The 70,205-nt window shown below is 36.8% G+C and overlaps 2 protein-coding genes and 2 pseudogenes across 4 annotated transcripts; all 4 read right to left on the reverse strand.

Annotated features, from left to right (window-relative positions):
* Window positions 1–14,680: 14,680 nt before the first annotated feature.
* Window positions 14,681–28,873, reverse strand: LOC122134610 (annotated as a pseudogene).
* A 617-nt stretch (window positions 28,874–29,490) lies between these two features.
* Window positions 29,491–37,764, reverse strand: mettl2a (methyltransferase 2A, methylcytidine). Of its 3 annotated transcripts, none has more exons than XR_006154240.1 (10): window positions 37,555–37,764; window positions 36,351–36,439; window positions 35,811–36,037; window positions 35,374–35,423; window positions 35,226–35,286; window positions 34,977–35,116; window positions 31,093–31,199; window positions 30,120–30,185; window positions 29,817–29,922; window positions 29,491–29,720 (listed from the first exon to the last, which is right to left on the reverse strand). XR_006154240.1 is itself a non-coding variant. In XM_042720618.1 (10 exons), exons 1-10 carry the CDS (start codon window positions 37,710–37,712, stop codon window positions 29,670–29,672), a joined length of 1,080 nt encoding a protein of 359 aa, XP_042576552.1. In that variant the 5' UTR covers window positions 37,713–37,763; the 3' UTR covers window positions 29,491–29,669. The 3 variants fall into 3 exon arrangements, 2 of the variants coding, with proteins under 2 accessions (XP_042576552.1, XP_042576553.1); XM_042720618.1 differs by having other exon boundaries at window positions 29,817–29,947; window positions 37,555–37,763; XM_042720619.1 differs by having other exon boundaries at window positions 29,491–29,922; window positions 37,555–37,763.
* Window positions 37,765–44,496: 6,732 nt separating this feature from the next.
* On the reverse strand, window positions 44,497–58,715 carry LOC109113681 (annotated as a pseudogene).
* A 1,915-nt stretch (window positions 58,716–60,630) lies between these two features.
* rprml (reprimo-like) lies at window positions 60,631–62,356 on the reverse strand. Its single transcript, XM_019066113.2, has one exon. It carries the CDS (start codon window positions 62,098–62,100, stop codon window positions 61,756–61,758), a length of 345 nt encoding a protein of 114 aa, XP_018921658.1. The 5' UTR covers window positions 62,101–62,356; the 3' UTR covers window positions 60,631–61,755.
* Window positions 62,357–70,205: the final 7,849 nt, after the last annotated feature.

The following is a 70,205-nucleotide window of genomic DNA, read 5'->3' on the forward strand; positions in this document are numbered from 1 at the left end:
AGCATGCTGTCAAAAACTGTTAGAAGTTCTGTAACAATGTAAAATAGATCAGTGTTATATAAAGGGTAAACTTGGCAGCAGTGGCTTCATGTTCTCCGAAAAGCATGTTAAAAAATAAACAGTTTGATATTACCAGGATCTGCAGCACCTGCCAAGGAACCGCGATTGGAAAAGCATCCAAATATCAATTTGTCACTTACCTAGCTGAGGATGTAATACCAGGTACTGAGTGTCGAAAAAGAGAAAAAAAAGAATATGTGCACAAGCCTAAAGGGAATGTAGACTTAGGAAACACATATCGTTGCCTCCAAGGAGGGCGATCCTTGACAGTGTGATATTCCACCCACAACTTATTATGAACCAGTGCAAACAGCCTGACAAACCCGACCGGGATTAAAACAGTCGTTTCCATCTTCCACATAACAGCAGCAGAATTGAGGAGCATGCATGGGATCTGAGTGAAGTCATCATAATTTGTGTCTGAATAAACCCTGGGGAGAAATATTTCAGGATGAAGGGTTGTACAAGCCCATTTGGCTTCTTCACACACAAACTCAACAAATCACAAGATGTTCTCTGCGCTCTCAATCCACGTTCCCTCTAGCCCAGCACTACTTATGAACTTAGATATAAGTTCGCTGGAACACTAGCAGAAACACAGGCTGCAGAGCAATTTCATGAGCATAAACTACCGCTGTACATACTATTAAAACTACTGTGAGTATACACTCAATAGCAGAATAACGTATCATAACATGCACAGTTCTACATTACTCAATATCAATAATTTAACTACTATTACGACTTTATATGATTCTAGCCTCTTACTACTGTACGACAATCAAGAGCTCTTACTTAGAATCGACTAATTGTGTGGCATTAATAAATCACAATACAAAACAAAAATGGACTGAATGACAGCACGTAGGGTCTGTCACAATTAATCACATTTCTATATCATAGCGTAACATCTAAGTTGTCAATCTCATTTATTAATGACGATGCCATAGTTATAAAATTGCATGTACTGAGCTATTCTATGTTAATCTTTCGTTTCAACCAGCCGCTAGCTTGTTCAGTAAGCTGTCAAATCAGTCAGCACTAATGGTAGTCTCATCGGGCTTAAACGTGGTGTTTTTTTTTTCTTTCTCTATTCTCCTCATGTTATCTCAGTGAGGGGTTTTTTCATCTATTTGAATCTTCATATTATCCCTATGTTAGCTATTAATTCTCCGTATTATCAGTATAGAAATTGTAAATAACCATTCATATTTTTACTTTTTATGAATTGAAAGCAGTAAACCATCCCGCAATGTATAGTCAATGAACAGTATGAGGCGATTACTAACTTCTGAAAGGACTATAAAACTATAAAAAGTTTTTATTTCACGTTAGATTACGTGCTTTTCAGCTTGTTTATTTTTTCATATAAAAAAAATAATGTGCTATGTTAAGCAGTTGGATAGAAAACAATGGTATAAACAACACATTCAGTGTAAATTGTGATAAGCTTGAAATTAATAACATCACGCAATTATCAAGGACAGAATAATCGACAGTTGAATTAGTACGATTTTTTATCTCTGATAATCATCATAAAGTCTGCTTTTAAATGAAACTGCAGGCCGCGAAACATGAACAGTGTTTATCAGTCTACATAATTCCTATGATCCAACCTCGGATGATGAGGTCAGTATTTAATTGGATAGGTCTAGGAATTAGAGTGTCACATGTGCTCACTATATTGGATCTAAATATAGATTATATATAAATAGAAAAGATAATAATAATATAGTATCATAATCATACTCTACTAGATATATTAATATTTTATATATTAAAAAACATTATTATTATTACGTTTTTTATAATAATAAGAATATGACACGTTGACAACTACATAGTCATAAAAGAAAAGCTATCAGTCATCATTGTGCCCTGTGAGTCCAACGATAAGTTTACTTACAAACAAGGTTAGCTGCACGAAACTCCTTGCTTTTGAATACAAGCATTTCGCTAATGACGACATAAACTACTGCATAACATACAAATCAGAAACAATCTCTCAGTGACAACTGCCTAAGCGTAGTTACATCCGACTATAGATGCAGGACCATGCTGTGCATCAATAAAACAACAATTAGACAGAATTCTGTAATGTATATAGTGTCTGCAATCAGCAGTGTTTGTGATGATTAAAGAGAGACATGAATGGCTATCGTAACTAGTTGGTCTGAAAGTGCTGGTTAGAGCACTGAGAGAATGATACGCAGCCATCCAGTAGATGCTTTGAACCGGTGCCAGTTTAGTGAGTACGTGAAGAGGCCCCGTCACAGCTAGCAGAAGAAAACCTTTCTTTCAGCGACTCGTGGTTTGGCGCATACGAATGGCCTCAACTGAACCAACACCCATTCAGAATTCGGTCCCCAGATGGGATCTAGAGCTTGCAAGAAACATGGCACGGATGAGGAGCTGCGCAGACTAAACCACAAATTGTTCTTGGGCACCAAAGAATCACTGATTACATAATGGCTGGTATGATGTCACTTGAATAGCAAATAATTTGTGGGACGGCGAATTGGATTCTGGCATCGATCGCAGATCTTTGGAATGTCTCCGGTTAATTGTTGTGCTAAAAGGTTTTAAAAGTGGGCCTTGGTTCCCAATGAGAATAACCTTCACAACATCCACAGAACCTTTCCTCCAGAGCACAAAAGAAGTTCTTATGACTATAGGTGGACAAAAAGGGAAGGTTCTTTAGTATTCTTCATTAGGCTCTTCCAAGAGCTAGGTTCACTGAAAGCTTTTTAAAGCCCAAAGGTTCTTCATCATAAATTACGAGATACCACTGCAACAAAAAAACAAAAAACTACTTTTTAAAAAAAAGTTAGAGTTAGGAGTGCACTTCTATTACTTTCAACACTCTTACTAACTATCCACCAACATATAACAACCGGTTCGATGCTAGAGAATAAAAGCATTTGGCTAAATGTACGACTACTGCATAACATAAAACAGAAACAAATCCCCATGACAAATGCCTAGGATGTCCGTAAAAATGCAGACCCATGCGGTGATAAATAAAACAATAGACAGATGGACAATGTATAGTGTCTTGCAGATCAGCAGTGGTTGTTTGGATTAAAGAGAAAAATGAATGGCTATGGGTGATTTGTCTGAAGTGCTGTTAGAGCACTGAGAGAATGAATACCATCCATTAGAAGCTTGCCGGACAGTTATTGAGTAGGCAGACAGCTTACAGGAAGGGAACCTTTTCAGCCTGTGGTTTTGGCATGAATGCTCCTGAACCACCTTCTTCCAGATGGTAGAGATGAGAACATGGCACGGATGAGGCTGCGCAGCTAAACAAACGGAGACTCTGCACTGCATCGTGGAAGATCTCCGATTTATTGTTTTCTTACGGTTTCAAGTGGGCCTTGGCACAATCTGCATCGAAGACTGTGGAATGTCGCCGATTAATTGTTTTCTCAAGGTTTAAAGTGGGCCTAGGTTCCATGAAGAACCTTCAACATCCACAGAACCTTTCCAGAGCACAAAAGCTTCCTTTATGGTGGAAAAAAGTTCTTTAGATTCTTCAAAGGCTCTTCCAAGAAGCTGTTCACTGAAGCTTTTTAAAGAACCAAAATGGTTTCTTCTATAGGATCACTGCAAAAAAAACCCTTTAAAACTTTTATTATTTTGGAGGAGCTTCTAATACGTTTTTTCAAATTTACTATCGAACAACATATTAGAAAAAGAGAGTCGATGGATGCTTTGGAATTTGAGTTGTAAATCCCCGAAAAATACAAAGGATACCAGAAAATGGAAAAGGCAGAAGAAACAGGCGCTCGGTGGGGGGGGACTCCACTTCATGAAAGGGTGTGTGAGCTTAGTCATGTGGTGGTATGTGGTTTTTTTGGATTGAACCCTGATTCTAAGCTACCAAAGCTAAACGTTTATTATTATGACAGATGTATTTTTGTTTCTTCCTTCCCCTATTTGGAGGAGGGTAATGAGTAAGAGATATTAGAGAGAGAAGAGAGAGAGAGAGGGAGAGAGAGAGAGAGAGAGAGAGGAGTTAGGGGCAGGAAGGTAACAAGGCAATAGCCTGGAGAGACAGGGAGGAAAAAAAAGAAGAGAAGGAGTGAGGGAGCAAAAGGAAGCAGTGCAGAGAGAAGGCAGGGTTTATGTATAGATGATCCTTTTATTCTGTAAATACAGAGACTGACAAACACACAGGAAATTCCGGACGGTTTTTGTTTCTCGGCTCCCGTTACTGAGCCCTTAACCTAGCCAGAGCTGTGACCTGAGATCCAACTCCAACTGAGACTGAAACAGATATAATATAAGAGTCTGCTCCCAGTTTTTTTACTGTAACTGGCGTGTTGAAAAAAACAAAATTGAAAAAAAAAGGATTATCAATTAAAAAAAAATTAAAAAAGCAAGAGCTAGTGCTGCAGAAAAAGCTAAAGATGCAATAATCCATGATATTACAACAACAAATAATAAACTCCAAATATAAAAACAATTACTTAATCAATTTTTTTTATTTTAATGTGTCAATGGGCCAAAAAGCCCTTATATTAAATATATAATTAAAGCATTTGAATGATCAGTAGAAAAGTGCTAAATAATTGTAATTTTATGTAATTTCTAATGTTACCAAAATGTGCCATGCCGATTAAAATATAAAAAACAGCAAAATTTATAGAAAAAAAAAAAAGAAAAAAAAAAAGATAAATGACAGACTGGTGTAACCAGATTCTAAATTGAGCATTACATTTTAAATATTAGGCCTTATACAAGAACATTTTTATGATGAAAATCGCCTATCATCATTTTTTAGTCATTTAAATTATTTAATTGAAAAGATTTTAATACAAAATTTAAAATCCGCTTCAAGTGGATTGCGTTGTTGTGATTAAACTAAACGCTCAAAGTCCATCCTGCTGTGACACTGGCAGCTACAGCATTTTGCATCAGGTCTTTGGTGACGTGTGTTTAGCTTGTTCAACAACACTGTTCTGTTCTTCTTAACTTTTTTTTCTTTTAATCAGAGAGTCTTGACAAGTCCCCTGCAAACAGAGTTGACATATGCAAAAAAACCTATCGCGGTCCTCTGCTGACGCTGAAGTTTACGGTAAAAGGCAGACTAAGAAACTAATACTAGAGAACCGACCGAGTGAAACCTCTGCGATGTAGACATGCCACAGCCAGTCGCTGCTTGGTTGACGGCTACGTTATTTGCTCGGGAACCGGATATATTTAAGGCACAGTCTATGCTTACAGGGGCTAGAGGGGGAACTCTAAGCACGTTAGAAGACACACGGTTAAGCAGAGCAGTGACGAAACCTAGAAATCAGGCTATTCTGTCTTGTACATAACAAGCATAACGCGACTGTAATCCACCCAACGCGACTGGCCCTTTACTTAACGCAAAACATGTCTTCCGAATATGTCTCTGCTTCCACCATCTAGATGTGCATAACACTAAAAGAGCTCTGTGCATGGAGGATCAGGCTCGTGTTGATGATGTCTGCGTCTGTGCACTAGTTTCCATGATAAGCGAATTCTTGGTTCGCCCTAAGCGTGAATGCCGGACTGTAAGGTCGCGTCAATCATCGTACGCTTCAGACATTTACCGATTACTATTACACCTAGTTCACAAAGCGTCACTCTCCCTTTTAGTAAGCCATGCAAGTCCTCTCCCTATCTTATCTGATCTGCCAGTCGCTTATACAGTATGATGCCAACATTTCCTTAGACGCGTGTCGAACTCTAAATCCGCACTATCATTTGTTGGACTGTACTTAGTAGCTTGACGGTCAGTGAAGGAAGACAACCTGAAGCAGGCATTTGTACGATCGAAGTAGACAACTTTGTTAGTAAAATGATCTCCAAGATAACTAGAAACCATGTCAGGTTGCGTAGTTGTCTTCTTTCTTTTCACTATAGCTTTTTAACATGAAAGGAAGGCACGATGACAAAGACGTAGCAATAGGATGGAAAATTTTCATTCTAGATAGTCTTTTGGCTTTGGTTCAGTGCAATGTTGTGGTTTAAAAAACCAAAACCATATTTCTATTTGCCCTTTTTCTTCTCTTTTAATAGTTGTGCTACAGTCTAAAAAAAAAACCGATGGCGAATAATGTAATACATTAAGCCATGTCGTGGATAACGAACACAAGCTTCCAGGCATTAAAAAACTCTCAATGTTTATAATAATGATCTATCAAGTAAACCATGCAGCATGAACACCCCCTACTGCCCTCGAAAAACTATTACAACCGACGACCAACTATAAGCCGAGACAACCACCAATTGGCGTAAAGACTCATACTAGCCTGCATAGAAAGGATCTATCAACATAAGGTATGATTTCTTCATATCAGTGAACCGATTTAAATGATCCGAGTCACTGGAGCGAATCAACAGCCCCATCTACCAGCGCTCAAAAGCGCTCCGCAAACAACCCCCTCCCCGCCGGTCTCCATAGTCTTCCTTCCTTCTCACATCTGGTTCCACTCAGAGTTTGTGCACTTTCGGTGGCATTCCTTCAGTGACTCTCCTCCATCAGGGTCGCAGCCGGAGCCAACCTAACACGAAGCTGGCACCCACTCAAATAAAACCAAGATGCCTCACATTATTAGTATTACTTTTAAATCACATAACACGTCTATAATCCGCTGACAACAAAGCAGTCAGAAAAGGCATACGCGAAAAAAAAACTAGAAAAAGTGACAATGAAGCGTAAGTGTGCCTCCTTCTACCCGAGTGCACGGTGCTCCGCTCCAGGCTTAATAGCAGAAATAAATATAAAGTGCATCTGCAAACATTTATCCACGCGCGACTTGCTTTCCACAAACAGCCCGCATCCCGGTGCCCGCCACCGTGCAGATGCATGCCCGCGGAAAGGTGAAACGGAGGATGAAAAGGATTATATCTCATTCATTCTTATCACCTCAGAAAGAGAAGCAGGAACGGTGAAAGAACAGACGGGTCTGGCTTTGAGAGTGTCAGTGTCGCGCTGTGATGCGTGGACTGTGATGAGGCTCAGGAGTGAATAGAGAGAGGCAGACCGCTCACTTTCTAAACTGCACACGTCCCAGAGAAAGTGAAGCAGAAGAAGGCGAGAGAAAGAAGTTTGAATGACACTACCCGACACCCGGGAGAAGTGTCCAGCGCTGAGAATTTACCCAGAAGTTCGCAACTCTTTGCTCTGAGGGAAGAGAAGCAACGGGGCAATTGGCATTGTTCATTGTTTATGGTAGCCACGATATTTCAGCACTAGTAAAAACGCTATACCTGGGGAAAGAAAAAGCAGCGTAGTCTCCCTCTGACAAAACTCAATATTCTCTAAATATTCTCTCTACCCTGCTTGTGTTTCTGAAGTTGGCGCATGAAGCTAGACTAATAACACATAAAATGTTTTTAAAAAGGAGTCACCAATAGTTTTCATACACAATCAAAAACAATGCATATAAACATAATGCCACAACTTCCAACCTTCAAACAAATAACCTACATCGTGTAGGAGGGCCTGAAACCCAAATGGTGGAACAATTGCTATGGATCGACGTGGTAACCTCAAGGGAGGGGGGGTCAAACTAAATATTTAAGTTAATTAAGAGGTTTTGTCCCTCCAATTTTTATATTTTGTCCCCAAAAATTAAAAGTATTATTATTATTAAAATTATGAATGGTTTTTTTAATTAATACAAAATAAATTTGATTTAATTATTGGTACATATTTTATGTGTTTTATTAATTAAAAATTGGGTCAAAATATATATATAATATATATATATAATAAATTATATAAGTATATATATATATAATATTATTAGTGATTATATTAAGTGAATACACAGGTTGGTCCATATATATGTGGAACACAGTGGTCGTTTTCCAAAACATTTTTGTAAACATGTTCATTGCTGGTGAATGATCTTCTCAACCCCCTCCAGAATAATGAACCTTTCCCGACAACAGTTAAAGAGACGGCAGAAAAACCCATTATCTTGCTTCTAGAGACCACTTAACTCTATAAAACAAACCTGCATCCTAACCTGAAAAAAAAACAAACAAAATCACCGTCCGATGGTTTCAACTCTTCCTTGATTCCCTCCCCTGGTTGTATCTTGTACCAAACTGTTTGTGTAACAAGCACTTGTATGTCTCGTATTTATTATTGCGAGTCGTCGTTAAGGATGAACTATCCCTTTTTTTCCGCGCTACCCTCGTTTTGTAAGTCACTTTGGGCAAAACCATCAACTGCAAATAAAATGTAATTGACTTCGTCTCAAATAAAGATAAAACAATTGTTCTACTACTGCTTTCCCAATACTAGACTAATTGAATTTTAATTCTTAAAAAAAAAAAATTAAAAGAAATTCCTAGATTTGCTCCTCGATCCTATAAAATATGGATTAATAATAGTGTATTAAATGTGACCACGTCATTCAGTCATTTATATTGTCTTTGCAACCAAGTTCGCACAGTACCCCGCCTTATCAATAAGTCTACTTATATTTAAGTATTAATATTTACACTTAAGGTAGTAATATGTGCAACATGATGCCCCAGTGACAGCTTTACTTAGAAACAATTGTTGGACAAACTTGTGAGACAGCCCAGATATGACAGGAGAATACTAGTTCGCTGTGGATGTTTTTAACACTCCCTTGCACTGCTGGGCAAATCCAGGACAGGTTCTGTAAAGTACCACGCATGAGATCACCAGTCAGAGTAAATAAGTGGGTGGAGTGGTTGGGTTGGAGTTAGTTTGTAAAGCAATCATCCACAGGTTCTAGCTGCTACATGTTTCCACCAAAAACAATCTCCAAATGGTGAGTCACTGACTGGAAGTCTGCTTAAGATGTAAATAAGATTTTTTTTTTTGTAACACAGCTGTGTTAAAATTAAATAAAAACAGAATAAAGTAATAATTACATATACCGTATAATGCATATCATTAGGGTCTTCACAGATTGTGGGTGACTGACCAGTGTCTATTCAAATAATCAGGTTTAAAATACCAATTATAATCCCTGTAACTGATTTTTGACCACTTGTCAAGTCAAGCAACTGTTGAACTTATTTTTTAAACGGTCCAAAACGCATTTGGCTCTGCTTCCCTGACTGAATAGTGTGGTTAAATCCAGCATCCATCAAATATCTATTTCTGATTGAATAGAAAACTGCCAGGGTTTCAAAATCCATTCCAAAGCCTGCATACTAACAAATCCACTTTCTCGCGTGAAATCCTCAGACAGTAAGTCCCAATGCCTTGCCTTCCAGCATTCTCCAGCAGCTTTCCACATTGAATTTGGCTTCACTTGCAGTCATTCTGCCACAAAGGTCATGCAGTGGGCTGGCTACTTTGCATCATGATACGACTAATAAATGCTACCAAATCCAGAAAACTTTGCTGGGGAGCTGGAAGGAAAACACAGACACAGATACCCTGAGGTGATGCAACCTGGTTAAGTCTTGTATACAGGAACATCCTGCCTACTGAACGAATGTGTGACAAATAACAGAAACACTGCTCTACCCACATTTGAGAGCATTTTTAAAACAGCAAGTGATTTATCAATAATATCAATATTACTAAGTAATCAATATTACTTATTTTGATAAAATAATCATTCTAACTCAAAAACGAAAATTACCAATGCCAAACGACCTCCTATTAAGTGTAATGAAAACATCTGATACAGTGCAATGCTATATCAGTATAGCTTCTCTTACATAATAAAGATTTAGAATTTTAAAAATTGTCAATTATTGTCACACACACATTTATATTTATATAAATACTATATAAATATAATAGTTCTATTTAGCTCACATATTTTAATAAGGACTTATCAATATTTTATTTAATACCCTAGCACTTCAGCTTACTTTATATTCAACATTTCTAAATGTTAGGCTTCTCAGCTGTATTTTATTTTACAGTATTATTTATGACTAGTATTTATTAATGTTAATTTGAACTAGCTTTCATTTCATTTTCATTTTAAGGTTTTATCCATTTTATTAGTTTTTAGTAAATATTTCAATTTCATTTTTATAACCAGTAAAAATGGCCAATCCTTTTTAGACAGTATCTGTAAACATCAAGCTACATATATATGACAAATAAAGCAGACAACACAATGTATTAATAACCAATAGTATTTAATGAATCGCCTGCTCCTGCCCTGTACCCCCTGAACTAGCTCCTCGCCCCTCGAGAGGAAAGTTCTTCCCCACAAACAGTAAAAACAAAATCAGGCGATCAAATGTGATCACCAGACCCAAACATATATGACTGTGTGTACTTTGAACGCAGATGTCCGCAGTGTGTTTCTAAGTGTGAGGCAATGGGACTTTTCACTCAATCAACGGTAAAAATAAAAATCTAACTCATCTCATATTCTTGGGTCCAAAGACACGGCGAGAAACAAAGAACATACTTGGGGGACGGTGGGGGATCAGTTAGTGTCTACTATATAAATATAATAGTTCTATTTAGCCTTGTTATATTTTAATAAGGATTCTATTTAATAATATTTTATTTAATAATTCTAGCACTTCAGCTTACTTATATTCAACATTTCTAAATGTTAGGTTTCTCAGCTGTATTTTATTTTACAGTATTATTTATAGACTAGTATTTATTAATGTTAATTTGAACTAGCTTTCATTTTTATATTTTCATTTTAAGGTTTTATTTATTGTCCACACACTGACATTTATAGTTATATACATAACTATCTAAATATAATAGTTCTATTTGAAGCCTTTTTTTTATAATTTGAATAAGGATTGTCTGTTTAATAATATTTTATTAATCAATTCCTACACTTCAGCTTACTTAGATTCAAACATTTCCTAAATGTTGGTTTTCTCAGCTGTATTTTATTTTACAGTATTATTTATAGACTAGTATTATTAATGTTAATTTGAAACTAGCTTTCATTTTTATATTTTTCCATTGTTAAGTTTCTCCAGTTTGTTAATTTTAGGTTGTTAGGTACATATTTCACTTATTTTTTATAATCCAGTAAAATGGCCAATTCAACCTTTTTAGAGACAGTACTCGTAAACATCAAGCCAGATTATATATGAACAAATAAAGCAGGGACAACACAATGTATTAATAACCAATTTAGTATTTAATGAATCGCTCTTCAAGTTCTGTTCTGTACCCTGAACCCTGACAGCTCCGTCCCCTCTGAAGAGTTCTTTCCTTCCCTCACAAACAGGTGGAAAACAGGATCAGGCGATCAGTCGTATCACCAGACCCTAAACATATATGACTGTGTGTAATTTGAACGCATTTGTGTCCGTGTGTGTTTCTATGTGAGGCACAAGACTTTTAAATTAATCAAACGAAAAAAAATCTAACTTCATCTCATTTTTCAACGTTATATCTCTGTCCAAAGACACGATGAGAAACAAGAAACATAACTTGGGTAACGGGTGGGGGGGGGAATCAGTTAGTGTCGCTAAAATCTAAAAGAACATATGCTTCCTAAAAAATGCATTTTCCTAACAGCATAAAGCAAAAAGAAACAAAAACAGAAGAAAAAAAAAACAAATAAAAACACTTGTCCAAACAGCACCACCTACTGGTAGAGCTCAGCTTTGGTCATAGGAATGGGGGTGAAAGTAACAGGACATATAGACACACATCTGAGCTAGACATGTCCCATTACATCTCTCACACAGTACAAACATCTGATTCCCAGCCATAGAAGACCAGCTAACCTAGAGGTCCTGATGCTGATTTTGCACTCAGCAATTATTATGTGATCTGACCAGCAGTTCAAAAAGGCGTTTAAACCTAGGGTTCACTATTGTTGAAAGAACCCACTGACCAGTATTGCTTCCAAAAGTCATAGATCTGTTCCTCAGGCAAAACGATAGGACAGAGAGAGCAGATGGTCGGGACTGGCTTTGTGTCAGCAGGGAGGTCTCCAAAACTTTAGGAATATGTCACTTGAATGCACAATTAGTAGGAGTGGGCTAGGTCCTCAACGGTGTTTGACATAAGAAAAATCAAGCTGACCTATCGTTATAAAGTGTTGTTATTATCTGTGTGTGTTTGTTGTGTGGATTTGTAGTTTTCTCACGCAATACCAGGTATACGCCTTCAGCTGTCTGAGCCAGTTTCGGTCCTTCTCACAGGTATTTCGCACCCTCTCAGTTCTGGCTCGCTCGTGGGGCGCTTTTTTTTAGATCTTTTTCCATCCAAAAAATACAATAAAACGAAACAATCAAGCCGCCAGATGCCTTAGAGAGGAAGGTTCTAGGGGATGCGTTTTGCCCTCCATCCCTTTCTTACCCTTTGGTTCTGCTCCCTTTTGCTCGGGCAAGTAAGGGGGGAGATTCCCTTCCAGTGCACTGCAGAGAGTTCGGGGCAAAATGCGATGCCTCACAGTTGCACCCGCCTGCTTATGTCAAAACATAGCGAGGATGAGCTGGCTCCTTTCAATTGAGGCCGTCTGCTGTTGGAGGAGCTGGAGGTGGAGCACAGCCTACTGTGCTTTGGAGTTAACCAGGTCTTTTTTTTTTGACTCTGCGTATGTGCGGTAGGGAGGTAGGTATCACTGGCCGCTGATTTACATCGATGCGATCCTCCTTACGGTACAACACCAAACATCTGCGAACTGAGGCCGGAAGTGGAGCAAGAAACCGCAGTAGAAAGCGATCAGTTTATGTTTCCCAGTAGAAAAGCATCAAGTAGCCATGTGTTGGAAGTCGTTTTTGTTTTTTGTCTTCATTCTAAAAATCATTCTACCTCTTCACTAGTGTTCTCTTCTCATATCTATTGAATTAAAAAAGGCAGACAATAACATTATTGTTTCCATGAGCACAATATTAGCCAATCTGACTCACTAAGCGAGTAGTCCATTTTATGACTATTCTTCCCTAGCAACGACAAAACCACATTAATGACAGAATCCCACAACCTTCCCCTGTGCCTCTTGAAGTGAGCACAGCATTTAGTAAAGGTATTACATGGGACAACACAGAGCAACAGAAGCCCCACGGAGAATCATGCAGTAAACACCTATGCTCTTTGTTTTTTAAATTTACATTTTTCGTTCAATTATCGAAAGGCAAATTACGTTTGATACATAATTGGAAACAACTGACAGATTATTTAATCAGCTATGTCCTAGTTATTACTGTGACTTTTGCTAGGTCTCTGATTTTGTTTTAAAGTTCTGTTTTTTCTTTTCATGGTTATTCCTATTTTAATAATAAAGAATAAATTGAATGATTTATGAGTTTTTCCCTTTGAGGTTTTGTTCAACTTATCCATGCATCCATTTTTTTTAAATTCTTCTTATGCACGTTCCAATGCTACATTAATCACTTCAATTTTCAATTTTATAAAAATATAATTTATTGTCTGTTTTATTGGAAGAAGCCTTTTTATTTTTGCATTCATCTCTCAATCTTCCTGGTCACATGATCTATCTTCGAACACCTTTTCCAATATGCTGATTTGCACTCGATGAAACTGTTATTCCATACAAATTAAATGTCATGATATAACGCTGTGCGTTGTAAAAGATTTTATGAAATCATTTTTGGAATTAATTATTAATTGTTTTGGCTGAATTCTTTGCTGAAAACAAGAGCATTTATTGTTCTTGTATCTTTTTTAACAAATTTTCTTTTTTGATCCATTCTTTTTTTCTCTTTTAATTCCTTTCTTTTTTTTTTTTTAAAAATACCTTTTTTTGTATATTTTTTTTGTATTTTTTTTTTTTTTCTGTGTTTTTGTCTCTTTTTTTTTTTCCTTTTTACAATTACTTTTTGAATAAATTGCTTTTTTTTTATTGTTTTTTTTTTTTGTTTTTTTTTTTGTTTTTTTTTTTTTTTTTTAAAAATCCGGGTGGCTTGGGTGTAAAAGACTGTAGAATTGCTACTGTTAAACTTGTTAACATTAGGTTCCATCTTTATTTTGGTTTTTTATACTTTTTTGTCACTTTAACTTATTTTGTGTATATATTTTTAATCCTATCTTCTCGCATAATGCTTGATCAGTTGTGTACTGTACATTACCGGGGTTAGTCTTACAGCTAATGGGTACCTGAATGTTTTATTGCGTTATATTAAGTGCCTTGCATGTTTACCATGATGGGGGTTAGTGTTTGTGTGAATGACACTGTCGCACCTTCTATCTATAAAGTACTTCCCTCCTCAGCTTGTGGAAAAGCTGCTTGTATGAGGCTTTGGTTCATCATTGGCACTTTCTCATAATCACCTGTTTTGGTGGTTGTCAGTGTATCACAATGGTAAACAAAATAGATATTAGTACTTCAATAGGTTCTTATATTAAAATCAGTTTCACGCAAACTAACTTTTTTATTGTTGATTTTAAGTCAGTAAAACCTAAATTGTTGCTACCATATTTTTACAGTGAAGTTCTGGCAACCAGAAAAAACAGATGCCATATTTCACCATCAGTGTCACAGATTTTTTTTTTAATAGCGTATAGTCAATGCGGAAGAGAGATAAAAAAAAATTAACCCAAATGGTTATCTAGAGCGTTTACACATGGGGCATAGGTAAAAAGAGTGATGGAGCCCCTCATAGCCCCTGTTTGTGCTCATGGGATCTCATCATGAAAAGAAAAACTGTCCTGAACTGTCTGAAGAAGGTACCGTTAGCCTCAGGTGATGACCTCTGGTTTGGGAGGAAACTGCAACCTCTGTGGCTTTGAGAATAGTGTTTCTCCTGGGAGGATGCCTGCTGGGATTGATTATGACCGAACGGCTGTGTGGGTGAAGAAAAGGATAAAAGATGAGATCTCAGTGGACAGTGACAACACAGCCATGTTAGAAAATGTCTTTTAACCTTCTTCCCACTAGAGGCACTGGTCAAAGATGACCCCAACGGACCAAAACATCCCCTTTATTGGAGATCTTAGCGTGGCTCTTTACCAACCACAAAGCATTCCTGGGGGAAAGATACCTGAGCATAACCAGGCAGACTTTCAGACCATATAACTACATAACACTTCCGTAAAAATAAGAAGTCAAGTTTTGGTGTTGAGGGAGATTTACAGTTTCATTTGATCAAATTCAACAAATGCACAAATCCTGTAACAGTAACAGACCCCTCACCAGTATGTCCCCGCCCCCTGTGATGTCAGTTCCATGCCGTCCACCCCGTATTTTGTCGTCGTCCATTATCTTGGACAGCCCAAAGTCTGTGATTTTTTATTTCTCCACATGCTGTGCCATTCAACCAGCAGATGTTGCCTAGACAAACACAAGAATCAGTGTTCAAGGGTCTCGTCTAGCACCCAATTCTCATGCTTGGCCCGGTACAGAAGAGTTTGAGAGCTCTGTGCATGACATACCTGGTTTGGATGGGTCGTTAATGGAGGATTGGGGGCGGGCGGATCTCATTAAGTACTTGAAGGCATTGACGACCTGCATTATGATGGAATCGAGCCTCTTTCTCAGACATTAACTTGTGCTGCTTCATTCGATAGAAATCCAGATCGTTCCCCTCACAGTACTCCAGAAAACAGTGCAGAATCTAGAAACAATCCCACATAAAAACATGCCTCTTTTCGTAATGGGAAACAAAACTGCATAAAACAAATATGTTGATTGCAAAACTTTCCAATTAAAAAGACTAAAGGTTTGAAATAGGCTTTCAATCATTTGTAAATTGTTCACTTATTTCAATAAAGAGCAAGTTAGTTTACTCACGATACGGTATCCAGGGAGGAAGTAGTCGTACAGTTTGGGGACTATTTTGTCTAGGGATGATCCAGCTCTTTATGGATCCTAATATTCTCGACAGGCATGCCTGTAAAACATTTCATGACCAAAATCTTCTTCAACAAACAGTCCAATAAATTGCACAGAATAAACTTTGTCATTGACACAGCATGTAACTTCCCCTAGCGTTCCTTTCAAATCTATAGTCAAACCCAAAAAATCAGAGCCCTCCTGATAAAAAGTGTGGAACAAATCTTTGGTGTTATAAATCAAAGATTTATAACAGCAAAAACTGAAGCCATACACCAACTGAAAAGCATGCCTACAAACCTTTTGCATGCATATATACCAGAAATGAATCCAACATTGTTTATTGAAATTTAAAGGTAAATTAAATGTGCAAATAAGTGCTCCGTCACAATCAATCATTTAGACGTTTTATAAACTTGTCATAGGATAGTTTTGAAACTAATGTACGTTACAATATAGGATGATTCTAAGCTCATCTTTATGAATGAGGCCCTTATTTCCACAGGCTGGTTCAGGAGGAATAATGCATTGGGGGAAGGGTTTAAGAACACACTTGGCGCCTAATGTTGAATTGAAATATGCACAAGCCTTTAAGAAACGAGTCTGGAAAAGGTGTTTGTGCTCACTTGTGATAGTTCTCTTTCTTCTCATCTCTCCAGCTCTTATTAAGCTGGTGAATCTTCACAGCCACGTACCTCTGCTCCGTCAATCAAAGGCCTGGAGAAAACAGAAGAGATCAGAATTAAACTCACCATATGCTAGAATGGTTGACTAGTGTCCCATGATTTCACAGGTCTTACAGATGTGTTTACCTTATAGACCTCACTGAAGCCTCCTCTGCCCCAGCAGATGCAAGAGCAGTAACGGTCATTTAGCGGGGATGATCTTTAAACCCTGACAATCGGAGAGACAATCGCCACAATAATTTAAATCCACCACAGATATTTTAAACTCTGACAAACTCTCAAAAAGCCCTCTAAAAATAAATTCTGTACTGAAACCAAAAGGGCACAAGTGTGGAAATAAACTTTGAAAGTGCATACTGGGAGTTGTCTTCATTGTGGATTCTTTTGAGCTCTCGGATGTGAAGATTACGCACACGCTCCAACCGTTCCAGCTCCACTTGAATCTCTGCTTCCTCCTGCCACACATAACACAAAATATTAAGACCTGTTTCCATGACAACACAAATTTAACCACTCGAATGTGACGATATGAATACCTTCTTCAGGTGTCCGAGTCTCAGTTTGAAGATTTCTTCTTGCTCATGGTATTCTGCTAAAGATAACCTGTGCGGACGTAAACAAATTAGGACAAAATCCAATTAAGTTGAATTCCTAAACTACTCGAAGCCTGACATGACTGAAGAACTTACATCTCGTTCTCGGCGCCGTTGCTCTTGCTCTTGCGTTTGTTGGGTTCTAGGTTGGGAGGAGGAGTCTGACTGGCGTTGGGGGGTTTCTTCTTCATCAGCAGTTTCCTCTGTCTTTCTATGTCCTCTCTCTGCCCATTGACTCGCTCTTGTTGTCTATACAAAGACAAAGTCATTTTTATTTTATAACATGTTTCCTAATTTTCTTTCAGTATTGTTTCAAAGTACTGTCATTCAGAAAGTTCTACACATTCTCTGTGTTTGTTTCTTAAATACTTCAAAATATTTGCATATACCAATAAAGGCCCGTTCCCACATTCACACAAAGTTAAATGGCTGGTAAATGAAACATTTCAATTGGAATGAATGGCTGTTAATGTGTCAGTGCAGACTGACACAAACATTCACATGCCCTGAATGCCACAGATTGTTTTTTTTGTTGTTGTTTTTGAAGAGGTGTTCCAATCTCTTTTCCATCACACTGGCCAACTAATAAGATTCATGCTTTTGTTCATGCCCAGAGCTGCCACTGCTGTTACATAAAACTATGACTTGGTGGTCCTCCTAAACAGAGTATTTTTGCTAAGTGAAAGAAAATAGCAGAGGACGAATCCAGAATAAACTATCTATCTTGTCTTTATACTGCTGTTGTGTTGTTTGATAAACACCACAGAGAATACAAATATCTGAAAGACTGTCTGAAAACATGTTAACGTGTTTGACCGCCTTTCTTCTCTTTGACAAGCAGGTGTCAGAAACAGAACATTGTGCAGTGATGTGTGTATCGGGGGTATTTCTACTTCTCTAAAACTTCACCCACTGTCAGAGAGTGAAACTGCATTTTCATTCAGCCAGTCTGCTGATTTTTTAAAATCACATGTGAAAAATCAGACTGAATTTTTATACCAAAATCAGTGCAAAAAATAAGGGGAATAAAATAAATAAATAACTAAAAATAAATTATTCATATTCTATATCTATATATATATATATATATATATATATATATATATATATATATATATATATATATATATATATATATCTCAATGCTATATACTATAAATAAGTTTTTAAAAAAAAAAAACATTTAAAATAGTTTATCATTTTTACCTAACACTTCTATGACTATTTTTTACTTAAACATTCAAGTATATTGCAATTAATTAATTTTTATTTATATATTTTTTTAATCTGCTCTTTTTTAATTTTGAAAAAAAAACAAGGGGACTCTTTTTTTAGTTGACGGTAACATGTCTACACTGGACGCAAGCGGCACAACAAAATACAAAGAACCTATTATAATCAGTGATGTTGTAGTGTCTACACTGGACATGACAAACCCCAGACAGCAAACTGATGCCTCGATCTATTTATGACATACTGACACAAAGTTCAGATGATTTTTAATGGTCGCCTGGTTGTGACTTTCGCTATTGCAACGTGGCGCGACAAGAAAACTGTCACGTCTGGTGTAGACTGATTTAAAAAAAATAAAAAATAATCACACATTTCTGATACTGAATGCAACTTTCATCTGTCTCCTGGAGGACTTGTCGGTGGACTAGACAGACTTATTCGATAAACAGAGTTAAATCCAGATAGTACTTGAGGTAGCCCTGAGGTAATTTGCTCAATCCAGTCGACTGTTTGCCAGCAGGTAGGTTTAGGTGGTGTATAGTTTGTCTCAAGTGTGCGTATTTTGGTTTAAGTGGAGTGCTTTCATCTTCCTCTGTACGAAAACACCACTTAACCTGGTTTTGAAAGGACAGTGTTTACCAAGTTGTTTGTTAGCGCTTTATCGCCATGTCAGCTTCCACTGCTATTCTCACAGTGAAGATAAAGTTAAAATACAACAAAAAGTTATCCATGTAAGATCAATTTTCCATAAAAACTGTAAAAGTGACAGAAGAAATCTTGTGTCCACACATTATAAGGATCTGAAGGTCTGAGCACATGTGTGCACCCAGCAAGATCCTGAAAGCAGCACATTCATTCATCATCAGACCTGAACACAGTCTTGAATGAGTCTTTTATGGCTAGCCCTCCACAAGCACACGTGTGGAGGTGAAACTGACTTCCATGGCTCTGAAGTTTGAGAGAGTGTGGATGTGCATCTCACGTACTTGACTAGATTCTGAAAGGCATAGCCATCTGTCCACTGCTCTGTAAATGAGGCTCCATGCCGTACGGTGGTGAAATGGCCCAGACGTAGCCGGTCCTGCATGCTCTTTTCTCTGCATGCAATCTTCTCCTGCTTGGACTGAAAATATACCCACAATTCAGCGAACTATAGAAAACGATACAATACACATGCAATACAGTGTTCAAACTAGAAAAAAACTACACATCCATCATCATTATAAAAACATAAAGACATACATCCACACCACCACACATTTACCACTGCATATACACTACTTGAACATACATTTACCTTTTCAATGAGCAGTTTCTTACTCATGGTCACACATTTAATGAGTCGTTCTTTACATCGTTCCAGCATCTTTTGCTGCTCATCGATCTGTCTGCGCAGGTCACAGTTTACCTGCAGCATGCAAAAACACAAACATAAAACATTGTATTCTCAGCAGTAAAACAACAACTTTTGATAAATGAAAAGTCACAAACTCTGGGCATCAAATAATAGGGGTCATTAATTTTTCATATGTTTATGAAAGAAGTCTCTAGTCTTCAGTGTCACATGATCCTTCAGAAATCATTCTAATATGTTGATTTGGTGCTCATGTAACAGGTCTGATTATTATAAATAAATACTGAAAACAGCTGTGCTGCTTAATATTTTTTATGGAAAGAGTGATACATTTTTTCAGGATGCTTTATTAAAAAGAAAGTTCAAAAGAACTGTTTTTACTTGAACTTTTTGATCGAAAGTGCAAATGTCACAGGATCCATTCCTCAAAAAGGGTTTTGCAAAATCTCAAGATTTTAATACTGATGATGTGTGTGAATAAAGGCGTACCCTAAGCAGGTCATCAAACGTCCTTCTTTCTTCTCCAGATCCGAGCTCTTACTGCTCTCCAGCGCTGCTAACTTCTCCATTGTCATCTCAGACTGAGGAGGAGAGCAAATGAAAGTGGATATCAAAGTGAGCATCTGAAAGTGTCTGTAAAGGTGCGAGACTGCGAGTGTGTTTCTTGTAGTCTGTTACCTGTGTGGCTCGGTGCTGAGTGTGTGTAGGAGCTGGCTTGTGGGAACAGGAGGAGTGGGAGTGGTCTGCGTTTACTGAGCTGATGGAGGAGGGGCTTCCTTGCTGCACCTGTCAATCAAAACCAAAAACCCATTTCCATCAACACAAAATGTAACCAAAAATGTCACTGTTAATAAGAGCGTCACTCTGCACTTCTGTCAGTCCTCTGCACTGCTACTCTATAATCATGTTTTATTAGAACAATAATTACTGCTACTGCGACAGTAAATTAACTCTCAAATATAATTATAACTCCTATGACTATATTGCTTGTACTGAACTGCTTATACACAACTACAGCAATCACTTGTCATCAAAGCATCAGCTACAGCAGCATACAATTTGCAATGCGCACTAATGTATCCCTCACCTCTGGTCACCCCTATCATTTCATTTTTATTTTAAATCATCTTTAGTTTTTTATTGCTGTGGAACATCATTCACAGTGCTGTTTTTACTGCCCAAATGCAAGTTGTGTATAGATGATTAACCTAGGTCTGACGAAGTTTGGAACAACATGATGGTGAGTATGTGACAATTCTCAAATTTGGGTGAAACTCCCCTTTTAGAGCCCCTACCGATATGGGTTTTTTGGGGCCGATACCGATATTAGGGAGTAAAAAATGCAGATAACCGATATATTCAGCCGATATTCTTTGTGCATATTAGGCATGGGCCGGTCTGAGATTTTGATGGTATGATAACCTTAAGCAAAAATATCACGGTTTCACGGTATTGTTGTTACAGCTCTGAAATGTGTTATTTTTAAATGACTGGGTATAAAATATATATTTTTTCCCGCTGGACACTGTTTTTTTTTTTTTTTGGAGCAACATACAGAACATTAGAAACAGTAGAATTAGTTTATTTTTGTTATTTTTTTTGTTTCCTAAAAAGACAAAATTAAAGACTGACATGTTTATTTATCCTAAATCTGTAATTACAGTTATTTTATTTTAGTTATATAATTCATATACATATCATTTATATCATTTAATATCATTTATTATATAATAATAATCATAAACATAATTTGATTGAATAATAACCCAATTTGAAGCAAAAAGAGAATGTTCTGACAGGCTTTGTGAAATTATACCACGTAAACTTTTCCAGAAAAGACCGTCAGCTCCCCTCAGAAACACATTCATATAAACCCACCACATCAATATGAGGATTTTCTTCCAGTATTTCATGCATCATAAACAGTGAGTGATCTGCCTGCTACAGTATTTTCTCTGTGCGTCTGTCTCAGTGTCTCTGGCCTGTGTTAACGGGCGTTAACAGACTTCATATTTTTCACCTAAATGACTTTGTGCAAGTCCAGAACAGAGAGTTGCAATAAGGCAAAACAACAGGCGGTTGCCGATCGCGTAAAGGCCAAAGTATTTTTCAGCTGTCTGCGCAGCCCGTCGGCATTACGTTTATTTTCGTCATCAAGAGGGCTCACGGACAGCCGCGCACCCCATGGTACTGCGCATGTGATATAATATCAGCAAAACGATATATCCGTCAAGTTCAGGCTCTATCCCTTTTAATAGTTATATCAACAAGAGGTAGTGAGATGTTTGGCAGTAAGAAAGAGACTCACGGCAGCAGGAGGGTTTGAGAGAGAGTGCTGGGGAGAGGACCGTGCCACTGGAGGAATGCCACGAGCTGGACTGGTACCAGTACCACTACCCCCTGCAAACTACACATAAACAAATGACTTAGAAGTTAAATAAAAAAAATGTGCATGAAAACAAAATTTAACCCAGAATGGGGATCAAATGGATACTTATAAACAGAATGAATTAACTACATGTGCCTACCTCAAAATAATCACTAATTTTATGTCCCTCTCCCCTCCTCCTTTGCCTAGGATAAAAAAGAAAAAAAAAAAAAATATGAACCATAGTCATTATGGGAAACAACACTAAAAGATGTAGCATACACCTGCTGAGAACCAGTGCATTCAGCATTTCATGCACAACCACAGCGTTAACTCAAACTCACCCTGGTTGTCAAAAGGGTCTCCTTTCCTTTTACGTGTTCTCTGGTCATTAGATTTCTTCTCGGGGTCTGAGTAGGAAGAGGAGAGGGAGGGATAGAAAGAGAAACGTGAGAGGAGAGAGAGTTGTAAGCTGCCAGGCAAATGCAAGAGACCATGACATCACCTCATTCCACAACCCCATTCATTCCAGAAGTTTCCATTGAAATGTTAAAAGGCTACGAGCTCATACAACCTGAAAGACTGGACAACAACATCCAAACGACTGCAGAGACACGACAAAACTCTGCATGTCTGCCCGGTTTAACATACACTGCACCTGACTTAGTTTGCAATGTCTGGTAATGCTGTTTTTGAACAACATGGTTTATTGTTCTTCATATTCTTTTTTTATTTAATCAGGTTTGAAAAATAAATAAAAGGAATTTTACACCAAGGACAATATCTATATGTTTTAATAATCTAATTCTATGAGAATGAGGGTGGCCATATGTGCCATTTATACGGGACTCGCCCTGGACAGGATTTTTATATTGCCTAAAACATAGTTTGGCCAATAACATACAGGTATTTGTACATAATCGACCAATCGTGGCGCATGAGAAGGTGAGATACAAAGCGATGCAAATATGCGCACGTGTTTGTTTGTTCGTTCGACTTAAAGCGTCGCTGCACACCAATCATTGTATGACACCAAAGTACTGCGAGAACGATTTGAAAGCATAAGGAGCCGTCTGCTCTGCTCTCTATTGCTCTCGCGGATATCATACAACAATCGACCTGCACAGTGGAAATAGCCAAAACATGGATATTTTAGGCAATATAGAAAGCCTGCCAAGGACGCGTCCAGTAAAATGGCCAGTATGGTCACCCTAATGAGAATAGCAAGTCCACATCACAGCTATTATGATAAAGACAGAGAAACAAGATTGTAAGAATAGTTTGAGGATAAAAAATAATATTGACAGCTAATCAGAATTCATCTAACTTAAGCCGGGCTCACAATGTGTGGTTTTAATAGTCCTTTACGATTGTTGCTTGTCAGTCTGTACGAACATGATGATCATGTCACACTGTGGGGATTTCAGTTTTTCATTAATGTCAGAATGTACCACAGTCAAGACGTGTTAAAAATGGGTGTGTGCTAGAAAAATTGTCCGGAGTTTTACATTATCAACCCATACACGTTCAGTGAATGTGAGCTGCATTACACGTGGGGCTGAAATGTTGGCTCATGAAAAGTATATGAATGGCAGCAAGAGTGGGGTATTAAAAAATAATAGTGTAAGCAGCACTACACATCCACATGAAAACAGCAGCGCGCAATCGGTGGCTTATCATAAGAAAGGCAACATATCACATGAATTCCGTGAGCACCGGATTTTATAGAAGTTAGAAGAAATCTCTACCATTAATTCTGATCATGCCTTGTCTTGAAAAATGAAGACAGTTTGACATATCGTCGTAGGAGAAGTTCCACTGCAAGACTGCACCAAATCTTCTGACACTTCCAGAAATTTGTCGGAGGTAAAATTTTATCTCAACAGCCATTAATCGGCTGTCGGTGAACATGTCAAAACCAGCGATCAAAGACTAAAGATTTCAGGCCTAGGATTTTCAAAAATTTGTCTCAGGGTGACCAAATCGTGGCCAAAATTGCACAGTGTGAGCTGGGTTTTAAAGAGCTGGAACAGACATCATAACTGCAGCATGCGGTTAGTATGAACAGAATGTTATCATCTGCTGATGTGGACATTATTAAAGTTATTATTTTATAGATTGGGCCTATATTGTTCTTGGAGTAAAGAAGCCTTTAGTCTTGCTTTCTGACATTTCTGACATGCTACCACTCTAAAGTGGACAACAATCAATGTATCACTATATGTTCAAAATACAGTCATCCATACATAGGAAAAATGTAAATGCTGTGGTTCTTTCTGTTTGACCATCATGTCGTTCTGTCTGTTTGTCTGACCAATAGCAGACAGGGTCATACTTTCTGAAATTTCATTTGTTGACATTATTGGGCCAGAAATTACAAACGTAACCTTTGTCTAACTGCAACACAAGTAAACAATTACAGATGTGCATTTCACTGATTAACAACATCCAGATGCCAAATAATAAAGAAAGGAGCAACTAAATCCACAAATGAAAAAAAAAAAACAAGACTTTCCAACCAGACACCCTGGGTGATATCATTGGGTGAAATAAATAAAACATGGCGCCAACTACAACATTAGAACACTGAGCTGGACCTCCCTGACTGTCAACGTGAAACACATCAGCTGACAATTGCATCACCTACTCTAGACGGAAACAGATACTTTAGTGACTGAACAACTGTTTGAGCTTCAGATGTGTACTAACCTCCAGCTCTTTGTCACTGAGGGAGCCCACGCTACATAAGCTCTGGTTAGACGACTCGTTGTGTCCAGAACCCTGCAGAGAGGAAGACAACAGATAACAGGATTTACATTTCCTGAAGGACAGATCAGTGCTAGAAGTCTTCTTCAGTTCTGTGAAAATAAAACTGAGGTGCATAAAAGCCATTTTGTTGTTATTACAGTTTTGTGTATAAAGCAGTACACATAAATAATATGCAATAAACATGCAATGCATCATGAACTATTCACTTGTGCAAGTCATTCTAAATCATTTCTTTTTAATTTAGCTTTTTTAGTAAGTTTCGATATCCAATTAAATCTGTTAACTTTGGAAATCGCCTTGGAAATAACCCTTTATTGTTTAATTTTAGCCATTGCTTTTAGCTAATGGATTTTCCCCTACAATCAGCATGAAAAAAAGTCAACTTTCCCCAATCAATGTGATGTCTGTCAGTCTCTCTTTCCGATTTCAAACCCTAACTCCTTCCTAATTCTGCCTCTAATTCTCACTCCTCTTTGTATGTTGACCTAGAGGTAAATGATCTAAAACTGAAAAGGGTTTCATGGTTTGGGTGAAGAAATCAACAAAAAACACCAACAAATGTAGCTCTTAGTTCTGTGAGAAAAGGTTGCATATGTGCGCAGAACAGTTTTTTGAATCATTATCTCAGTTTTATTATGCATGCCATTAATGAGCCCTTTGGTAACTCAAATACGCTTGTGTAAAGAAAGCCTTCCTGCTCGGAGCTAAACATGCAATCAGATTCAGAGAGAAAGAGTGACAGATGCTGGTCATTCTGGTCAGGTCAGGCTAAAACCCTCCACAATCCAATAACACAGCGATAAACACCCTCGTGCTGCTCACCTACTGACGGTTCTTTCAATCAATTCAGTGGTTACAATTCAGCAGACCAAACCAAACAGAGGTCAGAGTAGAAGGTGCTTCTAAAAACATCCCATGTTGCCCAGACAGTGGAGTGGACATAGCAGTGACCAATGAACATCATCTAACACTGAAAAACTGATCCAAAACTTTTCCTCAAAGACACATACTGCAAATGCTGATTGATATCTAGGGTCTTTCTGGAGTTTTCCAACACTTAAATAACTTATCCAATAGGAAAACGGACACACGAATGTTCATCACATAGACGTCTATTCGATCTGAACTTTCTCATCTGGACACTGTATTTTTTTTTTTTTTTTTTTGAGCATTATATACAAGCCCCAATTTTTATCAATTCGAATAAATCCATTTCAGATTCGGAAAGTTTTCTGTTTATTAAACCATCAACTCCTGCAATCACAAAATCTCATTTGTTTTACATGTGCATTTCTGTTATGGTAGTATTATATTTTGATCAAATCTTCAGAGTATGCACAGTGCCCCCAGTCACGTCCTTCATAACTAGAGAAAACCACTGCTATAACGTCACCAGAGCTACCCTGAGTAGAATGATAGAATTATCATTTTCAACTTGATTAAATGCCTAAAAGCAAAGCTGACAAATGTCAAGTTTTTTAAGCACTGACATTACATTTGTTTTGGGTTTTACATTAATGCATTTAGCAGACAGCTTTTCATCCAAAGCGACTTACAGTGCATTCAGCCTACATATTATTTTACCAGTATGACCAATTCATAAGACATTAATAAACACAGGCATATTTGTACAGTAAGAAGTAAAAAGTAGTATGTAAACAAAGATTATTTCAGGTCTACACCACCATTTCAACCAAACGAAACTTCATCAATCTCAATCGCACTGATTGAGGTGTTTACGTTAAGGCTTTTCAATCTGACTGAGCCATCAATCCGATTACTAACACATTGTTTGGGTGCATGGAAATGCATCTAATGACATTTATTAGCGTTTCTACAATTGCGTGTGTCTATTTCGTACACACAATGTAGATAAGCTACAACAGGTAAACTTGTTAGCGGTGTGGATGTACTTTACAGTGACCAAAAATGGTGTACTTTTTTGGGATGAAATACCAAGAGGAGGCTTATTGCCAAAGAACCTTTTTGCATTTTTTTGTAGTCATTAATTTATCGGCTGAGAAAAGCACACCCAATTTAATTGCCAACCCAATTATTCAACATAAACATAACTACTGAAACTTTATGGTTTTGTTTTTGGATAAATGATAAATTTGATTCCGTTTGCAACCTTTCTATTAAAAATGTATTTCGTTGCATCATTATATGAAACACTATCTTTTCCTTAACCTTTTTTTTTTTGTCCAAAAAGCTGTCCTCCATGACAGAAACAACAGGTTGATTCAGACAACTGGGCAAAAGCAGGAGGAAAAAATAACTTAACATGTAACTTAATGCATGAAAGCAGACAGGCCCAGGGCCTAGACAAACACACGAATGAGTGAAGACGACATACCAATGGATGAGGTCTAAAGCGAGAATGCATGTGCAGGAATGACTGATTATCATAAACAAATAGAAATGGGGGCAGAAATCTATCAGTTTGAGACCAGACAGACCTTGGCAACTCCGACTCCTGTGAAACGGGCCTCCAGAAGCTCCTGCCTGCGAGGATCCAAGCTGTGCAATTCCTCCATCATGGCTGTGAGAGAGAGCAAAAGTGAGTGAGCATGACATTATGTAGCCATAGTGATGCTGACAGATTGACGGGACAGTAATGTGCGTGACATGTTGAGTCATGTGTCCCCAATACATGTTTTCCAGAGCATTCTGAGATTCATGACTCAGCCTCCCTACCACCACTTATCCATTCACTCAGTCATTAACTCACTCCCACCTGAAGCCAACATCCTATAGATAACCTACGAGAAAAACACCAGGATCATGCCAGATCTTCACAGATCAGTTCATGTCAAACCACATGCAACATGTGATCCGCTGGGCATTTAACAAAGAAATATTGATTTTTTAATCAATCAGCCTCTTTTTTGACCAGAAAGCAACTGCAATATCAGTGCAAAATCATACATTATGGTTAATATGATCTGAGAAAGTGGATGAGGAGAAAGAAAAATATAAAACATACATGCACAATGTTACCTGGACAACTCTATAGACTTCCTAACTAATCAACCAACCCAACTATACAACATTAGAGCCACCACCGATTTATGTGTTAGTTAAATCTCATCCAACATGATTTAAACACCTAATTCAATGGAATCTGTAATCACTTGTTCCAGCATATTGTATATTATTTCAGGATTACGTGATGAATTAGTCTGGTTAATAAGTTATCATTCTTGCTCCATCATTAGATGTAACGTTATACAATTGATTGAAATAACGGATAACTTACAGAGAATCGGCAGAAACAACATTTTAAAGGACGAAAGGTTCACAAGGGATCAAAACAAAAGAAACTGCATCTAAATACCGTCTCGGTATCTCTTTACCCCCGGGTTTTGCTTCTATTGTCTATCGTTTCTACACTGCCCTGCAAATTCTTCTGCTAGCCTCCTTAAACTGCCACATTTGTCTTTGTACCTGTTTTATCGGGGTCTTTTCTCCCTTTTGCCGGTTTATTTGCTATCTTTTCTTCGACCGTTCTCCTCCTCTGGTCTCCCGTCTCGCCCTTCCCGTCTCAGCCCGACATCTCAGCGCTAGGCCTCAGCCGAATCCCCGACGCTCGCCTGCGCTCGGTGCCTGCTGTATCGCTAGGGGACGCCAGCTCCGCGTCCTACCGTAGTCCGAGGACTGCGAGACCTCCGAGGCCTTGATCTCCCGAACCCGCCTTTCTCCGCTGGCCTTTCTGCGATATCTATTTTCTACCAGATCTGAGGCATGCGGTACCTCGCTGCAGATCCGCACCTAACGATTCCCCATCCAAAATGACGCTATTCGCTTCGAAGTTATTTAACTGCTGTCCTGTTTTGAGATATTTTGTTTCTCTTGTTCGTCTTCGCAGCTCTGGGTCAGCACCGAACCGGGATCAAGACGAGTCCTGGAATGATAAATCGGGTCTTTAAATTCCGTTCCACCCCAAAATCTCCTTTTACAAAGACTAGTCGATGTAGACGAAAAAAATCTTTTTTCCAAATCAGATTAGCGAAATCAGAATCGATTCGGTTCGATTCTCATTTTTTTGCAATGTAAACAATAATCGGTAAATCTCATATTTTCTCGTGAGATTGTGCAAGACATTTCTACCTTTCGACCACGCCCATTTCCACTAGCAAACACTTATCAATGAAAGGAAAAGTCAATGAAATTTTTTCCGTGTTTTTATTATAGGGTTTAAAGCAGTGCACATGCAGCTTTACTTAATAAAATATTGCCAACTATACTGTGGATAAGTTTTTTCCCAGCTTTTGCAGTCAAATATTATGAAATAAAGCCTGCGTGTAAAGGAAAAAGTAGACAGTGGACAGTGACGCTCAAATTGTCCTGCATTATTGTGATTGTTTAGATGAAAGGACAGAAATGATTATTACTTCTATTGGTAACACACATCAAAGCATGCACAAAATATGAATAAAGGTACAAGCGAAAATGTATTTACTACAATCGAGTCACTTTTAATAAAATAGTCTGATGACTAAAAATATGTGGAAGTTCACATTTGTTTTATTCATTTGCGTGTATCCAGTTTGCAGTGATCCCTGACATTTTCAGCTTTTCCATATATGCTGAAATTAAGTTTTATTTAGTCATCCCAAAATCAACGATAATAATTCATTAAAGAGCCCTATATTAGCTTTGTAGCTGATAAAGGAGAAAACAGAGAAGAAAAAAATGATAGTCTGACAGAGGCTTTGTTTTAATACATCATGTAGTTGTTTATTTATAAGTTCTAAAAGGTCGTTAAAAACATCACTCAGTGTGATACACAGAAAGATTCAAGTCCTCAGGTGCATCATGGGAACTTTTGTCCTCCATCAACATTCCCCAACAGACTGCAGAAGCTTGCGTCTCATACAGCTCAGGGCCTGTTCAATCACGTGTCAGCTGCAGTCCTCCATGTTGTTGTAAGCTGTCCATCATCTTTAAAACAACCAAATCACAATATTCTCATGGTTCAGCCCAGGTGTTCTCGATCCCTCCAAATAAGCAGTGTTGAGTCTAAGTGGGCGCCAGGACCTTGCGATACTTGCACTGTACCCAGACTCTGTACATCGTCAGCTGTTTTCCTCTGTTCACCTGTAAGCGCCGGTCCACCATGTTCTGCACCTTCTCCAGGCCGGCACTGGAGAACAGATCATGCAGCTCATCTAGAGGAAAATTACAAATTCACACAAAAAAACCCTGCAAATGTGTGGCATCCTTTTACTGTAGTATTATTTCATAATTACTTTTTCATGAAATATAGTGCAACCAAAGTGTATTCATCAAATAGAGTTTTTATTATATAAGTGTACAATGCAAGTCTAAACATGCATTTACCTTGTGTGAAAAAGTAGACACGTGTTCCATCCCCTCTAACGTAGAAATTTTCAGACAAGCACCTGCCTGATTAAGAAAAGAACAAGCAATTAGGTTTTTGTTGTATTTGAGGTTATTGCCATATCAGCTTCACAGGCTGCTTCATGGCAGACAGAGATTAAACATTAAACAAACACAAACAATACAATGAAAACAAACATTTTAATAAATCTAAATTTAATGAACAAAAATTTGACTGATTATTAGACTTTTTTCCCACTGTACTTTAGGGCTGTCAAATGATTAATCTTGAGTAATCACATCCAAAATAAAAGTTTGTGCACACATAAAATATGTGTGTGTGTGTGTGTACTGTGTAGATTTATTATGTATATATAAACACACACTATTTAAATAAATAAAAATACATATACATACACACACACATACATATATAAATACATATATATATATATATCATATAGTATGGGAAGTAGTCTTCTATCAAAATATCTTCAGATAAACAGTGTTAGGTAATATAAAAACAAAACACACACACACACATATATATACAAGAAATATTACACATGTATGAATATACATTATATATACATAATAAATATCCACAATACACACACATATTTTATGTGTGCACAAACTTTTATTTTGGATGGGATTTCTCGCGATTAATAATTTAACAGCACTAAAGTACATGTGATAATAATTGTTAAAGTTTTTCTGGGTCCATCTTACAAATTAACTTCTCCAAAGTTTGGCGTGATAAAATCATTGTATTACGAGATTAAAAATGCGATATTGACCTTTTGGTCTGCAAAATATGTAAACAGACACTTTTACTTTGTGTGTTTTCAAGTGTTTCAAACGCAATGAAAAATAACCAACTGCAATCCAGGTATGACCTACAGTGTATCATCTAGCCTACCTTTTTTGAACCGTAGCTGTGCCACTCACATGGATGTATCATCTAGCCTACCTTTTTTGAACCGTAGCTGTGCCATGTCATAGCGGCCGTAGTCTCTCAATAACAACACTCCTCCAGGTTTCAGCAGTCGTGCTAATCTATTAATAGAGTTCTGCATCCTGAAAAAGACGTATTAAGAAGTTAATAGATTGTTAGTGGTCAACATCAAGAGATCAGATAATAATATGCAGACAGATTACTCTGTTATGTTTATTTTGAGAAAATGTACTATACTGTACATTACCCTACATTTATATGTTTACATTTTGAATAAATAGACATGAAATAGTTGCTGGAGTTGAACGTTTTCAAGAAGAAAGACTGATATGAGAGACAGGAAATTATCACAGCAGTGTAAGAAATGTGTTCAAACTGCAACAATAAATATAATAATAAAGATTCATATGAATAAAAATTGAATTAAATTGAAATTAAATTATACTGAAAAAATTAAAAATTTTCTAATTATTTGTTTATAGGGAAGTCCACATTACAGCTATAATGATAACAACACAGAAGAACAATATTGTTGGAATCACTTTCAGAACATTTTTCTTTTCCAGTTGATTAACAATAAAAACACTTACAGCCAATCAGAATCCACCTGACTTCAAAGAGCTCAAGCATTTAAAGCATTAGATGACAAAACTACAGGTTGTGCTTATAATAAACAGAAACTTTACAGTTATATTTATAGCTACTGCGTGTAAATATTTATAGCTACTGCGTTTAAAATGTGCCTAAATGATCACTAAGCAAAAATAACAGAAAAGAATAAAAAAACAAATCAATAACATACAAAACAAAACTATATAACATCAACATAGACAAAAAAAAAAAATGACAAAAAAAAAAAAAAAAAAACACAGGTCTCGATATTTTCTGAGATTTTATCGATAATGATAATTAGACAAAATTTTGCTGAGTGTGTTATTATGCTGCCATAGACAGCTGACTCCTAAAATTTTTGATATTCTTCATATTCTTTGTGGTGGTCAGTTCACACTGATAGAAATGCATCTTTTTCAATAAGTTTAAACTGTTTTTATATCTTATGGGTATTTTTACCTTTATAAAGCCATTTTTTCTAAAAGTGTCCATTATCTTCAAATTCTTACATTAAAACAGTGAATTAGAATAATAAGACATTTGGGCTGTTACCAAGCAAACGAAATCAGTATCAACAAAATTCATCTTTGTAATGCAGAGGAAACACAGAAGCTGCATCTGAAGTGGCATTTAGACGTATTTACACACTTTTTAATACAGGACATGAATGAATTTAACCTGCAATTACAAATGCATAAATAATGTTTTTATATATTAAACATAAAATGCTGAATACTGATATTTTAAATTATTTAAATAAAAGATATTTTGAATGTGTAATTAAAACCGCCAGTAGGTGGCAGCAAGTCACTGTTAAGTTGATTCATTCAGGAACGAAACACCTTCATTTGTTCATAGACCCAAAACAGAGCTGGTTGTCGAATCATACAACGCACTCTAAATCGTGCAAAAAAACAGAAATATGGTGTTTAAAACCTTAAGTCTCTTAACTGTTGTAAAAAAAAAAATAATGGGTAATTCTGTAATAATGGTAAATTTTTGGAGAACAAAAAGCATTCTTCGTGTGAAATTACATTTTCTGGCCCCATGTCTTGAAGCGTGCACTCTGTAGGGGTCTTTTGAATGGTTCGAATCATACAACGCACTCTAAATGCTTATCTAGTCTAGACTTAATGTAAGCGTGCACTCTGTAGGGGTCTTTTGAATGGTTTTTGCAAAATACTTGATAATGTCATATTGCACATTCGTTAAAGCTCCAATATGTAGGAATTTTGTAATAAAATTTCCGAAAATAACTTGCACAGTGTGATATATTTCCTCTAGTTGTGTACTTACAATATCTCAAAAGTCTCCAAAGATTTTTTTATTTCAGAGAAATTCCGATTTTAAAGAACTGGCCGTCCCGGAAAAAAATATGTCGCCTCTCAGTGACACAATGTCCGCTCTATACCTTTTTTTTCCGGTGTAGACCATGTGATGTTCCACCACACCGGAATATCACATGGTCAAATGCGGAAGTGGTGGTTATGTTATAGCCGCGCGTATTGTTTGGTTGTCGTTGTTATGGATCACGATAACTCTTTGGCTAGTATTGAAGTGCCAGTAAAACGTAAGTTCTATTGCTCTTTGTACTAAGGTAAGGATTTTTATCACGTGTGGTGACCGAGATTATGGCAGTACAATTAAATACAATCGGATGTGTGTTGTTAAAAATATATTTAGTCATTACTTGCAAATGTGTTCGTTTCAAATTTAGACTTTTAGAACGATTGGTTGGAGCACGTTAAACAACACGGCATTAACCATAAACACGTAACACTGCACAACATTAACCCAACAAATCATTTAACAAATAGCTGTAAGTTGTAACGGGACAAAATAGTATAACATTTCACGTTGCTTGCAGTTCATTAATTATGATGACATAAAATAATACGATCATATATACAGGTAATACAAAAACGAATAAAATACCTCATCCGTGATCATGATTCGTTTATATCCAATTTAGATACATTGCTATGGTGAAAACGCATTAAAAACGACATCTCCCATCGTCACCTGCTTCATAGCGTCATCAAGTTTCGCCTTTGTTATTGTTGGAAATGCGCCCTCTTTTGGTCAATTACAAAAGTCACATACTGGAACAACAGTTACGATATTATCACAGACTATATCTATATCGCACACGCCTACAACCAGTTTTGATCACTTTAAAACTGTTTTCATCCTTTTTGACTCCAAAGCTTCCTTTTGTCCAAGACAATAATTAAATACCTTCCTATACAAGATGATATGCCATTCTGGTTAGTGTTCAGCCGATATTGTGGGGGGTTTTTTTGTTATGTTTTTTTGAATGCCGATATCTTAGAGCAGGGTGGCTGATGGCCTATATAAAGCCGATACATATCATTTTTATTTATCCTAATTAATATTTAAGAAGTTTGAAATAATTTGAAAATTATGTGTATAACGGCCATCACCTGCTTTCAAATGGAGCAGCATTTAATAGACAGAGCCGTAGATCACTGACAAGCTACAGAAAAAGCTACAGAAAATGTGTAAAATAAACATACTTACATACTTTAAACGAAAACTACTTGATTCTGTAATCCTATTGCAGTATATTTTACAAATAAAGAAATATTTAAATATATATATAAATAAAAAGGAAATAAACACTGTAACCAACAGGCCTCTAAGGAATCTGGAAAGTTTGTGTGCATTGGGAATTTTTTCAAATGCACACTTCACAAGATCTAGATTCAACTAAGTCTGCAAGGTTTATTAAATCAAATGTTCATTAGACATTCAAAGATCTGTTTAAATGAATGCATATTTGTTGAATGCTGGTGGTAAACAAGAAAATATTATGTTTGCCTTTCTATTACTAATAATATAAAAGCAATCATTACAATACTTTTTTGTATACACTTTGTTTAACATTCTATCTAATAATTTGACAGACTTCTATCCCTATTAGATAGAACTGTGCAGTCATAATAAAAGTCCCGCCTCAAACATCGACCAAATAGTACAACTTACCGGCCGATGCAGATATTTGAAAAGTGTCATATTTTGGTTGACCACTGCTTCTGGTGTTTGGGTTGTAATAAAAATACATTGAAAAATATGTCAGTTTATCTTTTAGATGTTTTTTTTTTTTTTTTTTTTTTTACCATTTTAATTAAGATTATATTAGTATAACTTAATGTGATCATTTTAAGACTTACTGGGAATGTCCTTTTAGTTGAGAAGCACTCTTATAAAGGTTACGTGCTTGATTTAATTCATCACTGCTCACCCACAGTGTCATTAACACTCACTTCTGAGGATGCAGGGCGGACAGCACAAATATGAGGACAATGACATCCAGACTGTGGTCCGGTATTGGATACTCTGCAGACGTATCACTCATATCATGGACGAACGCATGGCAGCGTGACGGGTCATATTCAAGATTCGACTGAAAAAAAAAAAAAAAAGATGAATTAAAACATGCATAAAGATCAGCTATAAATGCAGAATGCAGATTTCTTAATTTAAAAAAGATAATGAAGCTTCCAGTCACTTACTTTGACAAGGTCAACAGCCGTGCTGGAAAAATCACAACAGTATACAAAGAGTCCTGGGTCACTGTAAAGCAAAAATAAAAGAAGTTATTTCACCTATGTGAGTGGCAAACACTGTGGACAGGTCTGGTTGCTTTACAGCTGGACTCACTTGTTGGTTTTTAAGATGGGAAAGACTGTATTGCCTACTCCACAGCCTACCTAAAGACCCCCGAACACACACACACACACACACACACACACACACACACACACACACACACAAGAGAATCAGCATATTCAGAGGCTGGGGATTGCTACTGACAAGGCTTTCATTTTCATCAAGGGTTTTCATAACAGAATAGTTGACCCAAAAATTAAAACCATCATCCTTTACTTACTCTTTTTCCATATAATTAAAGTGAACGGTGAGTACAGATGCCACTGGTCACCTTACACTTTTATTGTATTTCACGTTCTTCAAAAAGATCTCCTTTTGTGGTCGACGCCAGAATGAAAATGAGGGCAAGTAAATAATATGACAGGATTTTTGGGTGAACAATCTTTTTAAACGTTTCTACCGCATTTAAAAATAAATAAATCAATCACCTCCAGGATGCGATAGGATGCAGAGGCTCCAGGAAATTCAGTGTCAGTGTGAGTCGAGGGAACTTCTTCACCATTTAACAGGTTCTCCTCAGCGTCTCGTGGAGGCTTTCGTTGAGGGGCCAGCTCAGGAAACTCTGTAAACAGCCAGTGGCGATCCTTGAAGAAGCGGTTCTCGTGAATGGTGTAGAAATCGTTCCAGTACTCATTGGCCCTGTTGTCAAACTCCTCTGACGGAGATACAAACAAACATTTAGCACCCCCCCAAAAAAGGATGAATTTAAACGGCATGCCTTTGTAAGCAAGTAGGCGATCTACTGACCTAAAACTAAAACAAAAATAAAGCTAAACAGAGAATATATCAAAAACACATACATTTAAAATAGTAGTAGTACATAAATAATAATAAACTAACACTACATACAGAGTTCCATTGGTAACAACTATCCATTTATTGCTTAATTTAATTGCATTTACACATCTTTACATTTTTTTTAAGTACATTTTCATTATAAAGCAAATGTAGGCAGTTGATGGATGAACCTTGTTTTTCTGCTGGCAGAGGTTGGCTGTTTTCCTGCACCTTCTTCTGTGCAGCCTCCTCCTGTTCAGCTGACCACTCCACATTATCCCTACAGGAGGTGAACACAATCACAAATATAACTTAACAGTTACAGCAGCACACAGTCCTGTAATACATCACACACAGAAGCTACAGCTAATCAATGCTTTATGTAGTTCTATACAGTCTATACTCTGAGACGCAAGTACATACATAAGCACTTTAATTAAATCACTCCATATAACATATCATTTTAAATGCCACAAGCTTTTTGGAGTTTTTAGTTTTCCCTTTCCATTCATTTGTGATCACTGTGATTTAACTCATAAATAGTGCTGTCAAGTGATTAATCACATCCAAAATAAAAGTTTTTGTGTACAGAATATGTGTGTGTACTGTGTGTATTTATGTATATATAAATACACACACATGCATGTATATATATATATATATATATATATATATATATATACATATATATATATATATATATATATACATACAGAGAGAGAGAGAAATGTTGTTTATATATTAAATATATTTATATATAATAAATTATATGAATATAAATATATACATGTAAATATTTTCAAAACATATACTGTAGGTTTGTGTCTTTATGATATATATATATATACACAGCACACACATATATATTACATAAACACAAACATTTATTTTGGATGCGATTAATCGTTGCCCAGCAATACTACTACTACTACTACTAATAATAATAATAATAACAATTTTTATTAGGTGAACATTTAGACATTTTATATATACATTAAAGATAAATTCATAGCTAATTAAATATGTCATTGAACACACACAGAATAATGTATATTCCCGTAATTACATTATTATTTTTCAATAAAAAAAAAAAAAAAACTCATCAAACTCATATTTTTAAGGCAGCCTGTTATTTCCAGGTTGGTACCCTGCAGTTATTTGTGTAACGTTACTACACACGCATTTCCTCCTCTAGTGATAGGAGAAAGACTCTAAAAATCAAAGACAAACCTAATATACGTAGCTAATTGGTGATTTTAGCTTGGAAACACCTTATGAAGCTTTAAAACCCCTGATAATCCTATCGAAATGTCCAGACGGAGTGCGTGCAAGCTGACAGCATGGTCAGAAAGTGTGAGTGTTAGCAGTCAGTAGAGACACACACAATCTACACACCACGCGTTGTGCTGGAACACCTGCCGCGGGTCTGTGAGGAAGCGAGTGCCGAACTGCGGTCGTTTCTGCGCCTCGGCGGAACTCTCCGTGGGTTCAGCAGCTGCTTCAGGCATGTTTTCTGCGGAGGAATCTCCAGCAGCAACAGCAGGAGCCGCCATGGTCACGCGAACCGGATTCACAAGGTTGATGAGTGTCAGTGTCTCCGCCCAGTTCAGCTGGAGACAGGAAATATCGCCACCTATCGACCATTCACAGATATATTCACACCGTTAAGAGAGCGTTTTTTTTTTTTTTTTTTTTTTTTTTTTTTTTTTTTTTACTTACATTTACTTTACCCGGTGACACAATGAGAACTCAAAAAAAGACCAAAATATAAGGGCATAAGCATCATGTTCGTAAGAAAATGAAGTAAAATTTTTAATATTCTATAATATATTGCATAAGTTATCAAACTCACAAAAAAACTCATAAAATGTAAAATACAGATTCATATGTGAACTAATATATTATTTTTATTTTATCACAATACCACAATTAAGTTGAATTATGGGGTAAACCTAAATTATTTTGCCATTTTTGGTTTCAGTGGGTGCCATTTATCATCTAACAACTGGCTTTTGGTAATTTATTAATATATTTCAGATGTTTCTTTATTTTTTTTTACTCTAACATTTTTCAAACAAAACTTGTTTTCTCTTTGAAAATTGTTTCAACTGGCATCCATTTCACAGATTCATTATATATATATATATATTATATATATATATATATATATATATATATATATATATATATATATATTATAGCCTAGCCATAAGGCACTCTCACACACTTACATTCTCCTTTCACATGCATACATTTCTACTCTCACACACACATAGCCTATATTCTCCTTTCACATACAATATATACTGTATGTATGTGTGAAGAAAATATGTGTATGTAAGAGAAGAATGTATGTACTGTATGTGTGAGAGAGAGTATAGTGGAAATGCAAAGCAGGTCTGGCACGATCAGGGTCACCAGGACAGGTCATGATCAGCATGGCTGAGGTAGATGAGACGGTTGCATTTAGTATTTCAGCAAGCTATTTGTTTTTTTTTTTTAAATATATTATCATTGTGAAAAGGTTACATGGCCTCGTCCCTTGAGCCAGTTGTGATTGAGGACGTGGGATCAGCCTCAGTCGTGTTGCCAGATACATGTATTATAAGCGTCTATGGATTTTTTTAAGGCATATAGCCGGCCTTGTTGATAGAGGCTATTAACAGTGTAAAAAAAAAAAAAAAAAAACACAATCGGCAATTGGAATCGGTTGCGAAAAATCCTGATCATTACATCCTTAACTGGAATAGAGTTAGACCTGCCTGAAAAACCTGGAAAAGCATGCTTCATTTCAGTTTTATCTTTGAACTATTATATTTGTGCAAATGTTTATCATTTATTACAATACAATGTTACAGTCAACAATGAAAACAATAAGTCATATTGATTGATTGATTGTGGCAAGGCCTGTGAAAATATTGCCAGGGCAAGTAAAAAATTTAAACCACGGCCAGTAGAGAAAATTTTTCTTAGCATTGAGCCCTGTTCAATATGATCAAAATCAGTATCATAACACTTGTACACGGATCTGTACAACACGTAGGTTACATAATGATATAAAAATTAATTAATTGAAATGCAAAATGAAAAACAACACCCCCTTTCTGATTTCTTATTTTTTTGCATTATATACAGTGGTGTGAAAAATTGTTGGCCCCCTTTCTGATTTCTTATTTTTTTGCATGTTTGTCACATTTTAATGTTTCAGATCATCAAACAAATGTAAATATTAGTCAAAGTGAACACAACATGCAGTTTTTAAATTAAGGTTTTTATTTTTAAGGGAAAACAAAATCCAAAACTACATGGCTCTTTCCTGTGTGAAAGTGTTTGCCCCCTAAACCTAATAACTGGTTGGGACACCCTCAGCAGCAACAACTGCAATCAAGCGTTTGTAATAACTTGCAATGAGTCTGTTACAGCGCTGTGGAGGAATTTTGGTCCACTCATCTATGCAGAATTGTTATAATTCAGCCACATTGGAGGGTTTTCGAGCATGAACCGCCTTTTTAAGGTCATGCCACAGCATCTCAATAGGATTTCAGGTCAGGACTTTGACTCGGCCACTCCAAAGTCTTCATTTTGTTTATCTTCAGCCATTCAGAGGTGGACTTGCTGGTGTGTTTTAGATCATTGTCCTGCTGCAGAACCCAAGTTCGCTTCAGCTTGAGGGTCACGAACAGATGGCAGGACATTCTCCTTCAGGATTTTTTGGTAAACAGCAGAATTCATGGTTCCATTCATCACAGCAAGTCTTCCAGGTCCTGAAGCAGCAAAACAGCCCCAGACCATCACACCACCACCACCATATTTTACTGTGGGTATGATGTTCTTTTTCTGAAATGCGGTCTTACTTTTATACCAGACGTAATGGGACACACACCTTCCAAAAAAGTTCAACTTTTGTCTCGTCAGTCCACAGAGTATTTTCCCAAAAGTCTTGGGGATCATCAGGATGTTTTCTGGTAAAACTGAGACAAGCCTTTATGTTCTTTTTGCTCAGCAGCGTTTCGTCCTGGAACTCTGCCATGCAGACCATTTTTGCCCAGTCTCTTTCTTCTGGTGGAGTCATGCACACTGACCTTAACTGAGGCAAGTAAGGGCCACAGTTCTTTGGATGTTGTTGTGGGGTCTTTTGTGACCTCTTGGATGAGTCGTGGCTGTGCTCTTGGGGTAATTCTGGTCGGCCGGCCACTCCTGGGAAGGTTCTCCACTGTTCCATGTTTTTGCCATTTGTGAATAATGGCTCTCACTGTGGTTCCCAAAGCTTTAGAAATGGCTTTATAACCTTTTCCAGACTCATAGATCTTAATTACTTTCTTTCTCATTTGTTTCTGAATTTCATTGGATATCGGCATGATGTCTAGCTTTTGAGGATCTTTTGGTCTACTTCACTTTGTCAGTCAGGTCCTATTTAAGAGATTTCTTGATTGTGAACAGGTGTGGCAGTAATCAGGCCTGGGTGTGCCTAGAGAAATTGAACTCATGTGTGATAAACCACAGTTTTAACAGGGGGGCAAACCCTTCTTCACACAGGGCCATGTAGTTTTGGATTTTGTTTTCCCTTAATAATAATAACTTTCATTTAAAAACTGCATGTAGTGTTTACTTGTCTTATCTTTGACTAATATTTACATTTGTTTGATGATCTGAAACATTAAATTGTGACAAACATGCAAAAAAAATAAGAAATCAGGAAGGGGGGCAACACTCTTTCACACCACAGTATATATATCCAACAGAGCTATTAATACATTTTAGGACAGCACCACAGAACCAGAGAAGAACTTCTAGTGCAAGGGCTGCCATGGAAACAACAGTTCCAGAAGAGTTCAGCGAAACTCCAGAAGCAAGTGCATGTCTTGTATCTATGGCAACAAAAGTTTCAGAGGCTGCTGCAGTCTATATGCAAGAACGTCAAACTAAACCTGCAAGCGATAAAAAGTGTTTACTTTTTTTTTTTTTTTCTTTGCAACTTCATGCTGACACTTCATGTATTACAAGGCGGTCATTCCTCATATTCATGCCAAGTCGAAGAGCATTCCAATTAGAACAATCTTTTCTTTAAACAATCTTTGCTCTATGGGCTTTGACACTTTGTGCATTAATGAACCCACTTGTGATTGATAGAGACATGGAATGCAGTTGATATGATCATTATCTGTGCCTGACTGGAATATGACAGTCCCCACTTCTCTTCAAGCTTGGCATATTCACCGCAGTCATGAACAGTTTCCACATGAGTGAAAGCAGCCCGAGCAACAGGACAGCACCAGTAATAGAGAGACCACCATGACATCAGGACCCTTAGGACAAAAAAATAGACCAGGAATGACAGGTTGGGATGTATACAGCAGTTCATAAGAGGATCGTATATGACAATGAGGGATTATGAGCAGAGTGTCTCTGAATAATATCTGACAACTTCATGTCACACCACCAACTTTTCTCTCACCCACTTCCTTCCTCTTATCTAAGTCTTTTACAGTGTAGAGAAAGGATTATCTCTAAAAACATTTAGGGTATCTTTATTTACTTCCTCTTTATTATAAAGTTAATTTGAGTAATATGTAAGTGTCTTTTTTATGTTTTTCTCAACTTTCACAAATGCATAAAACTTTGATAGCCTTAAAAGTAAAGGCCTGTAGGATTATTGCATCAAAAAAAAAAATAATACTTGCTGAGCAATGGATCCTCTGCAGTGAATGGGTGCCATCAGAATGAGAGTCCAGACAGCTGATAAAAACATCACAATAATCCACAAGTAATCCACACCACTCCGGTCCATCAATTACTGTCTTGTGAAACGAGAAGCTGCATGTTTGTAAGAAAAACAAATTCATCATTAAGGGATTTAATTGTCAACCATTGCTTCTGGTCAAAATTTGAATTCATAATACATAATAACTCTTCCTCCAGTGAAAATGTCCATCTACAGTTGCGACTCTCACATCAAAATCCATAAACATTGTTCTGGACTGTTTTTGCCTGTAAACAGTGCTTAATCTGTGCATATCTCTTTCCTGATTCAGAAGACAAAACTTTTTCTCTGGAGAAACTAATATTTGAGAGGACTCATATTTTATTTGCTGGAGTATTTGTTTCTTATAAACATGCACCCTGTTGAAAAAAAAATAGCATATTGTGGTTATGTATGTTTTGAAGCATGGTAGCTGGTTTGAGCTGGTTTAAGCTGGTCATGTGCTGGTCCTAAGCAACTAGCTCCAGCTCAGGACCAGCTTATAACCAGCTCATGACCAACTAAAGACCAGCTAAAAAAGCTGGTGTGCTTCGAAACATACCTAACCAGCATATACTGTTTTTGTTTTGTTGTTTTTTCGACAGGGCAGCTTTTTCACTTCACAAGGCATTGACTGGTGGACATGGAGTCTTGTGGATTACTTCTGAGTTATTATTTTTTTACGTGATGTTTTGAAATCTCGTTCTGATGACGCCCATTCACTGCAGAGGATTTATTGGTGTTTTGACATCCAGTTATGACCCAAACTCTCACAGATGAACAGCTGAGTGTGCGAACAGTTGTGGTTTCTCGAAGAAACCAGCTTCCCCTGTAATTAGGAGCTGCTGGTTTGAGTTGCACAAGATGTAATTTGTGTCATGGTTTTGAAATGCTTTTTCTTCACCACCTGTTTGTATGAGTCACAGATAAAGTGTGTGCTATTGTTGCCTCATGCATGGTAACTCCCATTTAGAAGATCCTCTGTAAACTCCAAAGAGAGACTTTTTAATTATCAAAAAGAGTAGTTTAAAATGTACACATCATTATTATTTAGGCTTCACTGTTGTTGGTTGTTATAAAGGCTGTTACATCCATGTAGAGAGTGTAGATATTTTGTAATAGCACTACCAAAATAGTCTAGAAACATATGTAACATCTAAGTTAGAGGAAAATGCTTAGAATTATATATATATTTGATCTAATATTTCCATGATTGCATTCCACTATGTGGCCAAGCCACACCCCAGACAAGACATTTATGACTCAGCTTCAGTACTTCCTTCACACTAACCTAACAGAGGCAATGGGGGAAACAAACCTAACTTCATCATGACGCCTTCAGCATGTGTCAGAGCTGTGAACCATGACTTACATTTGCTAATCAGAAGCGGACGGGCTGAAGATCTGACAGACACACACAAATAAGTTTTATTAATACCATTATGTCTGAAGCAAATTTGTTGACCAACCACAGCAGTGTCTTACACAAGCATATTTCCTGTGAGTCACTTACAGGTGTGTTTGATTGTGTTTATTACATCCTGAAAGGACCTGGCACAGGTCAGACGGATCGACAGACAACCTTCACAATCACTCAATCTTCTGGCAAGTGGTTAGAACGTTTAGACAGATAAACAAACTGGAAGTAGAATCTGTCACTATTTCTACAAAGAGAAATGATATCTGATGAGTTGCATGCATACCAGAGTTTCACATACCTGTTTCTTTTTATGATTTAAAGACATGGGATTTATGAAAATTGTCATTGGGAAAGGTAATATCTGATTTGTAGGTATTGATTTAGTGGTATGTCCCTCCTCTTGTTCTTTTTGTAGACAGAGAACAGGAAATAACAAAACAGTCCCATTCTTTAAAAATGTTGTTGCAGAAAAGTTTTTTTTTGTTTGTTTGTTTTGTTTTGTTTTGCTTTTTTTAACTGGGCCACACCCCCTTATGATCATATAAAAGTATTTCAACACAACACACTGTACACAGGTCAACAAGTTTTTTTATTACTTTAAAAACTAATCTGAATCAAACATAGAAATCATTCTTAAAATAAGACACTTTGACTTATTTAAACATTATGTAAACATTAGATTTATTTCAAGGTTTCTATTTCAATGGAATAGCAGAAGGGTTTTTCAGAAGGGTTTCCCGTTGGCGATCCAAAGAGACAGTCACATCCCTGGCTTTGTTTGGGATGCTTAGCCAAGCAGAGGAATGTTTTTTTAATAGCCACAGTGAGTGATATGACATTTTTGTCTCTGTATATTAATGAGCAGATACAAGAAAGAATTTTAACACTAGAAAAAGTTACACACATCACCTTAAATAAAATGATAACACCGGAAATGCACATTTAAAAATATTTTAAAATAGAGCAAATGAATACCAGCCGTGCAAAGGAATGTACAGTAAGAAGAGAACAATTTTTTAAAGTCACACCAGTCCCACAACAGCATAACAGCCTTGTCAAGTTTCATAATGAATAAAATAAACGAACAACTTGTGTGTAACCGTATTAAAAAAAAAAAAAAAAACACATTTAATTTTGTTGTTGTTGTTGTTAAATAGTTCTATCATCAGAAAAAATGAAAATGTAAAAATAACAGTGCTATAAGTGGAAAAAATTACTTATTAAAAAATTAGTTATTAAAAATTGTAACTGAGCGCTCACTGAGCATGTTTACACTGTAACTATAATCGTCACTCCTAAAAGTTTTGGGTCAGATTTTTCATGTTTCTGAAAGAAGTCTCTTATGCTTATGCTTACCAAGGCTGCCTCCAAAAAAAAATAAAAAAGGAAAAAAAAAAGGTAAAAAGGAACATTTTGTAATTTTTTTTTTTTTAGTAAAAGTATATAAAAGTGTTAGTTTCTTAAGGTTTTTTATTATCTAATAATATTTCTAAAAATATTTTGGTACATTCTGCATTAGTCACCACAGTTCTAGGTAGCCACATGACTGGGTGAACCCAGCTGTGATTGGCTGAGTTGTGTGTTGTTGGGATAATCAGTAGTTGTGCTTGACAGAAGCAGAGGTGGTGTCATTCTTAACTGCCACGATATGCTACATTTTGGAAGGTGCTGGTGGCTCCTTTGTAGAGTGGATTATTAGCCTAAAGATGAGGGAAATTTTTCATTAATGACCAGTGCTGCAAAGCTCATACTTAATAGTAATAAAAGCATCAGCACATCTGTAATTCCCACTTTGAACACTTGGTGTCCAGATTGTGTTAAAGGGATAGTTCACCCAAAAATGAATATTTTATGTTTATCTGCTTACTCCCAGGGCATCCAAGATGTAGGTGACTTTGTTTCTTCCGTAAAACACAAATGAAGATTTTTAACTCAAACCGTTGCAGTCTGTCAGTCTTATAATGGAAGTGGATGGGAATCACGTCTTAGAGAGTCATAAAACATACACAAACAAAACCAAATTAAACCCTGTGGCTCCTGATAATACACTGATGTGTAAAGACAGGAATCTTCTACTTCTTGCTTGCTTTACGGTGGATCGCAGACTTATGAATGCATTACCGCCACTCGTATCTCTCAAATGGACCATTGACACTCCCAACTGAGATTGTAGATAAGATTGGCAATGGTCCACTTGAGAGATACGAGTGGCAGTCAGCACTTTTAAGTCTGAAATCCGCTGTAAGAGAGAAGATGCATAAGGTGCCAGCTGTTGAGAACATGCTCAGGGACAGTTTCGGACATTCGGTGAAAATCAAGGTAAAAAAACTATATAAATACTGTACAGTTTCTTGCACAGACCAATCGTTTTGTGTCTTTACACATCAATGGTATCATCTCAGGGTTTAATTTGGTTTTGTTTGTGTATGTTTTATGACTCTCAAAGACGTGATTCCCATCCACTGACATTATATGACTGACAGACTGCAACGGATTGAGTTAAAAATCTTTGTTTGTGTTCTACTGTAGAAACAAAGTCACCTACATCTTGGATGCCCTGGGGGTAAGTAGATACATTTTCATTTTTGGGTGAACTATCCCTTTAAATTATAAAGTTTTTTTCAGTCACTTTGGTGCATTTCTTAGATCAGAAATTAAATTCTCCACATCATCTAGTTATTTGTACACATCATAAAACCAGTTTCTCATTCTTTTGAACAAGTTGTGATTGCTTTGGTATTCATGCAACTGATTATGTACATTTGTCTGTGGGTTCCTACATTATCAGTTGCTAATGTCATGTTGCTCAATGTATTATATAGTTTTCTGTGCAATAGTCTTACCCCTCAAAACATCTAGTCTTTAGTTCAGTCATTTAAGTCATTAAATGCAAAATGGTTCATCTAGTTGTCATAAACAGTCAAGTACATTTTTTACACATTATTGTTAAATTTGAAAATTTGGCACAAATTGTGCAAGTGAATCTTGACTGGGATAAAAGAGAATGTAGATCAACCAAGGATAAACCAGTTCTCTGAAATAGCTCAAAGGTTCATCTCATGAATCTTCAGTTGGAAAGCATGCAATGTAGACAGAAGACAACACAAGAGTTACAAATTCTGACAATGGACTTATTTTTTATTTTCATCTTTGTGTTCATATTTCTTTTTCCTTTTCTATATCACAAAGACATTGTAAAGGTTTTTTTTTTGGGGGGGGGGGGGGTGTCAGACCACTAGTAAAAGTGTAACTGTGAATTCTATTCAGTCTCTTTCAATCAATATCCCACATACAGTTATGTGTAAAATTGTACTTTTGAAATGTATATATGGCATACATAATACATTAACTGTAAACCAAAAACATGACAAAACATATATAATGTCTTGTTTGTGAAGTGCACTGGTATATTGACAACATGACTAAACATTTTGACTGTCTTGTTTGTGAATAATGACACGAAGACCTTTCATTCTAATGGCACTGATATGTTCATTGACATAAATACTTACTTTTGAGAAATGTGCTGCACATACTTTTTTGCAAATATTAAGGATTATTTGAGAAATGCACCAAAGCGACTGAGAAAAACTGTAACAGGATGTGGTTTGCTTAACACCTCACAAATAGTCTGAATGTGAGTCTTACCGCTTCCCACTTAGCCCTGGCTTTCTCTTCCTCAAACTTGGCAAATTCACGACGGTCATGAATGGTGATCAGAAGCTTCCACACCAAGAGCGCAGCCAGTCCCAGCAGCAGAATCGCACCGATGACCAGAGGAGCAACCACCAAGAAATCAGGACCCTTAGGACACTCTGAGCATAAATCAGCAATGACAAAAGAGTCATTCTTAAAGAAAAAGTTCATATTCTAGATTCGGTTTCCATTTGAATCAATCTCTTCAGTATCTCGTAACTGTAACAGAAGTACAGCCAGTATCTACCCGTCTCTCACACAGACACAGAGAGTTTATCAGCATGAGCCATGTAAGACAGCTACATGTCACACATTGTCTCTCTCTGCCCCATCTCTCCTCTCACCTGGCTCTTTTAACAAGATAGAGGAAGGATTGTCCACTGCCGTCTTCATAATACTGGAAGTTCTGAACACAGTCATCCTCATCCTTGTAGCTGCAGTTCACGGAGTTCTTCTCGTGAAAGACTGGGGAGAACAGATGATAATTAACTCAGCTACCAAACAAAAATATGCAGCATGAAGAACTACAGTCACATAGTGTATATTCATAAATAAAATGAACCTTTGGTAAATAATGGACATGGACTGCAATTATATTCTGTAGATTAGATTTAAGATGTGTCTGTGGCCTGGAGGTGTATTATTCTGCATTTAGAAGATGTACAGACTGTGTACAAATTATACACTTCCATTCAAAAGTGTGGGGTTGGGTTTATGTTTTTACGCAAAGATTTATGTAAAACAAAAAACAACCTTTCAAAAGATTCTATTTCAAGTACATGCTGTCCTTTTAAGCTTCAAAATAATCAATCTCAACCACAACATGAACAAATAAGCAATAAAAAAAAAATTCTCAGCAATAACATTAAAATCATCCTTTATATCACAATATTTTTTCAGTGATAATAATAAAATCAGGAATAAATCAGTAAGAATAAATAAGTTTGCAGCATTACTGTTTTTACTGTATTTTTGATCAAAATCAGCTTTGCCATCACAGGAATAAATCAGTAAGAATAAATAAGTTTGCAGCATTACTGTTTTTACTGTATTTTTGATCAAATAAATGCAGCCTTGGTGAGCACAGGAGATCTCTTTTAAAATTTAAACAGTACTGTATACCCTAAATAGGCTTTTATATAGGCTTCTGCAGATGGGAGATATTTATTATGGATTGGTCGGAGGTATAGATTACCCAGCTCATCCACCTGCTCAATCTTATCTCTGCAGACGTGATTGCAGTTCTTCTCATACAGATCCCCTCTCTTATAATGTTTACACTCCACACACTCCCTGTGCAGAAACACACATAAATCCACTTTAAACAGATAAGATATGAAAAAGCACCTAAACATACTCATTCTCTCTTGCGACAGACAGACAGACAGATAGAAATAAATCTAAGCTGTATCTAAAATACAATTTTTGCATATCATTGTAAATTGTCAAAAATTATGACATTATTTAGTTCCTTTACTAAAAATATTTTTGTTTTATCAGGTTCTGCAGTTCTTTTAATATCTGAATTTTTCATTCTCACCAACACACACTCACTTTTTTGATGGTGCAGGCGTCTGGGCAGGTGGGACACTTCTCACAGGTTAATCCATAGGCTCCTGGCTGTGTGCACTCACAGACGCCACACAGACAGTGGCCACGCCCACTGCACAGCATTCCTCCGCTCCCCATGCAGGCGTCTGTGCGGGTCGAACAGGCACAGCTATCGCCGGACCATCCAGGGCTACACTGACAGTTGCCACAGTTGCACTCACCATTACCTGACGGAGACATCAAACAAATGAATAGCTGTTAAATGACCTATGGGAAAATATGTTGATCATGAAGTTCAGCCAAAATTAGCATTTAAAAAATTTCATAGAAGGAGGAACTTTTGATGAACTACCACACAGCTCTAGCAATACAACTGTTTATAATTACTACAGATACCAAACTTCTATATCCCACAACTTCTCCCTTCATACGATAGCTTTGTGTGACCAGAATTTAAGTTCACTGTTAAAGGGAGATGGCAGATAAGGGAGACCGTCTTATGGCAGATGGGAGTATTCTGACGACGACTTTCATACCTTTTATGGATCTTGACACTGTTATTTACTTGGCAGTCTATGGGACAGTCACAGGCCTCCAGGTTTTCATCCAAAATATCTTAAATTGTGTTCTGAAGACGAATGGAGCTTTTACGGGTTTGGAACGATGTGGGGATAAGTGATTAATGACAAAAATTTTATTTTGGGATAGAGTATCCCTTTAACCTTTGCTAATATGGATCATGGAAAAATAAATTTGAGAGCTGCCAGCCAGAGGAGGAAAAGATCTGACACAAAATGAAGGCGAGTTAACGTTCGTAAAATTCAGTCATTCAGTATCACATGATCCTTGTTGAAAACAGTTATGCTGCTTAATATTTTTGTGGAAAATAAGACATGTTTTTATTATTCTCTGATGCGTATAATGTTCAAAATACACCATTTATTTGAAATATTTTCATTTTTGCAATATAATAAATGTTTTTACTGTTGCTTGTTGTCAATGTAATGCATCCGTCCATGCTTATTAAAAGTATTTGTTTCTTTAAAAAATGTTCAACAGTAGTGAATGAAAATAAATACTTTACAATTTAAGTGTTTCAATTCTGATGAATTATGAAAAACAATTGATGAAATACAACATGGTGTTATGTAATGCTCACTTAATGTTTGTTTACTAAAGCAACAAAGAATTCAACATCAATATTTCGCAAGCCAAACACATTCATTTCAACACACAGAATATAGCATATAACCAGAAGATTTAACAAACTGGATTATCGTGTTATCTACTTGTGTGTGTGTGTGTGTGTGTATGTATGTGTGTGTGTGTGTGTATGTGTGTGTGTGTGGATGTGTGTGTGTATGTATACCCAGGGGGCTATATACTTGCTGACTCTGATTCTTCTTGTAGTTTAAACACACCACCCACCAATTCTAAGATAATAAGATATTGTGTAAGAAAATTTTTTTCACAAGGCTGTTATCTACTGAAAATCTCACTTATCAAACTAATATATAATTTTACGCATTCGACTTGCTCTTTAACTGAAAAGAGAATAAGACGTGAAGAACTGGAGTCAGGTAATGTGCACAGACATGTAAAACTGAAGATCATCTAATAAATCAAGCACATCTGAGTCAGACTGCTGTGGATCAAATTGCCTAATAAGGTGAAACACTGTCCATGTTATGAGGCAAGAACAAAAAGCTGTGTGTAATCCTTACACCCTACATCTACTAGAGCACTGTTTTTTCTGATACAATGAGTCAAGGCATGTCTAAACTCACCTGAGCATATTTGTCCTTTGGAACGGAGGCAGCTGAAGTCATCACATTCACAGTACGGCCCCCAAACCTTCCCAAAATCAGTTGAGCGACAGGCACACTGGCCGCACACACAGTCTCCGCGTCCACTACAAACTGGCGCTGCTGGGTTGGGGCTGCATCTGTCTTGTTGGGTGGGATTATATTCGCCCTCGGAGCACTCACATCGAGAGCCCAGTCGGCCCGGGTCGCACAGGCACACTCCGCACTCCAGGGTCCCGTTACCGTGGTGACAGGATGGGCTGGTGGGCACGGAAGACTGCTGACAGTTGCATTCACAAGCAAAGTCCACAGTCACCTGAAGGGTGTCTTTAAAGCCTATTGGCTTCACCATGAAGGTCCGGCTCTTCTCTTTGGGGCAGCCGTAAAGTTTTTGCCTCAATGCTAAATGAAACCTATGGGAGAGTAATATAACAGAAAGAAAAAAGTTTTGATTCACAGAGAATGCATGAACTGATAAAATCGATTGATTGCAATGTGCATGGCTTTGAATAAAAGCATCAGTAAAATTATCCCGTTTAAAACATTTTTAGATTATTTAATTTTAAAATTGTAGCAGGAGTATACTGGTACACAAACAATGTAGTTTCTAACTTTCTACACTGTGAAGTAATTGTCACGGCCCCTCCTCTGCATTGCAGGGGCGGTTCCTCCTGCAGGCAGAGGTGGGTCATTAGTGATTGGAGCCACCTGGGCTCAGGGTATTTAAGTTGTTTCTAATCACTCTCAACAATAACAATAATCCAACAACCAAAAACCCACTTTCATTTTCACACACAAACAAACACACACACAGTCATGTTCACACACACACACACACACACACACACACACACACACACACACACACACACACACACACACACACACACAGACACAGAGAGACACAGATTCCTTCATCCATGCACTTTACACACACCTTACATTATGACATTCTCACACCTCATTCCTTTTTCTTTGGTTAAAGTTAATAGTTTTTTGGTTTACAATAAAGTACCTTCTTTGATTGGCCTATACGTGTGTGTGTCCCCTCATTTTTGCCACAGGCTATGAGCCGGCCTGTGATATTATATTTTTTCAAAGCTGTAAATAAAGCAAGGATTACTGGAGTATGTTTTACAGAAACACTATTTCAGTCTTTCTACTTATAAATTTAATGTTGAAATGTGTTATTTTTGTCATTCCTTTGTAATAAATTGTGAAATATAACTCCGTTAAGTATAATTAACAAAGTACACTTAATTTAGACGCTTTTTGTTTAAATTGGACAAAAATGCTCTACTTTTCAGCAAAAATGTCAATCACAAAAATATTCAACACAAACCTTCTTAAAATATCCAACATACAGGGGTTGGACAATGAAACTTAAACACTTGGTTTTAGACCACAATAATTTTAGTATGGTGTAGGGCCTCCTTTTGTGGCCAGTACGTAATCAATTCATCTTCAGAATAATAGATACAAGTCCTGCACAGTGGCCAGAGGGATTTTAAGCCATTCCTCTTGCAAAACAGTGGCCAGGTCACTATGTGATGCTGGTGGAGGAAAACGTTTCCTGACTCACTCCTCCAAAACACTGAGTTTTGCGCAGTTTACTTAAAATAAGCTAAAACAACATAATGCTTTGCATAGAGATAGACCAGGAGAATAAATGTTGAAATTAAAGGGATACTTCATCCCAAAATAAAAATTTTGTCATTAATCACTTACCCCCGTGTCGTTCCAAACCCATAAAAGCTCTGTTCATCTTCGAGAAACAATTTAAGATATTTTTTAAGAAATTGTTTTATTTCAAATCAAAGCTAAATACACAGAAACAGCGCATCCTTGTGGTGCAGATGACACAGAAGAGTATACACAGCATACAGTGATATGGACACAGGAGACTGTTGACAAAGGAATTGTTGAATAAAGTCGTTGTTTTTGTTTTTCTTCGATTACAAAGAGTGTTCCGGTTGCTTCATATAACCCAGATTGCACGTCTGATGGCAGATGAAGTATTCTGACGACAACTTTCATACCTTTTATGGACCTTGACACTGCTATATACACTGGCATGGGACAGTCACAGGCCTCCAGGTTTTCATCCAAAATATCTTAAATTGTGTTCTGAAGACGAACAGAGCTTTTACGGGTTTGGAACGACATGGGGGTAAGTGATTAATGACAAAATTTTCATTTTGAGGTGGAGTATCTCTTTAAGTGCTGTTTAATGTGTTTTTGGTAAAGGGAAAGACATATTAAAGTTTGTTGTTTAGTTATTTTTGACATTTAAAAGAGTTTATGTTTGTTGATTTTTGAGGTTACCATTATAGTGAAGTATAGACTTTGTGGTTAGGCTATAGTAACTGTAATAGTAATATGAGATGTAAAAATGTCATAAGAACATCTTTACTTGATCATTACTTGCATGCTACAAAAATTGTACTTAGCATGTGAACAAGTGTTATGCTTATGTTGGCTGTTACATTCTCATAAGAATGAATAAAAAAAAAAGTTTGAGGCCAGCACATGATTTACACAGTCTATACTGTCAGCATTTCTACTCTTCACAATCAAATGATCATAGAATACGCAACTCTGTACAAAGGCACCAGTCTGAACAGCAACAACACTGGTTGGATCAAGTGTGAATTATGTTCAGGGAACATTCACAGAATATGTCAAATGAAATTGGTGTGATCCAATTAAATTAGCATGAATTTTACTCATTAGTACATTTAACTTAATTTAAGTTCAAATAAATCAGTTTAAATGTGTGGAAATATGCATCATAATTTTATTAAGTTAGACCAACATGCTATTTTTTTGAGTGTGGCTCAATAATATTCAAAACTGGTGACTGAGCTAGCCATGGGAGATGTTCAACTTCACTTTCATGTTCATCAAACCACTCTGTCACCAGTCTTGCTGTGTGTATTGGTGCATTATCATCCTGATACAAGGCACCACCTTAAGGGTAAAATGCTTGAACCACTGGGTGCACATGGTCCTCCAGAATGGTTCAGTAGTCCTTGGCAGTGACACGCCCATCTAGCACAAGTTTTGGGCCTAGGGAATGCCATGATACTGCAGCCCAAACCATCACTGATCCACCCATGCTTCACTCTGGGCATGCAACAGTCCAGGTGGTAAGCTTTTTTGGGGCTTCTCCACACCATAACTCTCCCATTAAAACTGATGTTTGGGATTGGCATGAGTGACCAAAGGTTTGGCTATAGCAGCCCGACCATGTATATTGACCCTGCGGAGCTCCCGATGAATAGTTTTGGTGGAAACAGGAGAGCTGAGGTGCACATTTAATTCTGCAGTGAGTTGACCAGCTGTGGTTTCATGTTTTTTGAATATAATCCAAATTAGCACCTGGACATCCCTTTCAGACAGCTTCAACATCTACTCCTGTTAGATGTGGTCCGTCCTTCATGGTGTTATGCTGACATCACCCTGGATACTGTGGCTCTCGATACACCACAAAGACTTGCTGTCCTGGTCACAAATATGCCAGCAAGATGCGCACCAATAATTTGTCCACTTTTGAACTCTGATTTGAACACTCTGATTAGGTTGTGTGCATTGCAATATTCTATGTACAGCTGTGCTATTGCTCTGCTAATTCAACCTTCACACCCTGCTCTTACTGGTGGAACATGCAATCATTAAATATTTTGGCCACCTGGACATGCAAATATAGCCATGAAACCTCCAAAACTATTTTGGCCAGTGTTTCAGTTTCATTGTCCAACCCCTGTAACTGAACATAAAAGGTCTTTGCTATTCATAAATAACACTTAATTTCAGCATTTACTCTCCCATTTCAATCTGCAAAGCATGCTTGGAACTAAAATCCACCCATGCAGTTTCACTGCAACAAAAACCATAGTCCCAACACAAATTAATTCAGTAAACTTTTTTAAGTTTGGCATATCTAAGTAGACTAAACACAATAAAACTGTGATAAAAATATTCTGCAATTGTGTTGCTGTAGCTTATTTTAATTAAATAAACTGAACAATAAGCAAAAATACATTTTTCTAGTGATGCACTAGGTGCTGACCGTATCTCCAATTTTGAGTCCAGCGCAGGACTTGACGCCAGGAATGACCTCTCCACCCAGGCATGTTGCGTTGATGAACAGAGATAACTCATCCGGCACACCCAGCAGCTCCAGCTCAACCTTAGACCTGATCCTCTACAAAAACAAATGGCGCCGAGATCAAAGATCAGCCTCTCTGAATTCTCTCTTTATTTGAATTTAAGCCCTACTGGATTGAAATGGTAAAATATCTCAAATTAAAAAAGTAAAAACAGTCCTCCTAACCAACAAGTTTTCACAACTCAGAGGCTGTTTTAATTTCTGGCAAAGTGATTTACCGCATATGCATCCAGAATGAGTTGTACAACATTTCCAGAGTCTCTGGAGAGCATTCCGACCGCAGAGCCAGGAATCAGCTCGCTGTAGTTCTGTGAGAATACAGAAAACATGACAACACCCCATAAACAAATATGAATGTCTGCATTTTACAGACAGAGACACATTGTACATATGTGTTTGACAAAAATATAGAAACTCACACGATATAGTTCCACCATAGGACTGGTTACAGCAAAGATGAGGTTGATGTTATTCTCAGATAATTTGTCCGTGATCATACCAAGTGAAGGATAGTCCTACAAATACACTTAAAAATCAATGTATTGCCAAATTTGCCATCTCTCTCTCTCTGTCTCTCTCTGTTTTTTAATGTTTTAAAAGATTGCTCAGCAAGGCTGCATTTATGCATTATTAATAATACATTTCTAGTTTCATATATTTTAATATATTTTAAAATGCATTCCTGTGATGGTAAATTTGTGACATGGTCCTTCGGAAATAATTATAATATGTTAATTTGCTTCTCCAGAAACATTTCCTATTATTAGCATTGCTGTAAACAACAGTGCTGCTTAAGAGAGAGAAAGATTAGCCCAATATATGATTGGCTGACCAGTATAGTGGACTTGTCATATTCATTGTTGTTGTTGATGTGGCACTCTCCATCATGGGGCTGGACGATTCCAGCCAGCCTGGCATCCAAAGCCAAATGACTTCTGTCATCACTTGTGAAGATCAGCAAATGAGATGCATCAGGCCTCCATCCAATTTTGTCCTAGAAGAAGGAGAAAGGAGGTTATACACAAAGGTAAAGAGAACCAGCCCAAATGGTGAATGTTCCCTCTGGAATATCCTAGGGTTAATGCTGTATGACGTTTATATTTCCCCCCATAAAAAATTTATATTTAGCTCAAAATTCAGGCTTCAGGCTTTGAGACTATTAACCGAACAGCTTTACTCAGATTGGTTGTGTATTTTGTGTCACCTTGCATACTACTGCTTGCATGATAGCATCAAATCCACCCTCAGGGGCATCTCTGTTTCTGGACACTTTCTGTTTCTTGACTTCCTCTGTGAACCGCTCTGCCTGATCCGTCAGAGACAGTACGTTACGATAGCCGAATTGCGGTGGGCAGGGTTCAGGAAACCTACAGCAGTCAGAACCCAGCAGGGAGACAGAAATCACTAAACGTAGTCTCTTTGTCATGTGCTCTTCTAATGTGAAATGAATTAGGGCTTACTTATAACAAGGATTCCGGATGACTTCTTCAGGGTAAATGTACATGTAAGGTGAGAGCGGTTTGTCTACAAAAGCTCCAAATCCCATGCGCAGATTACTGGTGACACCCCGTAAAGCAGTGGCCAGACCATTGCCCAGTGTATAAAGCTTCTGCAGGTCGTCCTTCATGGTATTTGTCATGTCCATCAGGTAGTACAGGTCCACTGGGTAATCAGCTGCTTGCTTCACAGTGACAGTGAATATCTTTGAATCGTCTTGAAGAGAAATGTAAAATTTCAATTTGAAGAAACGAACATGGATTTTTTGAGAACAAGCTATGTCAGAGAGACCCCAAGGCCCTTTTACTAGCTCAAGCAACACTTAACATTTAAATTTCAGGTTTAAAACTTCACGAGTTTAAAAGCAGATCTTGAAATATGAAACAAGTAATAAACTGCAAAGAAAAAAAAAGAATTTGAAGAGTAAAAGAATAGTATATATTATTATATATTAAAGAAAAGAAAAGAAAAAAGAAAAGGGAATTTTTCCTAAACTGTGATTTGAGAAATATGTAATTGGATTGCACTGGTAAATATAGTTTGTGAAATATAATGGTTTGTTTTGTAATAGCATACCTGGCCTGAGGGTCAGGTGGATTTTTTGTGGTTGGATCTGAGTGATGTCATCTGAACCCCCTGCCTTGTCACTCAGGGGTACGTTCTCTAGTATCCTCATACTGCTAACTGGAAACTCAATAAACTTCACGCCACAACCAGACTGAATGAGACTGTCTCTGAGATCACAGCGGGACAAGCTCGAGCCTTCCTTTCCAAAGATCTGACAGATAAACATGCATACATTGATAACAAACAGAGGGAAACATTTCAAGCAGCCACTAGACAAACTCAAGCCTCCCTTTCCAAAGATCTGACAGATAAACATGCATACATTGATAACAATCAGAGGGAAGCATTCTGTGTCTGTGCAGGAGTGTTTAGACATATACAGTACAGGTCAAAAGTTTGGAAACATTACTATTTTTAATGTTTTTGAAAGAAGTCTCTTCTGCTCATCAAGCCTGCATTTATTTGATTAAAAATACAGAAAAAACAGTAATATTGTGAAATATTATTACAACTTAAAATAATAGTTTTCTATTTGAATATACTTTAAAAAAATAATTTATTCTTGTGATGCAAAGCTGAATTTTCAGCATCATTACTCCAGTCTTCAGTGTCACATGTAACATCACATGATCATTTAGAAATCATTCTAATATTCTGATTTACATGAGTGTTGGAAACAGTTTAGCTGTCTAATATATTTGATGAATAAAAAGGTTAAAAAGAAACTGCATTTATTCAAAATAAAAAAAAAATCTAATAATATATATTCTAATAATATATTTTCTTTACTTTCACTTTTTATCAATTTAACACATCCTTGCTGAACAAAAATATTGATTTTATTTAAAAAAAAAAAAAGGAAAAAAAAATTACTGACCCCAAATTACTGACCAGTAGTGTATATTGTTTTTACAAAATATTTATATTTTAAAAACACAGCTTCTTTCTTTTTTTTTACATTTTATTAATCAAAGGATCCTAAAAAAGTATCACATGTTCTGAAAAAATATTAAGCAGCAGAACTGTTTCCAACTTTGATAATGAATCATCATATTAGAATGATTTCTAAAGGATCATGTGATAATGATCCTAAAAATTCAGCTTTGCACCACAGAAATAAATGATAATTTAAAGTATAATAAATTTAAAAACAATTATTTTAAATTGTAATAATATATCACAATATTACATTTTTCTTTCTGTATTTTTGATCAAATAAATGCAGGCTTGATGAGCAGAAGAAACTTCTTTCAAAAACATTAAAAATAGTAATGTTTCCAAACTTTTGACCTGTACTGTATATGAATTGAATATTGTTCTTTACCTCCTGAGAGCACCAGGCGCAGGTCGGATGTATCGACAAACATTCTTTACAGTTACTCACTCCTCTGGAAGTGCAAATGTTAGAGCCTAGAAACAAGACATTGTTAAATTCATATACATGCTTGAAGTGGTTTCTTTCTACTCTATACATTTCGGACACACCTTATATTAGATGGCTTTAACTACTATGTACTTACATAAAAATAAATATATATACAATGTACTTATTGTGTTCATATTGTATTGCAAAACACTTCTGCTGCTATTGAGGTGGGATAAGGGTAAGGTTAAGAATTATTAATGTAATTACAGATGTAATTACATGCAGCCATTTTTCAAAATATAAGTACATTGTAAAAACATGTATGTACACAATATGTGCAAAGTATCAAAATAAATCATTTAAATGTAAGTACATAGTAGTTAAGGCCACTTAATATAAAGTGGGACCGAAATTTCTTTAAGGTTCTATTTTAACAGCCTCTCAAGAATGTTGAAACAAGCTACAGAGTAATCAATTGCAGGAAATAAAAAACACACACTTCTCATCTTTTAATCATTAACTTAACAAACAATAACAAAAGGCAAACTTACCCGCAGCTATGGAAACTAGAAGTAAAACTGGCACCCAAACTTCTATCAAATTCAGTCCCATTTTAATAGATCCAAACTACTGCAGGCCTCCTGCCTTAGCAGCCCTGTTTTCACTCTGATTCTCTGATGTACAAACTGGGAGTGGGAACTGCCATTCCGAGACATGTAAGGACGGATGACCTCATGTGTTTCAGTATTTCGCAAACGCAATATGTTTCATCAAGATGCAAGGAAATGTGCAACCACAGGCAAGTTAGGACTCAACGAATGAACACGGAATGACAGCCTGGGGGCCCTAAATTTTACATGCATGTGTAGATAAAGGCACAGTATGGTATTCAATAAGTTATTTTATTCAACAGCTTCCACTGTTTTCATACAAGTCACTGCCTTACATAGAATCATCAAAATGACTCATCATTTTTAGCAAAACAGCTTATTAAATGTTGGGCATTTACTTCTGTTAAGGCCGTATAGTTTATTTTTTCCCTATGTATTCCATTTGTTTATTTTATTTATTCAACCATTTATTAAGCTTATATGTATTTAAATAAAAGTTGAACCAGGTGTTTGGTACCATCTAGTGGTCATATTCATGTTGAAGAAAAACATTTCAAACATTCACCTCCACTATGCTTATTGCATTCATAGCAATTTTCTGCATTTTACAGATGAAAGTTTGACTGAAAATCAAGTCCTTGCATGATTTTAGCTCATAACTTGTACAATGAAGCAGTAAATGGAGGCATTTAAAAAAATAAAAATAAAAAAGTGTAGTATGGTCATGTATAATAAAATATGTAAAAGAGCTATATGTTTAAAAATGAAGCTGCAATGCAAAAATCATTTCAAAAATGACAAAAATATATGTAAGAGAGAAAATAGTCAAAAAAATAATAATAAGAAGAAAGAATCATACAGATGTTTTCAATTTGTGCACCAATTGATATGTGCATGCTCCTGAATTTTTTATTTGGCCAATTATTTTATATAAGCATCCAGCGCTGACGTTGCAAAGCTGATTCACTGCTTGTACAATTTAATGTTTTATGAAACAGGTTAGCTCTGTGAATCTCCCTCTTTTCATCGCTCTCTTTCCATCTCCCTACTTATCTCTATTTTTACAGTCCATTAAAAGAAGTGGAAATGGAGGAAAGAATAAGAGGGCAGTAAAAATCACATCTCAGAGCTGAGCAGGAGACAGAAATCTGAGACCATACTCAGACCTCCTCTACAGAAATATAATGCTAAATGCCTTTCTCACATTTCCCTTTCCTGTTTTCCATCCTTCACCTTTTCTTGTTAAACAGTTGTAGATTTTTGTGATTTTGTGTATACAATGTGTAATATTGTGTATCAGTCCTTATGTGGCCCTCATGAAAATTAATCAGAGAGCAATTAAGACTAATCTTTAAAATGGAAATGTGTAAATGATCACTACACTAAAAATTGGATATATGCATATAGTGGCTTTAGTTTGACTTGTTTACACCGTAAACATGAAAGGCGTTAAGAAACAGCAAGTCTGGCTGAAGTGGTGATGCGGTTGCATGCAGCATAATTATTATTATTATTTTAAATAAGTAATGATCAAAGACTATTTTTTCTCATCAAAGCCTAGTGAGTAAGCCTTATTGCTTTAGAGAGTCAAAAGGAAAAATTAGGCACCACATAATTATTACTTTTTACTCTGTCTAACATTCTCTGAACATGTGAAGTAGCATCCTACTCCACAGCTCACTCAAGTGAAGGTCTTTTGCTTTCATTTAATGTATAAATTATATGAATTTGTAATGCAAACAGATTAATCAGTGACACATAGCTTATATGCTAAAATAATAATTAAAATAATGCCCGTGTGTTCAATTCATAATTAAAAATGAAGAGAAAAAAAGTATTCCCACAGATGATAGTGCATTATTGAAAAACAAAAACATACTGAAGATGATGCCTGAAGACACAAATATGCAAGATACGCATTTAACCATATAGAGGCCTATGTATGCAACTTTTTTTTTTTTTTTTTTTTTTTTTTTTAAAGCCATAATTGGCCAACTATTTCTGTTCTGAACGTCTGACCTTTAAAGATAAATAAACAAATGCAATGCAATGTTTTAACAACTTTATTCAAAGCATGCTGCACAATTTCAAGTTTTCAAGTCAATACAGTTTACAAAATACTCCATGCATGCAGCATTTGAGGTCTTTACGTAGAAGTGCCTGACACACCGAGCACCGCGCGCGCATGCAGAGGGAGAGACGTCAATCATCAAAAACGTGCAAGTGTCCCACCAGATGAACATCTCCCCCCTCACGTGCTCTCGGCCACAAGTTAAACTTGAAGAAAAATACATTTTGACATCTTCAAATTCAAAACACCTGCATTTCAAAGTGCAAAAGTCACCGTTCACAACATGCTTCTGGAAATGATTGTCTAGTACAAACCAGGATGGTGGGTTTGAGGAAACCAGAATATCTCGAATAATAAGGCTTGAACCCCCCCAACCCCCCAAAAGACTGGTATAGGGTCTTAGTAAATCTACATTTTTTTCATGCAAGCATATATAGGTTTCAACTGGGTTTTCAGTAATAAAAAAAAGTTAGAGCGTTTATTTTAACGTCGCTACATTTCGTTCGCAAAAGGAAGTCACTATGACAACACGTTGCCCACGCACTTTCCATTAAGACCAATTTTGTGCGGGTCCGTCAAAAAAGCATAAGTTATCTTTTAACACTTTGTTATTGAAAATTATTAAAAGTATTTAGAATAGTTGCACCAAAGTAGCCTACAATTTGCGTTTCGCAACCCCTCCCCCTTAATCCTTACGAAAATGGTTTTACTACAAAAAAAAACATGGTTACTACACGTTTACTACAATAAAAACATGGTCGTATAATTTGTAAGGTAGCGTATAATTTGAATAAACATAATGCAATAAATAGATACTTTGATTTTTTTCTGAGGTAAAAACGTGTAAACACTATACTGTATAAAATCACAAGCAAAGATTACCTCAAATACAAAAAGCTACGTAAACATGAATAAATACATTCTCATTTCGTAAACGTGCAGCTGTATATCTGTCATCTTTGCTTCAGTCCATCCACACCGCTTTTTCTTTTCAGAACACAAAGGGAGCGAAAGTGTAAGTTGCATATCTCCGTGGCTCCCAGTCTGAGGACAGCTGGGTGTCACTCGGTCCCGCAGCCCGGTTACAGGTGACACCCGCGGCTAACTCAGTCCGATCATCACCGCCTCCACGTCTTTGGATGGTCTCCGGTCCTTGACCAGGAAGTTGATCATACTTTCGGACTTGATCATGAGGTTGCAACCGAGAAAGAAGATCCCGAACATCACCGTGAGCGAAAGAACGCACAGCACCGCGATCTGCACCACGCGCGTAACGAACAGCTTGCGCTCGTCCTGAGCGAGATCTAAAGACCCGCCGCCGTCGTTTGCGGTCACTTCGCTCCCGTTCCCCGTGCAGCAATCAACTAGTGTCCCCGCCAGTTCTTGACTGCGGTTGAGCAGAACGCCGTGCGTAAACACCGTGTGGTTAAAAAACGTTCCGTTCATCCTGAGCGGAGACGCAGAGCACTGGAGCTGACGACAGTCGAGCCTCTTGTGGCATCAACTCACTTTCTGCAACTGCCTGTTGAGTCAAGTTTCATCAGGAGGGAAACTAATAAAAGTATCTCTTAAAATCACTTGTGATGGTTCATACCATCAGTCTACACGCTACTTGGATAAAAAAGTGCTTGATTCTGTTGCGTTCTCAGACAAGAAGAAGCCTTTACAAGCACGATCAGCGCTCAAGGCACTTCCAAAGCAAATGCAGCTCAGCGGAGACCTGCGCGCAGGTTTCGTTTACGCGCCTGGTCCATGTGAAGGAGGTGGGGGCCGGGAGAGAGAGAGCGCGCCATGTCGCCAGGGAGACCGTTCTCTGTCAGCAGAGCTCGAGAGGATGCTCTCATCAATGGGACTTGATCCAGTGGTCAAAAATGTCAACCCAAGTCACCAGAAACCCACGCCTTGAGCTGGACGCAACTCTGTGATTTTTAGAGGGAAGTGCTTTTGGAAGACTTTCAATCGTGACCTAGCCAGCGTTTTTTCCAATGGACATCGCTTTTTGCAGCATTTCTGAAGTGAAAAGGTGCAAGTGCAAAAACCTTTGGAACTGAAGCATGGCATACATTTGAAATAATAGTAAGATATCTGTAAAATGAACAGTTTATTAAACCTTTAGACAAAACATTTTAAAGTCTGTTAAAAAAAAACTTTGCATAGTTTTTTTTTTTTGTTTGTTTTTTTTGGTGAATATATATTTCATACATCCAGCCTTTATGGCTCATATAGCATGCGTTTATCATACTTCAGAAGAAAAAAAAACATAAGCAATTTGATGATATTTATATAGATACAATTCTGATACTTATAACAGTATAGCAGGCTACTTACATAAAATGCATGAAAATATCAGATTTTAATTCAACTTTATTCAATTCAACTCAATTCAACTTTATTCCTGTCCCCCAAGGGGCAATTAGTTTTGCAGCAAGACATACAAACAAACATAAAAACACAAACATAATACGAAAACACAAGCCTAATGATACAATTTACAACCTCACCCACCCCACCAAAAAACAAAAAACAAAAACAAATTACCACTAACCATTACCTACATTTAGCATAATGCAGCAGGAATAAATGAGCATCTGTAATAATTTTACTCTATATCTCCCAATGCTTACTTAAAAAGCCCTGTAGTTTTGATTGTGTGTGGGGGGGGGGTGCAATGCAACAGAATGATAACTGAGAGATTTTGATACTCATATTTAACATGATTTTAAAATCAGTAAAATTTCACAGCAAAAAACTCACGTGTACCACAAGGCCTTTTACTTGTTAAAAAAGTATAAACTCGATCAGATGACAAAAGGCATGTAGGAGATTGTATACAACAGGTTTTTCAGCAGTTTTGATCATGCTGATCATTTAGATGCCTTAGAAATTCATGTAGTAAATGTGATGGCTACCAAAATAATGCTAATAATATAGCAGTAACAATAGCAGAATGAGTCAATATCATACTTTTGAGTTAAATGTCTTTTACAAGACATTGTGATAGATGGTGGGTCTCAATTTATGCAAAAGAAGTATGCTGTCACTGCAAAAATATTTTGCTATGTCACCTAAAAATAGCTTCACGTCACATCTATATTAACTGGTTTCATCAAAATATAATGAAATATTACAGAATATATTTACTTAATATTTCATATTTCATTTTAACTTTACACCATCAAAAGCTATTTTCAACTGTCAAATCAGCACAGAAATGTATGTATCAGCTTTGCAGTGTGCATCTTAAAGGGATAGTTCACCCAAAACTAAATTAATTACTCACCCCTACGTCATTCAAAATCTGTATGACTTTCGTTTTCTGCAGAAAACAAAATAAGATATTTGGAAGAATGCTGTATTATTTTGACCATACAGTGAATATAAGTGAGGTCCATCATAACACTGGACAACACTGATTGATTTTTACTGTATAGACAAGCATATATATATATATATATTTTTGTGGTTGCATTTAGAAATAAAGCATGGTAGGATAAAATATAAAAAATAGATAAGTGGCTACTTGAACATAATTAGTGTCTGAGAAGATTAAACTGACATCTGGTTTCCCAAGAGACAAGGCAAGTGCAGCTCCAAATATCACAAAAATTATGAAACAAACATTGATTTACACAGAGTACAGTATTCTCCAGTGAAACTGTGACAATAATTTGAAAAAGTGAAGACAGCGCATGAGATGCTGCCAGGCGAGTTTGTTGAGAGCGCGCGGGCGTGTGTGTGTGTGTGTGTGCGGTGGCTGGCAAATGTCACACTGACAGAGAAAACCGTGGGAGAGAAGAGACGGGGATAAATTAAGAAACGAAGAAAGTGTCGATAAAACCAGAGCAAACTTTTCTGTGAAAGTTGAACCGTTCCACACACACTATTGATTCTTCACGTTCTTTGCCAAAAAGAGAGAAAAAGCCTTTTTTAATTAATTGAGGCGCTGAAATATAATAACAGGATTATAGGATTATTCTTCTTTCGAGCAAATGTCTGTTTTCTACCTGTCAGGCAGCCTGCTGTAAAAACAATGATTTGCTGGTTTGACAAAAGTGTTTAATTAATTTGCACAAAGGTCACTTACAGACAGACTTTAATCCCCAAACCCTTCAGCATTATGATGTGGTCAAATTAGATTATTGTGTAGAATGCAATTAGCCCAGATGTGGCTATATAAGACTGCAGTGCCATGTTTTCTGTGTGCTTTTCATCATTTATTGCATGGATTAATATGTAAGAAGATTAAGAGCGTAAATACATTGTTGCATATCTCCCACACGGTTTCACTGGATTTCACCCATAATTACTAACTTCCTTCGTGCTTTCTCTTGCAGTTAACAAGGCACAATTATTCATCATCTTGAAACACACAGACTAATGGAACACTGCTATGAGTCCAACATATCAATGAAATACTGGATTTCACATATTTAGATAGTGATGGATCTTCACACTCCTTAGCAACAGGCAACCTTTATGCATAGTGACAGATGGTTGGTTATTTTGGATGGGAAAACAGACATAGGAAAGGAATGAGACGCATGGATAGAGACAGAGAGGGTTGCAGGGTGAACGGTCAGAAAAGTGGGGAGATAGATGTTTCCACTTAACTGAGGGAATTGGCAGCCTAGCAACAAAATTTAGGCAAAGATGTCCCTTAGCAACCAAGTAGGCTTCACTCCCTTTTCCTACTGCTACACACAGAAAGCGGTGAAGTTTAGCAATGCAACAAGACACAAAGAATCGCACATGCACAAATATGCTCACAAATATGCGCGGTTAAACAGCAAGCACTGTTCTTAGTTTGTTTTTAGTATAATAATTGCAGTTGATTCTGAAGAAAACAAAGGTTTAACCTTCCTTTGCCGAATCGTTACAACAGTTTGTTGACTGCGGGGGGTTCAAGCCTCCTCTCTATCTAAATGGCACTTTGCTGAGCTCACCCAGCGAGTACATTAGCAGTCTAGCGCTAACCAGAGGACCCAGTGCTTACATCTGTTTCTGACTTTATTTGAGTTTGTGTGAAAGACTTGACATCGCTGGCTTCATTTATAATAATAATAATAATAATAATAATAATAAAACACACTCTCAGAGCAAGTATTAGAATTAGATTATCCATCCATGGCAAAGCCTTTTAAAAATTATTTTACAGACATCTTTTAAACGTTGTATATTTAAAACTTGAAATGCTCATATATGGGCTACTATAAGTACTTAATATATTTATTATCATTTTATATTAATAAAATATACTTCAAGAATCTTAAAATGTCTTTTGGGTAAATGCTTTATACCCACATTATATTATATTATATTATATTATATTATATTATATTATATTATATTATATTATATTATATTATATTATATTATAAAAATGTACTTCAAGAATCAAGATGTTTTTGGGTAAATGCTTTATATACACACTATTCTTTATAGAAATACACACACACACACACACACACACACACACACACACACACACATATAATAGTGCTGTCAAGCGATTAATCGAATCCAAAATAAAAGTTTTTGTTTGCATAATATATGTGTGTATACTGTGTATATTTATGTATATACAGTGGGTACGGAAAGTATTCAGACCCCCTTAAGTTTTTCACTCTTTGTTATATTGCAGCTATTTGCTAAAATCATTTAAGTTCATTTTTTTCTCCTAATTAATGTACACACAGCACCCCATATTGACAGAAAAACATAGAATTGTTGACATTTTTGCACATTTATTAAAAAAGAAAAACTGAACTATCACATGGTCCTAAGTATTCAGACCCTTTGCTCAGTATTTAGTAGAAGCACCCTTTTTGATCTAATACAGCCATGAGTCTTTTTGGGAAAGATGCAACAAGTTTTTCACACCTGGATTTGGGGATACTCTGCTATTCCTCCTTGCAGATCCTCTCCAGTTCTGTCAGGTTGGATTTTCAGGTCTCTCCAGATATGCTCAATTGGGTTTAAGTCAGGGCTCTGGCTGGGCCATTCAAAAACACTCACGGAGTTGTTGTGAAGCCACTCCTTCATTATTTTAGCTGTGTGCTTAGGGTCATTGTCTTGTTGGAAGATGAACCTTCGGCCCAGTCTGAGGTCCTGAGCACTTTGGAGAAGGTTTTCATCCAGGATATCCCTGTACTTGGCCCGTTCATCTTTCCCTCAATTGCAACCAGTCGTCCTGTTCCTGCAGCTGAAAAACACCCCCACAGCCCCCCACCATGCTTCACTGTTGGGACTGTATTGGACAGGTGACCAGCAGTGCCTGGTTTTCTCCACACATACCACTTAGAATTAAGGCCAAAAAGTTCTATGTTGGTCTCATCAGACCAGAGAATCTTATTTTCTCTGTTTTTTATCAAACTCCATGCGGGATTTCATGTGTCTTGCACTGAGGAGAGGCTTCCGTCGGGCCACTCTGCCATAAAGCCCCTACTGGTGGAGGGCTGCAGTGATGGTTGACTTTCTACAACTTTCTCCCATCTCCCGACTGCATCTCTGGAGCTCAGCCACAGTGATCTTTGGGTTCTTCTTTACCTCTCTCACCAAGGCTCTTCTCCCCCAATAGCTCAGTTTGGCCAGACGGCCAGCTCTAGGAAGGGTTCTGGTCGTCCCAAACGTCTACCATTTAAGGATTATGGAGGCCACTGTGCTCTTAGGAACTTTAAGTGCAGCAGATTTTTTTTGTAACCTTGACCAGATCTGTGCCTTGCCACAATTCTGTCTCTGAGCTCTTCAGGCAGTTCCTTTGACCTCATGATTCTCATTTGCTCTGACATGCACTGTGAGCTGTAAGGTCTTATATAGACAGGTGTTTGGCTTTCCTAATCAAGTCCAATCAGTATAATCAAACACAGCTGGACTCAAATTGAAGGTGTAGAACCATCTCAAGGATGATCAGAACAAATGGACAGCACTTAAATATATGAGTGTCACAGAAAAGGGTCTGAATTCTTAGGAGCATGTGATATTTCAGTTTTTCTTTTTTAATAAATCTGCAAAAATGTCAACAATTCTATGTTTTTCTGTCAATATGGGGTGCTGTGTGTACATTAATGAGGAAAAAAAATGAACTTAAATGATTTTAGCAAATGGCTGCAATATAACAAAGAGTGAAAAATTTAAGGGGGTCTGAATACTTTCCGTACCCACTGTATAAATACACACACATTCATGTATATATTTAAGAAAAATATGTTATGTTTATATATAAAATAAAGGAATATAAATATATAAATGTATATACATGTAAATATTTTCAAAATATAGACTGTATGTGTGTGTCTTTATACATAATAAATATACACAGTACACACATGTACATTATGTAAACAAAAACTTTTATTTTGGATGCGATTAACATCAGCACTAATATATATATATAATAGAACATGTAGAAAATATCTTAAATTGCAAGGCTAGCAATATCATTTCTTAACATTTTTTATATTTTATACATGTATGTATGTATTATTTAGTCTAGTTTAGGAATGCAGAGTGTATCAGTGAGATCAGCAGATAATGATGCTTTAATTAAGACAGACTCACTCTGTGAGGAGACCTCTTCTGCAGAGTTCAGACTTGCTCTGCACAAGCTGGCACGCACACACTAACACCAGCCCTCTACCTTCTGCATTAATTGTTCCTGCTTCTTTTTGGTCTCCTATCAGCCCTCTTCTGGGAGAACACATCGCACACACTCGCTTCATGTGGTCAAAGATCAGTTTCTCCAGCAGAGCTCAATCCAAACATGCGTTATGTGTTATTAGCCCGTGCTGACCCCCGGATCGGGTCTGGAGCTCCGGCGATCTATTAGACATTTCTTTCTAAACACAAAGTGCATGAATGAAAGTGGAGTCACAGGTGAGTAATGGAGATTATTGAGGAAGTATTGTCAGGAGAACTGAAACACAAACACCTGTGCGCACACAATGGTGCAGAATATCAAGCCTGTGTACTGTGGCTTACCCCTCTACCTCTCTCTCTCTCTCAAACACAATTCCACAATTCCAGCACACTAGGCAGTAACTAAGCAACAGGCCAGAGAGGGGGAGAGAAAAAATAGAGAGACAGAAGGGATGGGGTGACAGTCACTGGGTCCAGTGGTATCTGCGGTTTCTTTAGCATTGATCTAATCAGGCCCCATCGGTCTTCCTTTTTTCTCTTATTATTTCTCCCAACCTCTATCCTTCATATTGAGATCTCATGATAGCGGCTGTTCTGTCTGATACAGGTATGTGTCTCAGCCAGATAAAGCTTGAACGATTACTTTATAATACAGTAGGAGAGACTGGTGTTGTTGTCACAGTTTTTACTCTAGTGAATACCACTGTTCAAAATTTGGGGTCCATAAAATAAGATTAAGGTAAGATTATTTGATGTTTTGAAAGATGTCCCTTACTTACTCTTACTCTCTTAGTTTTAAAAATGTAATTTATTCCTGTGATGGTGAAGCTGAATTTTCAGCATCATTACTCCAGTCTTCAGTGTCACATGATCCTTCAGAAATCATTCTAATATGCTGATTTGCTCAAGAAACGTGTATTATTAATATACATTTTATATGTTGAAAAGTGTGGAAACTGTGGAAAAGTGTGGAAGATTCTTTCATGAACTGACAGTTCAAAAGAACAGCATTTATATGAAACAGAAATCTTTTGTAAGGTTCTAAATATCTTCATGATCACATTTGATCAATTTAATGCATCCTTGCTAAAAAAAAAAGAAAAAAGGATTAAATACCTACCCCTAACTTTTCAATAGTGGCACATTTCACTGGCATGAACCTCAAATTCCAATATAAAAAAACATAACATATCAAACAAAAAAAAAAAAAAAATCTATCTAAAAATAAAGTAAAATGCAAATATAAACACAACAGTTTATAAAACAGAAAAAAAGTACAGTTACAATTTACCTATTTGTTCCTCTCCTTTGCAATGTCTCTTTATTCATGCTGTTCCGCAGCAATACTGTATACTGTAATGTGAAAAGAGAGAAGAATTGAATCAGAATATATTAATTTGTATGATTTGAGAGGATGATTAGAGATGGCTTTGGTTTCTTGCCCTACAGATACTCTGAAAACCCTTCCAACCTCCATTAATGAAACCAAATTGACGCTATAAGACATATAATTCAGTTCCAAGCACTGAGTCATTCTGTTTCTTCAGCATTAATCCATTTGACCAGCAAGTGGCATTTGATCTAATAACCAAACTCTATTTTCTAGCTGTGTATTTTTCATTGCATCAAGCCATTATCCTCCTGCTACACCAATTTTATGTAAAAAGTGATTTGTAAGACACTCATTCTCTTGTATGGACTGGAAAATTGCTTTAACAGGATTCCAGGGCCTTTCAACTGAAAAAAAGCATGCAAGAATAAAAAACATTCACAGATTATATGATGTGAATCAAGAGCTCTTCATGCTATTGAACAGTCAAAGACATTTAACATGGCTAACAAGCCAAATGCTCTTCACCGGTTCATCATTGCTGCTAAGTGGCCCTGGATATGCTTAACCTCAAGAATTCAAAGTA

The sequence above is a fragment of the Cyprinus carpio genome, chromosome B3, assembly GCF_018340385.1.
Source record: "Cyprinus carpio isolate SPL01 chromosome B3, ASM1834038v1, whole genome shotgun sequence".
Lineage (NCBI taxonomy): Eukaryota > Metazoa > Chordata > Actinopteri > Cypriniformes > Cyprinidae > Cyprinus > Cyprinus carpio.

Excerpts from the sequence above, each read along its gene's own strand:
- mettl2a (XM_042720618.1), bottom strand. The coding sequence starts at position 37,712 with ATGGCGGCTCCTGCTGTTGCTGCTGGAGATTCCTCCGCAGAAAACATG. Across the intron at positions 35,117-35,225 it reads CGGCTGTTGACCTTGTCAAA|TCGAATCTTGAATATGACCC; the intron begins GTAAGTGACTGG and ends TTTTTTTTTCAG. Across the intron at positions 30,186-31,092 it reads ACAGCTACGGTTCAAAAAAG|GCAGGTGCTTGTCTGAAAAT; the intron begins GTAGGCTAGATG and ends TTTCTTAATCAG.
- rprml (XM_019066113.2), bottom strand. The coding sequence starts at position 62,100 with ATGAACGGAACGTTTTTTAACCACACGGTGTTTACGCACGGCGTTCTG.